Source organism: Capsicum annuum, chromosome 2 (assembly GCF_002878395.1).
Source record: "Capsicum annuum cultivar UCD-10X-F1 chromosome 2, UCD10Xv1.1, whole genome shotgun sequence".
Lineage (NCBI taxonomy): Eukaryota > Viridiplantae > Streptophyta > Magnoliopsida > Solanales > Solanaceae > Capsicum > Capsicum annuum.
Window position 1 is genome coordinate 146,033,084 of NC_061112.1, and position 72,089 is coordinate 146,105,172.

At 32.5% G+C, this 72,089-nt stretch overlaps 5 protein-coding genes and 1 non-coding gene across 8 annotated transcripts; 4 read left to right on the forward strand and 2 right to left on the reverse strand.

Annotated features, from left to right (window-relative positions):
• Nucleotides 1-3,166: 3,166 nt before the first annotated feature.
• On the forward strand, nucleotides 3,167-6,382 carry LOC107861396 (triacylglycerol lipase OBL1). The gene is made up of 5 exons (XM_016706732.2): nucleotides 3,167-3,578; nucleotides 3,672-3,871; nucleotides 4,219-4,252; nucleotides 4,535-5,151; nucleotides 5,842-6,382. Exons 1-5 carry the CDS (start codon nucleotides 3,257-3,259, stop codon nucleotides 6,142-6,144), a joined length of 1,476 nt encoding a protein of 491 aa, XP_016562218.1. The 5' UTR covers nucleotides 3,167-3,256; the 3' UTR covers nucleotides 6,145-6,382.
• Nucleotides 6,383-13,329: 6,947 nt separating this feature from the next.
• LOC107860293 (triacylglycerol lipase OBL1) lies at nucleotides 13,330-15,906 on the forward strand. Its single transcript, XM_016705599.2, has 5 exons — nucleotides 13,330-13,987; nucleotides 14,104-14,297; nucleotides 14,452-14,485; nucleotides 14,632-15,242; nucleotides 15,453-15,906. Exons 1-5 carry the CDS (start codon nucleotides 13,672-13,674, stop codon nucleotides 15,708-15,710), a joined length of 1,413 nt encoding a protein of 470 aa, XP_016561085.1. The 5' UTR covers nucleotides 13,330-13,671; the 3' UTR covers nucleotides 15,711-15,906.
• A 3,545-nt stretch (nucleotides 15,907-19,451) lies between these two features.
• Nucleotides 19,452-23,227, forward strand: LOC107860294 (triacylglycerol lipase OBL1). Its single transcript, XM_016705600.2, has 5 exons — nucleotides 19,452-19,909; nucleotides 20,005-20,213; nucleotides 20,668-20,701; nucleotides 21,461-22,077; nucleotides 22,779-23,227. Exons 1-5 carry the CDS (start codon nucleotides 19,579-19,581, stop codon nucleotides 23,070-23,072), a joined length of 1,485 nt encoding a protein of 494 aa, XP_016561086.1. The 5' UTR covers nucleotides 19,452-19,578; the 3' UTR covers nucleotides 23,073-23,227.
• A 7,555-nt stretch (nucleotides 23,228-30,782) lies between these two features.
• On the reverse strand, nucleotides 30,783-30,855 carry TRNAR-UCU. The gene has a single exon. It is a non-coding gene; the product is annotated as a tRNA-Arg (tRNA).
• Nucleotides 30,856-32,292: 1,437 nt separating this feature from the next.
• On the forward strand, nucleotides 32,293-39,786 carry LOC107860296 (RNA-binding protein Musashi homolog 2). 3 transcript variants are annotated; one of them, XM_016705603.2, is made up of 14 exons: nucleotides 32,293-32,453; nucleotides 32,602-32,732; nucleotides 32,822-32,911; nucleotides 34,286-34,351; nucleotides 34,500-34,565; nucleotides 34,804-34,889; nucleotides 34,985-35,030; nucleotides 35,138-35,192; nucleotides 36,256-36,332; nucleotides 36,443-36,587; nucleotides 36,708-36,850; nucleotides 36,952-37,056; nucleotides 37,617-37,772; nucleotides 39,346-39,639. In XM_016705603.2, exons 2-14 carry the CDS (start codon nucleotides 32,712-32,714, stop codon nucleotides 39,406-39,408), a joined length of 1,119 nt encoding a protein of 372 aa, XP_016561089.1. In that variant the 5' UTR covers nucleotides 32,293-32,453; nucleotides 32,602-32,711; the 3' UTR covers nucleotides 39,409-39,639. The 3 variants fall into 3 exon arrangements, with proteins under 3 accessions (XP_016561089.1, XP_016561091.1, XP_016561090.1); XM_016705604.2 differs by having other exon boundaries at nucleotides 32,311-32,453; nucleotides 32,579-32,732; XM_016705605.2 differs by lacking the exon at nucleotides 32,602-32,732 and having other exon boundaries at nucleotides 32,309-32,453; nucleotides 39,346-39,786.
• Nucleotides 39,787-40,397: 611 nt separating this feature from the next.
• Nucleotides 40,398-43,727, reverse strand: LOC107860295. The gene is made up of 5 exons (XM_016705601.2): nucleotides 43,379-43,727; nucleotides 42,234-42,837; nucleotides 41,213-41,522; nucleotides 40,844-40,925; nucleotides 40,398-40,751 (listed from the first exon to the last, which is right to left on the reverse strand). The coding sequence occupies exons 2-5, from the start codon at nucleotides 42,787-42,789 to the stop codon at nucleotides 40,545-40,547; spliced, it is 1,155 nt and encodes a 384-aa protein (XP_016561087.1). The 5' UTR covers nucleotides 42,790-42,837; nucleotides 43,379-43,727; the 3' UTR covers nucleotides 40,398-40,544.
• Between the last annotated feature and the right edge of the window lie 28,362 nt (nucleotides 43,728-72,089).

Here is a 72,089-nt window from a genome sequence, read left to right on the forward strand (position 1 = left end):
ACCCCCCCTCCCATCCCCATCCAAAAGAGCTGAAGCTTACCACTTGCATCCTAACACCACAAATTAGCTAACCATAAAGCCCTCCCCCTACCCCACCCCCACCTAAAAGGCCAAATGAGTTGAAGCTTGTCACTTGCATCCAACACCAGAAATTAGCTAAACATACCCCCCACCGCCCAAAAGAAAAAATATTTGAAGCAATAAAAATAAAAAGGATACAATTTTCTTTCAAGTTGAACAGGGGTTTCAAGATTATTGAAAAAAAAGATCCAATTTTTATCAAGAATTAAACTTACCCATATCACCAAATTAACAGACAAACTAAAAAAGAAATAACATATCTCATACACAAAACAAACCTTAAGCAAAGAACATGGGTGACGTGATGCAATCATCATAGAGAAAAGCTAACTTTCAGACACAGTATATTCTAATTTAGTAAGCCTTTTTCTCTTTATTGGCCACTAGCAGTGAAGAAGTTTTTTCTAAGTACAGCCCTTTTTGGAATAGTAGACATGAACATAATCTTCAAAATAGTAGACATACCAAAAATGAGATTCCATGTAAAGCACCTAAAAAAAAATTCACAGATTTAGCCAACACCAACACAGATTTACAGATTTTTATACTTCATAAACTCTTGTTGAAAATGGAACAAATTTTTACCGTGAAGATAGGAATTTCTTGATTGACCTTCAATACCGTCGCTTCACCACCGTCGTTATCACTCCACCGTCGTTAATTTTTGAGAGAGAACAATCAACGTCGTCAAGTTTAAGAACCCTAGCTTATAGAGAGACGAAGTAGAGAGAGAGAGACGAAGTATAGAGTGAGAGAGACGAAGTAGAGAGTGAGAGAGAGACAAAGTTGTAGAGAGTGTTCGTAGAGAGTGATAGAGAGCCCAAGTAGAGAGTGAGAGAGAGCACGAAGAGAGTGAGAGAGAGATGAAGTAGAGAGTGAGAGAGAGCTGCGGCGTGTTTATCTTATGTTCTTATATAAATGTATATATTTCCAACTACATCCGTCGGAAACTGATCTAATATATTTAATTATTTAAGATTTTCGACTACAATAGTCGGAAATATATATTTAATAGTTTATTTAAATAATTAATTAATTTTTGTATAGTAGTCTGATTATACATTTAATAATATATTTATTTAATTATTTAGCTTTCCAACTACAGTAGTCGGAAATACATGGTTAATAATTTATTTGAATAATTATTTAATTTTTGTATAAAGGTCTGATTATATATTTAGTAATATATTTAATTAATAATTTATATTTTCAACTACAGTAGTCAAAAATTTATATTTAATAATTTATTTAAAAAATTATTAAATTTTTATATGATGGTCTGATTTTATATTTCATAATATATTTATTTAATTATTTATACTTCCGACTACAGTAGTCGGAAATATATATTTAATAATTTATTTAAATTATTATATAATTTTTGTATAAAGGTCTGATTATATACTTAATAATATATTTAATTAATAATTTATATTTCCGACTACAGTAGTTGGAAATATATATTTAATAATTTATTTGAATAATTATTTAATTTTTATATAATGGTCTGATTTTATATTTAATAATATATTTACTTAATTATTTATACTTCCGACTACAGTAGTTAAAAATATATATTTAATAATTTATTTAAATAATTATTTAATTTTATATAAGGTTCTAATTATATATAAAATAATATATTTATTTAATTATTTATATTTCCGACTACAGTAGTCGGAATATATATTTCACGCTATTTCCCGCCAAAGATTTTGACTGTTGAAATCACAAATAGTATCCGAATAATATTTTGTAAAAAAAAATTAAAAAATAAAATTTCCGACCGAAGTAGTCGGAAAATTTCGACTACTTTTTTTCAGTCGAAAATTACCGAATTTTTGGTTGTGCATGTATGCGTGTGTGAAATATTCCCCTGTTGAAGAACCCATGGATAGTGAGTTTGATCTTCAAGTAAGTCAAAATTCTTCGAATTTGAATATTGATTCTACAAGAATGACAATGGAACAATAATTTAATGATTGGTTTGAAACAGATTATCAAACTCATCCGAACTTGTGAATAATTTCGATATGAAAATTCGGAGTGTAGAGGACAGGTTGTTTTACACATGCATAACCAAATATATCTTTATTGTGCAAATAATAAATTCAAAAAAAAAAAATTAGATAGACAATAATGACTTAACCTAAGTTTAGACTTAACAATTTGGTATAATAACAACAATGTTTGGCAAATTAGTAAGCTAAAAAAATGATTAATAATATTAATACTACGTACTTGTTTGTTAGGTATTGAAATAATTATATAAAGAGGTGATTAAATATACCTTAAAGTGTAAAATTTTTTATGAAATAGACTTTGAACAAGAACAAGTACTAACACCCAAGTAATGTGTATGAAGAGAGTGAAACGGGTAGATAAATAAATAATATAAATAAGTAATGAATGAAATGAGTGGTTTATAAAAGAAAATTAATAAGATAAGGGATAAATTTTACATTGTAAGATAAAACACTCTTCCTACCTTGCAGTACAATTGAAATAAATTCTGCACTAAATATACCTCCGTTCATAAATATTTATTCACTTTTGACTGGACATATTCCTTAAGAAACAATAAATAGATGGGTGATTTACCAGATCACCCTTTGAATATAACAAATTTTTTGTTTTGAAAAATGCAATGTGTGATGTATTGTATTTATTACCAAGGATCAAATAGGTAAACATGAATTAGTTAATCATTGATTTCATAAATTGAACAAGTATTATTGAACATTCAAAATAAAAAAGTGAATAAAATAACTAAATAAGATGGACGGAGGGAGTACATCGATGTCATTAAAATTCCTAAACCTCACTAACTTTTTCAATCAAAGAATAAGGTAAGTGACTTCATTTACCTTATAAAGGTAAAATCACAATTTTACAAATCGTTTTGATATTATGCCCATTTAAAAATTTTAATAAAAAAACTTACCTCCTATGCTCCGTACTCAGCTACATGGCTCTCTACTCTCTCAAATAAACGTAATTAGGAAAGTTATAATGAAAAGTCTGAAAATCTGAATTCTGATAATACTCCTCTAACTAGTATAGTATAAATAGATCCATATATTTCTAAATGGAGTGCACGTCTCTTTAATTTTCTTTCCTTGCCCCAACTCCAATAAAATAAATAAGTAATATATTTAATACATCTGCATGAATTATGGAAAGCAATAGTTGCAACAAGTCATTCTGCAGCAACTACATGCTGCTAAAGCCAGAAGAATGTAGTGCATTAGATTTGGCAAGAATACTGTTTTCCAGTAAAAATATGGGACAAAATAAATTCCTAGACTGCCCTCATGGACAAATGACTAAGGTGTTCTTTCCACATAGATGGATTATTTTCATTTCCATTCTAGTCCAGAAGATTTTCCTTGCAGTTGCTAAACCTTTGGCAAAGTTGGGCAATGCGATTGAGTACTGGCTTAACCTTCTAAACGTTAACGGTGGATTACTCCGTCTTATTTTCAACTTCTTACGAGGTACGTATACTATATCCTTTTGTTCTAATTTTCGTGACATTTTTTGTTTTTAGGCGTGCAGTCTATTTTTTAAATTGGTGTGATGATTTGTAGGTAAAGTTGTTGTAGTACCGGATAAGAAATCAGCGGTCTTTTTGTCATTTGTTGGTAATTTGGATAAAAGAGTTGAGCTGGATATTAAGAGTGTTGAAGCTGGAAGTAGAAGATACGATGAGGCAATAACCATGATGGCTGCTAAAGCAGCTTATGAGAACAAAGCATTTATTCAAACTACTGTCAAGGATCACTGGAAGGTAAACTACCTAGCATATTAGGTGTCTGGTATGAATGAAAAATACTTTCTTGGAAAATAAGTGAAGTTTTTACTTCGTTTTGTGTGTTAGTATAAAAGGAAAAATTGATATGTATATAATGTGCTAAAAAATTATGAGAGGTGGGAATTGGACCTTTGAGGATGGGAGGAGAGAACTAATATGGAAAGACCCTACTTCTAGTAGGAAAGTACTTTTCTCAATTTCAAGTAAATTGTTTACGAATCAAACATGAAAAATTACGAAAGGTTTCAAACATATACCCATTTTCTAATTCTTATAAAGAATAGAATGTGCTCACATCTGGTCGTTTAATTTTATGCATGCAGATGGATCTCGTGGACTCCTATGATTTCTGGAATGGTAAGATATCTATACACTTTTACAAACGTTGCGATTATATATTTGGGCTAATGGCCTGTATGGTTATGGCCATTCAATTTATAAGGGATCAAATTATGGCGATTTGCCAGCCACATTTGTAATCATATGAATGAACAAAAATAAGATATTTACCAGAAAAATAACTCAGTTTACTATCATATTTTTTTTCATAACATATAAGCTTTAGATCTCTCGAAACTTAATTGGAGCGGGTATTACCTTTTCTTTTTTAATTTTTTTTTTCTTTCTGGCTTTTAATAGATTATCAACAAAAAGCTACAACACAAGCATTCGTTCTTAAAGATAAAAATGTGGACCCCGAGCTGATTATTGTAGCATTTAGAGGGACAGAATCCTTCAGTTCTGACGATTGGATATCGGATTTTGATGTCTCTTGGTACGAGATTACTGGCATGGGCAAAGTCCATGCTGGATTTATGAAAGCTCTGGGGTTACAAAAGAGCCGCGGATGGCCTAAAGATATTGAACGAACTGATTATAATCAGCCATCTCCAGCCTACTATTTCCTAAGAAAATTACTCAAACAACTTTTGGAGAAAAATGAAAAGGCAAGGTTTGTGGTTACTGGTCACAGCTTAGGTGGAGCACTTGCAATTTTATTTCCAGCAATATTGGCATTCCATGAGGAATCTTGGTTGCTGAAAAGACTAGAGGGCGTTTATACATTTGGTCAACCAAGAGTTGGAGATGAATTTTTCGTTGAATATATGAAGGGAAAATTAGCAAAACATGAGGTTCCATACTATAGGGTTGTCTACTGCAATGACATGGTACCAAGATTGCCATATGATAATTCTACTTTCATGTTCAAGCACTTCGGAACTTGCATCTATTACAATAGCCTTTACAAAGAAAAAGTAGGTACTCTTTCAATTTCTTTTCACGATATAGGTGTGTCTTCTAATTTAATCCATGAAAATTCAACTTGGCGAACTCTAGATTTGGATAGATTGAGTGAGTATTTATGTTCATTGGGTTGTTCCAAGGATAACCCAAATTTGTCAATCTAAAAGATTAAGTCATTTAGGAGGTATATGTAGACAAATTAACCCACAAGAAGAAACTTACTAGCAAAAAATAAAAACAAGTTTTTCAGGTCTAGCTAGTTTTTAATTAATCTAGTTGTGATATAAAATTTATTAGTTTGGTTTGGTAAATTATAAATTAGGAAAAGAACAAATTGACTCGTCCTTCGTGACCCAAGCAAACATATGGTTATAGGCTTATAGCCCAGTGCAATTATTAACTCAACTTATTTTAACTCATTTAAATATGACTCAATCGTAACTTGCCCATTTGACATCCTTATTATTTAAAAAGGCGAAACATTGGTTGAGTTGCTTTCAGGTCGACATCCATGTTTACTTATGCACAGCAAAAAATATTCAAAATATATACATACAATATAATATCACACTCGTTAATCTATACCCATTAACTGTAAATGTTGGATCTTCCGGTAGTTGCATATAGAAAAAATTGGTTCTCCTTTTCTTAATATATTTATCTAGCGATGTGACGATGATATATATGTTGTTTGAATGTAGATTTTAGATGAAGAACCAAACAAGAATGGCTGGTCTCTGTTATTATTTATACCAAAGATGTTAAATGCTGCTTGGGAGCTCATCAGAAGCTTTATTCTACCTCTTCCATGTTTTGGAGGAAGAAAGTATAAGGAAGGTGGGCTTCTTTTTATTGTGAGAGTGATAGGCCTGCTACTTCCAGGTGCACCTGCTCATTGTCCTCAGGATTATGTCAATGCTACCAGGCTTGGATCATCTGATCATTCTTATGCCAGTACTCAAAATGTCACAAAGTATCAAAAGATTGGCATAACCCCAGCATAATTATGAATTTATTAGTGTGTACGTGCCTTTTAGATTTATAACAACAGTCAGGGCCGGATCTACAGTGTCGGAACCCCATCCTTTACCCAAGTTCCCATAAATATATTAAAAATTAGAAAAAGTCAATAAAATTCTTTTGTTGACAGTGTTTACACTAACTGAAGGTTGGCTTGATGACATAGAAGAGACTCTTGAATTGTTGTTTCTGTTTTCTTGTGAACATGGAATCAATTCCTAACGAAGGTTGTCTTTTTTATTATTATTATATAAACTATTTTATCGGGAACCAACAAGTTCAAAATCCTACTCAAGAGACTTGAATTGTAAACTTGGTACTTTCATTTAATTTGTTAGGGAGAAAGAAATTAAGGATCATGTTCATGACTGTACGACTAATAATCATGTTACTCATAATTAGAGGTGGCAATTTCAGTCTATATTTGTGAAAAAAGTCCATTCAACTCATTTGTTGAATTGGATCACTCATATTTCAAATGGGTAAATATGAACTTCAACACATTTTAAAAGTTCATACAAATATGAACAAAATGGGTAAAATATGAGTACTCATTTAAATACAGAGATCACCCACCTATGCTTTAAATTTCATTTTTTTTCTTCTTTTCTTGTTTCTTTTTGTTGTTTTGTTTTTTTCTTTCTTTTTTCCTTTAATTTACTTTTTTTATTTTGTATTTTTTTTTCATTTTTTACTCGTTTCTTATAATTTCTTTTTTTCTTTCTCATCTTTCCATCTATTTTTTTTATTTTTCATTTTTATTTTTATTTCTTTTTTTTTGTATTTTTTTTTTCATTTTCTCCTTTCTCATTCGTATTCGCTTGAGACATACATGTTAATAAATATAAGCTTCTAATTATCTCATTTAGCCTATACAATTCATAGCATCTCTTATCAATTAAATATAATCTATATATAGTCTCCCCTTTATTATTATTTTTTTCTATCTTTGATTTCTTCTTTTTTTCCTTTTTTCCTTTAATTTACTATTTTTTCTTTCTTTTTTCCTTTAATTTACTTTTTTTTCCTATTCATTTTTTTTTATTTTTTTCACTTATTTTTTACTCGTTTCTTACACTTTTTTTCTTTCTTAGTTTTCATCAATTTTTTTTCTTTTTCTGTTTTATTTATTTTTTCTTCACATTCTTTTTTTTTTGTATTTTCATTTCCACCTTTTTCATTCTTGGTTCGTCATTTTTTTTCATTTTTCTTCTTTTTTTATATTCTTTTCCTCATTTTTCTTTTGTCATTGCATTTTATATTTTATATTTTTTTTACTTTAAATTTATTTGTATCATACTATATATTTCAAATGAATTTATTATTTGTATTTGAATAGTTTAGTTGTCAATATGTACAATTTATCATTTGTGTTTATATACAAATAAGTATATGAATTAATTATATTTTCTTGAGATTGAAATATATAAATATACAATGTATCATTCAATGCAAATATGTCATTAGTATTTGTATATCAAATTTATCATTTATATTTGTATATAAACAAGTATCATTAGTATGTGTATGGTTCAAGTTGTATAAACATGTATCATTTGATACAAATGTAACATTTGTATTTGTATAATTTAACAATTGTATTTGCATAATTTTATTATTTTTATTTGTATTGTTCAATTTATATCAATAAAATATAATTTGTATCAATATATATAAAATATAAGTGTGAATTATATAAAATATATATAACGGTACAAACTATAAAATACAAATTTGAGCTTGAAGTTTAAAAAACAAATATAAATATAAAATTGTATTAAGTAAGCTCGGTCCATCTTTATTCCATTTCATAGATGGCTGAGGATCCACATAACCTTCGATTTATGGGAAAGTTCAGCTTCAAATCCGATTTCTAACTCCCTCATCTTAGAGTTCTCATTAGAGCAGAAGTAAGGCACGAAGCGAGGAGCTCAAGGTCAGGCAAGGCAGGAAGTACGTAGAAACCTTGATTTGTGTACTTCTTGGGACTACTAAAGATATTTGGTTTGATGAATATAATTCTAAGATCTTTCTGGATACTATCTCTGTATCTTTTCATTAGGTGGAGTCCACTTGAGTGTACTTACAAAAATTATAAATGTTGGGCGAATATAAATCAATATGCGCTTATGGTATTTTTGTTATCATAAAAAAAGAAGAAAATCAAAAATCAAAAAAAAATAATAAAGAAAAAAAAAAGAAAGATAGGTAGAAGTCAGAGATAGAAGAGAGAGAAAAATCGTAAAGAAAAAGTTGAAGAAATAGATACAAAAAAAATCAAAAAGAAAAAAATAATGAAAAAGGAGAAAAGGAAAAAAAAATGATGATAATACAAATATTCTGAATGGTTATGATATCTCAGTCATCATTCATAATTTGTACTCGATTTAATCATGTTCTTCGAAAATAAAAAATATATAAATTATAAAATAAAACAAAAAAAGAAAAAAAAAAGTAAAAATTACAAAAAAAAAAAAAATAAAACTAGAAAAAAAGAAACTAAAAAGAAAAAGAAAAAGAAAAGGAAAAAGAAAGAGAAGCAAAGGGTAGAAATAGGAGAGAGAGAAAACAAAAGAAATAAAAAAAAAAGAAAAAAAAACTAGAGGCTATATATCGAAGAGAAAAAAAAAAAGAAACGGGAAAAAAGTCAAATTGATATAATATAGAAGTTTTAAGTTTTTTATTTTAGGAGATAAAGTGGGTCGGAACCATTTTTATCCAATCCATATTTAACCAAATCCATATTTAGCGATATTTATATGGTCGGATTGTAATCCAAATCATTTTTGCTCGATCCATATTTAACTCATCCAAATCCAATCCGTCCATTTACCACCCTTACTCATAATTTAGTCAGATTTCCTAATGTGCAAGTTATTTGGATAATCTGGCAACTGTTGAGATTAACAACATACATATCCTTTTGATCTGAAAAAGATATTTTAGATAGTGTGTACAAGTGGATTTCCACGGTATCACTTTTGGAATTCTTAATGATTCACTGCACCGGTCGGTGAAACTGACCTAAAGTTTGGTGCTAAGAACAATATAAGACGCTTTAGCTGCCGCTAAGCAAATTGATGGCCTAAGGCCCCAAAGAAAAGAAAAAAAAAAAGGTCTACTACTCTAAATGCAGAGTTATTAATAAGTTTTTTAACCGATTTTTTCTAATAATTTATTTTCAATTTAATAATACGTCCAATTTATTTACATTTTTCTTGAGACAAACATAATACTCCAGACATACTCAAAAAATACTACTATAATTTATTGTTGAGGTCCTTCAAAAAATACTCAAAACTTTTGTTGCTCATAAGCATAAGTTGTAGATATAAAATAGTTTTGCCTATAAGATGGAAGTTCATCGTATTTTAAGATAGTAAGTTTGCTCAATCATTCACAAATTTTATTTTATAAGTAAAAGTTAGAATTTATGCTTGATGTGTCACAAAAACAAAGCTTGTAAAAAAAAATACAAAAATTTATATTTAAAAGAAAGAAAGAAGAATATTTTTTTTTACTTGAATTAATTTAGAATTTTGAATAAACAATTCAAATATCCATATAATAAATAAAGTTTTTAAAATAACAACTATTGCAAATTGATGGCTAGCTAAAGTCTTACTAACTACAATCAATCCTTACTTTTATAAATAAAAATATTATTATGTGATATTAAACGTTTTATGTCCTCAATAAAATACAGCGAGGAAAAATTTACTAACAGATTTTTTTTATGTCAATGAGGAAAAAAATTATAATTTAGCTAAGATACAAATAAACACAAGATAAGTTGATAGGTATCTTCATAAAATTTTTGTCAAAATTTTATGAAGCAATCAGCTTATTCTTGATATGAGGTATGGGAGGAGGAGACAGATAATGATGTTCACAGTGTTTGATGATCCTTTGACTAATATCAATCCAAATGGTAATTAGAGTAAATATTAAGTGAATATTAAATCTTACATGTAGTGTTTGTTATTCCACTTCTAAATTAAGTCATCGTTCATTCTTTGCACAATTTGTGAACTAATAATAAGGTTGGAAATGCTAGTTACATTTATGCAAGAGTAGAATGTATCTACTCATTTATTTTGAAATGAATTTATTGCAATTATAATTACTAAATTCATGTAATCTCCAAATATAAACTCATGTGGTACTAATTATTGCTCTCATTATACACTTTGTAGTATTTGACCGAATTCACCATTCATGTAGCTAAGTTTTGATGCATAATAATCAGAAACTTAATGCATAGTCCAATGTGACCTCTTAAAACATTTAACACATACAATGACATAAAGAAAAAATCAAATTTAAATTGTATTAGTACTCTTGATATTTTAATTATTAACTTTTATATCATATTTGAAGTATATTTTTAATATTTGTAAAGCTTTTAACATATTTATTTGGATTTTTATTTGATTGCTTATAATAAATTTTTAAAAAAAATAAATTAAATACGGGTAGCAGCTTGGTGTTAACCTTATGAGTAGATTTGTTCTTATATTAGGTAATTCATCCATTGTATATTAATATTTTTTTTGCTTTTAAAATAATTGTCATATTTCGCTTCTCAAAACTCAATCTACATTTATTTGACTAAGAGGTTGTTTGGAAATGATTAAAAAATAGTTTTTTTAGCTTAAGTGGTTAAAATCTTAAAATAAGTGTTTCTAAATTAAGTAGATAAGTATTTGTATAGAATTGCTGAAACTCGAAAAAAAATTATTGATGTGTGGTAAACAAGTGATGTTAAGCACTTTTTTTTTTGGTCAAAATGACTTAAATGTCTTTAAAGTTGTCAACACCATAAATAAGGTGAATTATTCATATGTTTTAATTCTAATAATTCAAAAATAATTTCTATTTACACTTTCCGCGTAAAGTAATTATGTGAGGTCAATTTATAAATATAAGTTACTTTTTTATTTTTAAATGTTAAAAAATAAAAATCTTAGGATATTTTATATATATAATAAGTATTATATTGTAATATTGGAAGCTTGTAATAATTTAGTTATCTTAAAAAATATGTAACCTCCGATGTGAAAACAATGGAGAAAGATGAATTCGGGTGTGTTTGGTATGATGGAAAATATTTTCCTATTTTCCCCTGTTTGGTTGTAGTAAAATATTGGGAAAACATTTTCCAAGATAACTCATTTTCTTCTATTTGAGGGAAAATGACTTCCCTCATGGACCAAGGGAAGTCATTTTCCGAAAAATGACAAATGTGACTTATGCCCCCACCCCACCCCTCTTCCTCACCCCAACATCACTCATATTCACATGACTCAAAAACTTCACATTTCTAAAAAATTTACATTACTTGAAAATATTTTTAACTGTGCTTTGCTTCAATTTTTCACTGCCTGAATAAAAAATAGTGATGCCCGAATTTTTTCCATTTCAAAAGTTCGTTGAATTAATGTGTTGTTATTTTCATATGCATAGAGGAAGACTTGCCTATGTTACTTTTGCTAATTGCATATTTCATTTTGTTATCGATGTAACTTGTTTTACGAGGTTGAATAAGCTTGTCGTTCTGTTATATATCTTGAGATTATCCTGACAAAATATTGAAAAGTGTCTCCTATATTTGTTAATTAATAGCTGCTTAAATTTAATTAGTGATTGTAATATTTTAGTATTCGATATTGGTATTATTTGTTACGCTTAAATTAGTACTTACAAATTGTTGAGTTGTTAGAGACACTGATATACTAATTAACAGTTAGTAGTATTTTCTAAAAAATATTTTTTCACTCACCAATCAAACACTAGAAAATATTTTTCTAAAAAATATTTTCTAATCACTAACCAAACACCAAAAAATATTTTTCGAAAAATACTTTTCACTCACCAACCAAACATGAGAAAATAAGTAGAAAACCAACTTATTTTTCAGGAAAACATTTTCCATGAAAAATACTTTCCATCATACCAAACACACCCGAAGTGGAAATGAAGGGAAGCGACGAAGAAGAGCAAAAAAGAGAAAAAGAAAGAAAAATTATATATTTATGGGTTACAAGTTCAGGATATTATTGGAATTAAAGAAAAATATAAAGGATAAAAAAGTAAATATTTTAGCCAAACCTTAAAAAAAATTAATCTAAAAAGTAAAAAGTTGGGAGTACCCAGATTCTCACTTTTTGTTTTTCTTTAATCAGTTTTTAGCTTTTTTAAAACACGTTTTAATTTACCAAACACCTAAAAAAATTAAAAAGGAGATTAAAAGTTGATTTGGTCAGATTCTAATCCCATTCAAACGGGCTCTAATACTTTAAACTATAGTTTTTCATCAGATTCACTATGAGAAAAATTTCGACATATTTACTTTTTGTATAAATTTCTAATATTTTAATTTGAATAAAAAACTATTGAATGTATTTAATCCAATTATTTTGCCTTGCAATTGACTCTTTAAAAGTTTATTGAAGTTTCCATGTTCTCTGTTTGCTCTTGAATTAAGTGTTTGTTACATATTCTTAGCTTACTAAATCACTTAATTATTAGTAAATCTACACAATTAGTATAAACATCGTGTCCGAGTAAATATTTAATTTTTATAAACTTATAAACATTACTTGTAATATAGATTATAGTGATCCGAACTGTCCCTTTAGATCATGAAACAAAAAAAATACTTATTTAATTAGTGGAATGTGGGAACGATGGAGCACTTAGGTTCTAAAGATTATCGAACCTTATCGAGCCTTTAAACCGATTATTAAATTGATTAATAAAGATTACCAGTTCCGACCTAATATTATCCAATTAGTTGCTTGTGTAAGAAGAGGATTCTTGAAAATCACCAACATACTTTTGATTGGAAAAAATCCAGATAGAGTGGACAAGTGAATTTCCACTGTATCACTGTTGGAATCATTTCATGTTCCCTGTAGATTTAAAATTGACCAAAATGATTCGTATGATTGGAGTTTCGGGATTTAAAGTTCTATAATTTGACCGTGTATGTCAAAATAAAATTTATAAATTTGAATACTACGTAAAAAATATAATAAATCACAATAAGTAGCAATTTGTTCTGACTATGCCGCATAAATTAGAATGCTGGGAGTACATGAACGTAACTTATATACATGTCATGACAAACTTTTTTAAATAGGATTGTGAGTGGATTTTTCGCTGTTACAAAAAGCTAAGTAAGAATTCAGTTGTAATAGAGGTTTAGGTGATTTAATAATGTAAAAAAAGATGGTGGAACACTGGCATATCGTTAAACAGCTGTTTGTACGTCTCAAAGTCCTTTGGTATTATTTATTTGCCAGGCATGTCTGAAAGATGCTAAAGTGTCACTTGAACGCAACTTCCATAGATATGAAAAAGCATAATGGACAGGATAGTGTTTCTTCGTCGGGAAGCTAAATTGAAAACACATCCATGGAAATGAACATGACTTATAAATATAACTTTGACATATTGTCTAGCTTGTTGATCTCCATAGAAACATTATATTACCAGCGCCATCGATCATGGATGGTTATAGCAAGGTGGAAAGGGTGAGTAGTGACAAGTACCTTCAACTAAAACCAGATGAAGCAAGTCTTTTTGATCTCATACGTATTTTGTTCTCCGGCAACCTTGAGAGTAAACAGTTCATAGAATCATTGAGAGTGAAAGAGATAGCCTTTGAGCGTCGAGGATACATTTTTCTCTCTGTGTCCGTGCAGAAAGCTCTCCATTTCATCTCAAAGCCTTTGTCTTTTTTAGGTTCAATTTCAGAATTCTGCTTAAATCTTCTTGCTAGTAACCAAAGCCTTCCTACGTTGTTGTTGAGAATCTTACAAGGTTAGATGACATTTCTTAAATTTGACATTATTTCCATCTGTTTCGACTTTGGTATAGTTTTATGACTTAAACGTTATAGTGGGTAAAGTGAAATTAATCCCGATTACTCTTGGTAGGGAAGGTAGAGATGCCAGACAAAGAGTCAGCCAGCTATCTCTCAGCTATCGGATTTATAGATACAAGAGTGAATTGTCATAAGAAGTTCAAACCAGGGGGTAAAACATATATTGTTGCGCTTTCTGCAATTGCATCAAAAGTAGCCTACGAGAATAAAGCCTTCATCCGAACAACTGTTGAGGATCAATGGAAGGTCACCTAATTAAATTTACATTTCAGTTTGTTTGATTGGCAAACTAGCTTAGATCAATAATTTCAAATGACTTGCTTGTCAATCACTATTTGGTTTGATCAAAAGCTAGCTAGACTAAATCTGCTAATCTGTAAAGGTTTTGATTCTTATGCAGATGGAATTACTGGGTACGCATGATTTTTGGAATGGTAAGATTTTCAGTAAAGATGCCATTGTCTTATTTTTGCAACACATTTCTTACTAATTGAAGTGTTATCAAATTGGAATTGAGGTAGAACAATCTTCACGAGATGTGTAGGAGTGGTGTTTCTCTAAGACAATTTTTGTTTGGCAGAGTATCACCAAACCAAATCGACTCAAGGCTTCATATTTCATGATAATACAACCAATCCAGACAGAATTATTGTGTCATTTAGAGGTACTGAACCCTTCAATTCAGATGATTGGAGTACAGATTTCGACATATCTTGGTACGAATTCCAGGGCATGGGCAAAGTCCACAGCGGTTTCATGAAAGCTCTAGGCTTACAGAAGGATGAAAGTTGGCCTCTCAATATTATACAAGACGACCAACGCCCAATAGCATACTACACAATCAGGGAAAAACTAAGAGACTTCTTTCAGAAAAATAACCACACCAAGTTTGTTCTAACAGGGCACAGCTTAGGCGGTGCGCTTGCAGTTCTTTTTGCAGCAGTTCTTGCATTGCACAATGAATCTTTTTTACTGGAAAGATTGGAAGCAATTTACACATTTGGGCAGCCAAGGGTGGGTGATGCCGAGTTTGGCGATTTCATGAAGGAAAATTTCAGGAATTATGGCATTGGATATCATAGATTTGTTTACAGTCATGATATTGTAACCAGATTGCCTTATGATAACTCTACCTTGCTTTTTAAACACTTCGGAACATGCCTTTACTATAGCAGCACATATGAAGGAAAGGTAAGTAAACAAAGAATGCCTTAAGATCTGCGAGTTGATTTCTCAGGTGGTCACTCAACCAAGAGGAAAGCTGACTTTTTAAGATAAAAACTCTTAGCTGAGTGATCATACGAGAAATAAACCCTAAGAGATACAAGAATCTTGTTTGTTATTTTAACCTTTTTTCATTTTATAAGTTTACTAATCGAACTTTTGCATTATGTGTAATAGATTGTTTCGGAAGAACCACACAGAAATTACTTTTCTCTGAGATCACTAATATCAAAAAGGATGGATGCATTGTGGGAGTTGGTGAGAAGCTTTCTTCTTCCATATCTGTATGGAACAGAATACAGAGAAAACCTTCTTCTACTAGCACTTAGATTGTATGGACTTCTATTTCCCGGCATGCCGGCTCATGGTCCTCAAGACTATATTAACGCAATTTGTTTGGGAGATGCTACTTTGTTCACCAGTACTCATAGATGATCTAGACGATCCTCGTCTACTTTGATGTCTTATTGGAAGAAAAATGAATATTGTTCCTCCATTGATTAAAAATTTACATATCTTTATATCAGGCTTATTGTGAGAATTTACATATCGATGGTTCATTTAGATTTGAGGCTTGTAATAATGTTTTTATCACGCATTGATCTATAAACGACCAAAAGCAATTTTCTTTCTTTTTCCTTTCTTAATCGATGACCAAAGGTGAAGTTCGAATGATTTATTGCTCTTTGTATTCTTTGAGATTATACTTTTTACTAAAGGTAGAATACGCTATTAAAATTACGATTTTACTTATAAAAGACTAATGATAATTTAAAGGTGGGTGAAGAACTATGGAATGGTTTAATTAAGATGGACTCTATCAGAGGCAAACCTAATTGAGGAGTAGGGGGGAGTCATCGGCACCCCCGAATCTCGAAAAAAAATCATGTATATATTGGTTGAGTGCGATGCTTGAGCACTCTGTATATATACTGTATATTTTCTCCAGTCACCCTATTGCAGCACTACTTCGTGGCTCATTGTTAGCTTCATATTCGTTATGTTCTTTCATTAATATTCCTCAGTCGAGAAAATGGTTAAAATTTTAATTATTAGATTTTGAGCTTTAAATCCTGAAATCGAACACAGGAAAGAAATTAAATCAACAGAAGTGAAGTATATAATTGGAGGCTGGGGCCTTGGAAGAGGCCATAGAAAGCGAAAGGGAAAGAAGACCTGATGAATATGGCATACCGTAGTACAATCACTTTTTTTTTTTAAATTTCCCAAGGTATTCTCACAGCCAGTAGCCGTGAGACTAATTCTCCGTTCCTCAGTCAGCGCATTTTGCGGTAGGGAGCTGACCACAGAGTTTGCTCCATTCACCAGAGACGGGAATCAAACCCCCGACCTTTTGCTTAAGGTACATAGCACTGAACCACTATGACAACTCTGGTGGTTGTAGTACAATCACTTTCAATATGGCCTAGGAACATTTGGATGGAGTTATAGCTTATGGCTTCATATGTTAACTTAAAAGCATCTAAAATAAAACAATTCAAATAGACTCTGAAAATGCAATGAAGTGTTTCAAAACCGACTCAAATTATTTTTTTTCTTTTATTGGATTGATCCTACCAGAACAAAATTCACTTGATTGATACATGTACACGCCTAATAATTCAACATAAAATTTAAGATATTTCATCAAATCATGAAATGACGAGATTCTATTTGTCTCTTGAAATAAATTCTCGGAGAAAAAACAATTTTGTTAGATCATGTTTAAACCATGAATCATATACTGCCAAAAAGACATCACTGTCAACAATGCATCAGACGTGCATTATTCTTTTTGAGTGGCCCTATTGTGGAAATGATCAATGAAGCTTTTCACAATTGGACCAGAAGGTAATAATTGTGCCAAAGAATTCTTTATTTTTTGGTTAAGTAGATACTTAGTATGAATAAAAATGAAGTGAAATTACATCCTTGAGCATTCAACCCGGTTCAACAAAAAAGGAGTCCGGGTATTGCACATTTAGCCCATCATTACATAATTTAACTCCCTAACATAACTAGTTCCAAGGACGTCTGCTCAAACAGCCTCAACAACATATATCAATGGAACTACAAAAATACAAGTCTTATCAAAAACATTTATTGCAACGCCTTCTTTAACTAATGCATCTTCAAGATAACTTTGTTGGACTGATGCCTTCCTAGTCTTCTTAACATCAACATGCAATCATCAATAATTACAGTGTAAATTTCCTTATTTAAGCATAGTATAACCTCTTTGGAGCCCATGTTGATTACATTAGGGGAGAAATTATCCTCAGTCAATTCCAATCCCTCCCTAAGAGCAAAGAGTTCCATCTGATTATTGGTGTCATTGAGGTAACTTTTAATAGTGCAAAAATTTCAATTGTACTTAATCAATTTTTAGGTTTTAGTTTACAGTGAACTTATGTTTGCCTGTTTTTTTTTTTTAACTATAAACTAGATAATTTTATTTAGTAAACAATTATTCTTTTTCTTTGGAGGGCATGCCTTGTGCAATATCGCACGGGCTATTTTGCCGTAACTTCTTTTCAATTTCTTTATAAAACCTTAAATAATAATCAAATGCAATAATATTAATGGTTATCACCAGATGAGTGAGTTAGCTGGAACTTTAAATTCAGAATAATATATTTCATGGTAGTGAAAAAATTATTGCATTAAATACATATAATATGACCTCATATTTAAACGTTCCAGTGGGGATTTGAATATCCAGAACACCGAAGACTTTGTACTGCAATTAAATACCAAACACACTATACAGAACTTCATATCTTAGGATATTTTATTCCTTCGTTTAATATCAAAGATAATCCAAATAAATCAGGAGCAGATAAGGAGGACATCACTCTTTTTATTTTTCTAATGAACATAAAAAAACCATCCCACATGTATACACGTTGACAGATGATGATTATTGGCTTTTAGAGTTGAACGGATAAAGATATACTATCTAAAGCAACTTGGTGTAATTAACTTTGATTCTTAAATATTACTCGAATTTGAAATGTAATCAACTAATGAAGCCAAAAGGTTAACAGGTTAGTGGAACAGTGATATGTTTCAAGATTCTAATCCGCGTGCATTAACCCATTCAAAAGTTTTTAGTTTAATCGAATTACATTACTTACACAAAATTGGACAAGTTCTATAAAACAATATTAATATATTATAGAGGAAATAGGAGAAAGACGTGAATTTCATTGAGTTAATAATTTCAATTGTTATAGAAATGTATGGTTTCTAATTTAGGAGAAAAAAGAATATAAAAATTGCTTTTTCATTGACTAATTTTAGTACAGTAATCATTATTTCAAGTATAATAGGCCAAATTATTAATTCAAATCAAATACGTCCATTAATTTGCTCAATAATTGTCCAACTAAGCTTGACAGTACTTTTTCCATACCTAGCGTTTCTTTTTTCTACTACTGCTAATTAAGTCAGTACCTAATAATTGTGTCCGGTAGCTACAGTTTTCTGTCTTGTCTAAAACGTGATTCACAATGTCCGACCAATATAGCACCTTCTCTGGCTTCCACGATTTATGTTCACGTGTTTGATTAGACATTAAATGAGATTTATTTATTTATGAATCATTTTATTAAGAATTAAATAAAATCATCCAAATTAAAAAAGAAATAGTTGAAAGTTTAACAATATTACAGAAGACTAAGAAAGTTTGTAGTTGTAGTTACTTGATACATAAACTTTATCTTTAGATATGTTCTTTATTTGTTTGACTTGCTGAGACTATAAGAGAGAAACTAACCTTCTCAGAAGGTCTTGTAGTGCTCTATACTTGTAAATACTTGGTCTTGTCGGTTGTTAATCATAATTTTCACAATTTATAAGAAAAAAAGATTTAAAATTAAGTTGTTATTATTAAACATAAAAAGTATTTATTCTTTTTGAGATTAATTTTAAAAAAAATCATATAATTAAACTAAGACGAGAGAAGTAGCTAGACAGTAATGGCTAATAGACAAGGCATGGAGACATAAGGGATTGGTTAATTAGTAAAAAAATTATGGACAGCACATGTAAATAATTTCTGTACCAACCAGTACCCCATATGTCTCCGCATTTTCACATAAACAAAATAGGGAAAGTTAAAATGAGCAGGAAATATCTGAATCCCAATATATTATACTCCTCTAACTTCTATAGTATAAATACACCCATATATTTCAAACTGGACTGCACAACGTCCCTCTCTTAAGTCTAATCCTTCTTCAATATTCTTTTCTTGCCCCAACCAAGTACTCCAACAGTAAAATAAATATATACATACAGTATGGCAAGCAGTAGTGCTTGTAACAAGTCATTTTGCGACAACTACATGTTGCTAAAGCCAGAAGAATGCAGTGTATTAGATTTGGCAAGGATACTGTTTTCCGGTAAAAATATTGGACAAAAAGATTTTGTAGATTGCCCTAATGATGAAATGACGACGACTAAGGAGCATTTGTCCCGTAGATGGGTTATTTTCATTTCCCTTCTAGTCCAGAAGGTTTTAATAGCAACTGCTAAACCTTTAGCAGGGTTTGGCAATGCAATTGAGTACTGGCTTAACCTTCTAAACGTCAATGGTGGATTCTTCCGTCTTATTTTCAACTCCGTAAGAGGTACATACTACATCATTATCATCGTTGATCTGTCTCAATTTATGTGACACATTTCGTACCTAAGTGCGCGATTTGTATTTATGATCGATTTGTAGGTAAAACTGTAATACCGGATAAGGAATCAGCAAATTTCTTGTCATTTATTGGAAATTTGGATAAAAGAGTTGAGCTAGTAGATAATAGTAGGTGTGTTGAAGAACTTGGAGGACGTAGAGGATACGATGAGGCAATCAGTATCATGGCTGCAAAAGCAGCTTATGAGAACAAAGCATGTATTGAAACTACTGTTAAGGATAATTGGAAGGTAAACTACCTAGCTATCATATTTATTGAACGCATTTGGTATGAAATGAACGAAAATGTTTACTTGGAACTAAATGTATTTTTTACGGTATCGTTCGCTTCCAACCTCGAGAAAGAAAATGGTAGGAGCTCATGGAAAGGAGTAATAAAAAAATGGATCTTTTACTTTCTTTTTTTTTTTTCTTTTACCCAAATTAAAGAACATTTGTATATCATTTAGGATAAAATTCTAAGAAGTTGAGTGGTGCTGGGGGACGTCAGCTACGAGGGTGGGAAGAGATAACCAATGTAGAATGACACTTTTAAGCTTAATTATTTTTCTGCTTCTACTTCTATTGGGAAAATTATTTTCTTCGTCTTAAGGAAATATATTGTCTTAGGAAAAATATTTTAAATTTTTTTATCAACTAGATTGAGAAATTGAAAAACATTTTAATTTTTGCAATATCATGCAGATGGATCTCATTGGGTGCTTTGACTTCTGGAATGGTAAGATATATATGTATAAACTTTTTACAAACATTTTGATTATATCGTGCTCAATTATTGAAATAATAAAAATAAAGTTACGTTTTCTTTATTTTGTATTAACATAAAACTCATTCACAATAATTGCAAATGCTGTAATAAGGTCCAAGTTTTATTTAATTATTCTGCAATACAAAAATCAGTTTACTATTGCTATATCACACCAGTATATTCTAAGTTAAAAGTATTTTCAATAACAATTAATGACATGACACATAATGTTTGAAGTAAGAAATATACAAAATATTTAATCCAATATTATAAGAAATACAAAATCTTTAATCCAATATTATCCCATCCATGATCCCAATCTTGCATCATGGTAAGAAAATAAATTTGAGTAGAATTAATAACTCATATATATTGAGTGGAGATTGCAATGGTTGTAGGACCCTGCCACCTAATTAAAGCATCAATCGCGTGCAATATTTCATCATTAACAATATACTAATAGAGCTATTGTCGTTAGTCTACCTAATGATAATCTCTTTATGATTTGTTTCGATTTGTATACGGATCAAATATCTGTCATGGCCATATTTTAAAGCTGAAAGTTCTGCCCAATCATTTCAAATTGTATGAATAAAAAGATAAAGATGATTGCAAGAGAAATGACTTAAGGTGAAGTTATTTTTACAACATCTAAAAATACACTTAGATCTATAAAATTAACGGTTCGGATTTTACCTTTTTTAAAAATCTTTTTCTGAACTTTAACAGATGATCAACAAAAAGCTACAACACAAGCATTCGTGCTTCAAGATAAAAACGTGGATCCCGAGTTAATTGTTGTGGCATTTAGAGGAACCGAATTCTTCAATTCTGATGATTGGATCTCAGACTTTAATCTCTCTTGGTACGAGATTTCCGGCATGGGCAAAGTCCATGCCGGATTTATGAAAGCTCTGGGGTTACAAAAGAGCAACGGATGGCCCAAAGATATTGAACAAACTGATAATAATCAGCTATCTCCAGCCTACTATTTCCTAAGAAAATTACTCAAACAACTTCTGGAGAAAAATGAGAAGGCAAGATTTCTGGTTACTGGTCATAGCTTAGGTGGAGCACTAGCAATATTATTTCCAGCAATATTGGCATACCATGAGGAATCTTGGCTGTTGAAAAGATTAGAGGGCGTTTATACATTTGGTCAACCAAGAGTTGGAGATGAAACTTTCGTTGAGTATATGAAAGGGCAATTATCAAAACATGAGGTTCCATACTATAGAGTTGTATACAGCAATGACATGGTACCAAGATTGCCATATGATAATGCTACCTTCGGGTTCAAGCACTTTGGAACTTGCATCTACTACAATAGCCTCTACAAAGAAAAAGTAAGTTATTCTTTGAATTTTTGTATATGTGGTAGGGACGTATTACATTTAATTATACGGATATAACTCGTTTAACGTCAAATATGGGTGTAAAATAATCATTGACAGGTCATTTTTTGGCACTGTCCATATCAAAGGATTGGGTCAATTAATTTGGGACAACATTGACCCATTCGAATAAAATTATTGAAACATTAAAGTCATTTTTCTTGTCTATTTTTTTTTTTTTTTAAATATAGTCACGATATGAAAGTTTTTATTTTATTTTATTTGATAATACTAGTTAAAAGTCATAAAAAAGAACAAACAAATAACTAGCGGAAATAATTTTGAGTTAGGTCTGTTGGGGGAAACTCACTGTTTAGTGGCCCAAATTGACCCGACTATCTTGACCCAAACACATATTGGGTTATAGCCCGATCCAAGTATTATTCTCAACATATCCAAAAATTCGCCCAAATGTGACTCAAATCTGTCTTATTTAACATCTTATCATGTAACGTGGTACATAAAAAAACTAAACATCAAGCAAGTCGCTTTCCGGTCGGCTTATCTACATATGTGAAAAAATATTTAACATATATACACACAATAAGATCTTCATTCTAAATTTTGAATTCTCCTCTCATAGGAAAAACAATTGTTCTTCTTTCTTATCTTTATCTGTGTGACTATTATATACCGTTGTTTGAAAAATGCAGATTTTAGGTGAAGAACCAGACAAGAATGGCTTGGCTTTATTACTGTTTCTACCAAAGATGTTAAATGCGGCTTGGGAGCTCATCAGAAGCTTTATTCTACCATGTGTTAATGGACGAAAGTATACAGAAGGCGGGCTGCTTCTTTTCATGAGAGTGGTAGGCTTGATACTTCCAGGCATACCTGCTCATTGTCCCCAGGATTATGTTAATGCTACAAGGCTTGGATCATCTGATCAATCTTATGCCATTGAAAATGCTGCAAAGTATCAAAAGATTGGCTTAGTTCCAGCATAATTGTGAATTACTTAGCGATTGTTTGTGCGTTTTATTTTTTTATTAATTTGTTTTTCCCTACATCAATATTGTGAGTAGTGTTTAGTAATGGAATGTTTATATATTCATTGATTTGAACCGTGCCCTTGGAGAATAAAGCATGAAATTTCACTTTATCTAATGAAATATATGGCTCAGGAGGGTTGGGTTGTAAACTGTGACACATTTGTTTGTGATATTCTTAGGGAGGAAGAAAGGATCTTCATCTCCAATGTATGACTAATTATTCAATTACTATCATGTTACTCGTAATTTAATTGGATTTCCTCAAGCACAAGCTATTTAGCTAATTCGATAGGTTTCGAAGATAAAAAATATATTTTTTATTGGAAAAAAATGGTCTAAATAGCGCGTACAAGTGAATTTCCACAGTGTCACTTGTGGAATCGTTTTCACTATACTTCACAGCTTCAATATTGTATGAAAGATTTAAACAAAAGATCATCGACTAGCACTATTTCTCGATAATATAATGTATTGTTTGAACTTCTCAAAGAATATTACTATTATAATATTGGCCAGACATGTCCACAGTGAAAGATACTAAAGTATCAAATGAATGCAATTTCGTAGATTTCTAAAAGCATAAGAGACAGCATCATATTGTTGTTACAAGATTATATCCACAATGCTAAATACGGTTTTAACATAATAGAGATAAATGTGGTTTTTTAAGAGCATGAGAGCAAGTGTAACTTTGAAGTTGGATGAAAGTAACAAATATTTCGACAATAACAAAAAAGTGGGATCTGGAGAGGGTAAAAATGTACGAGGTCTTTCAGATAGATCCCGGCTCAAGACAAAGAACAATAAACAAAGTCAAAAAAATGTCTCACGCCCAGTGGAATATACTAAAGTGTCATATGAATGCAATTTCGTAGATTTCTAAAAGCATAAGAGACAGCATCATAGTGTTGTTACAAGATTATATCCACAATACTAAATACGGTTGTAACATAATAGGTATAAATGTGGTTTTTCAAGAGCATGAGAGCAAATGTAACTGTGAAGTTGGATGAAAGTAACAAATATTCGACAACAACAAAAAAAATGGGATCTAGAAAGGGTAAAATGTACTAGGTCTTTCAGATAGATCCCGACTAAGGGTGTCAAGTGGGCCGGGCCGGGCTGGGCTAGGCCGGATCCGTAACTAACCCGGCCCGGTAAGCCCTAGGGCTTAGGGTTCTGGGTCCCAGGCCCGTCTAACCCGGCCCAAACCAAGCCCAGTTTAGGCCTGTCGGTTAATCGGGCCGGGCCGGCCCAGCCCAGATACCTTTTAAAAAAAATGGGATTTTAGGTCAAACTAGTCGTTGGCCCAACGGCTATATATCCGCTTTTTGATCCAAACGGCTAGTGGCCCATTTATTAGAAAAAAAAAATAACTTTAAAAAATATTTTTTAATCCCAAAAAAAATTCTATAAATACCCTACAACTTCAAATCATTTTCACACAATTTTTCACTCTCTCAAATCTTATTCTCTCTCAAATCTCAATTCTCAATTCTCAAATATTCAATATATTTAATTTCTTAAAGTGTTCGCTTTAATTTTTTAATTTTTCGTTTACAAAGTACGAACGAAAGTTTCTAAAGTCGCAACCTTCAGATACTTCCAAAATTTGGTATTATCGTTTCATCTCTTACGTTTAATTTTTATTTATTGTATTAATTGTTTAATATTTAATTTTATTATATTTGTGTATTTTGAATATTTTTAGTTTAATTTAATTTATATTATGGATAAATTAAGAAACCTCGCTACTAAAGGTGTTAAAAAATTTTGTCCCGGAAGCGGTAGTGGTAGTAAAAAGCGAATTACTAGCGGTAGAGGTAGTTAAAGTAGTAGATATACCCGTGTGTCTTCGCCTCCGGTACCCTTGGTACACCTTTTGAGGAAGAAAGAAGTGTAGGTGCTCACGATATGGATTATGTAGAAGCTCAGGAAAATTACGGTATAGAAGAAGAAAATGAAGTAGATGCGGGTAATTTAGACGAAGATAATGAAAATATTGCTGAGACACCCGCAGTAGGAGATGCTAACGTTAGATTTGAATCGGTTAATCTCCCTCCCCGTCCTCCCAGTACCCCAAGACCTCGTAAAAGAACTAGTGTTGCTTGACAATTTTTTGAACGTATATCAGATATTGAGGTGCAATGCAATATTTGTCAACAAATATATAAGCATAGAAGTGGAGGCAAGCAAGGGGGTACGGGTACGTCAATGAGACATATAACTGAAGATCACAAAAGAGAGTTAAATATTAAACAAGGTGGTGGGGAAGTTGGTGGACCAACGCAAACTAGAATGGACCCAACAATCGGTCACGTAGCGAAGAAGTATAATAAATTGAGGGACAGGAAAGAAATAGCTAAAATGGTAGCTGTGGGTTGTTTGCCTTTTAGTTTTCCTTCTTCTGATGTCTTTATTCTTTATATACAAGCAATTTATAATCCTATGTTTAACGGTATTCCTAGAACTACTTGTCGGACTGATATTTTTAGACTTTATTCACAATATTATTTTTATTTATCAACATTGTTAAAAAATACTCAATGTAGATTGTCCCTAACTTCTGATCTTGGTCGTGCTGTAAATAAAAATGATTATTTAACTGTTACTTGTCATTGGATGGATAGTAATTTCGTGATGCAAAAACGTATTTTTATTTTTTTATATGATGAAAATCGTAAACATACTGGACAATTTATTGCTGATTGTATTGTTAAAATTTCCAGATATTATGATATCGAAAATAAAATTTTATGTAATGCTTTTGATAATGCTTCTAACAACAAGATTGTTATAAAACAATTAAAATCTACGCTATCTCCGTCCTTGCCTAAAATTTTTCATATTAAGTGTGCATGTCATATATATAATTTAATTGTAAAAGATGCTCTTGAGGTTTTTGAGCTTTATATTGAAAAAATTCGTCTTGCCATTGGTTTTATTCAAGGAAATAATCGTAGATCGAGAATTTAAAGTTAATGTCAAGAAAATTGACGTACACCGATTTTGATGCCTGAGGAAATTGATACTAGATGGAATTCTACGTATGAATTTTTAAAAACTGGTTATTAAATATAGAATTTCTATTACACTAGCTTTTAACCAACATTGCGGTTCATTTACTGATTTTGCCGATTGCATGCTACATAATTCTGATTAGGTTGTAATTAATGATCTTGTTAAGTTTATAGAAAAATTTTATGTAGCTACGGTTGAATTTTTCGGTGCTTATTATCCAACTGTTTGTAATATTTTGGCATATATAGCCGATATTTCTGGCTTGCTCAAAGAATATAAAAATAAAGAAGGTTATAAAGAAGTTGTTGACGCCATGTTTACGAAATTTAAAAAATATTTTTTTCCGACTCCCCCTATTTACTTGGTTGGTGCTATGCTAAACCCGTGCATGAAATATAATAATATGTGCCACTTTAGTACTCTTATTTATACCAACTCAGAAATAAATACTAATCATGATTCTGAACAAGTACAAACTGATTTGTGGATGGCTACGGTTGATGCAAAGGATTACATAGAAAAATTATATAATCACTATGCTGATTTATTTGATTTGACTGTACCTACAAATATCACTCAACTGTCGCTCCTCATCCTCCCAATGAGTCATCATCTTCTAAAGGGCCGGCACATAGTGGTTTTCCTGATTCGTTTTATGATTTAAATTGTTGGAACAACGTTAATGAGAGAACTTACACATCAACTTATCGGGAAGAGCTGAAATATTATCTTCGGACGACACCAGAGGATCGCAGACGACGGATCAACATATTGGATTGGTGGATGTAACACCCCGTACTTAATTACGTGCATTAGCCATTGTTATATGTGTTGGAGTATATGTATTGATCCTAAGTTAGGTATATATGAGTTTAAGTATGAGTATTGATTATTTTGAGATGGTTTCAAGTGTATAGTTTGATTATATGTGTATAGGAATCGACCTTATTTATGCCGGAATTTTCCCGTCGATGGTTCCATACGAAGGTTATTGAATAAGCTTTCCAACGATATAAAAATTTCCAAAAACGGATAAGTTTCGGATATAATCGAGCACGTTCGAAACTATAAAACGGTGGCCGGGATGTTGTGAACTGTAAATGTGCAGGAAAATTTCCTGCACACAAACTACTGAGGCCTGCCAGTTTTTTGGGTCAACTTTGAACGATCATAACTCCCTCAATATAATGAACTAGGAGAGCTACCACATATCAGAAGAAAGATCTTTGAGTCTTCTTTCCAATGCAATTGGTTTCATCCAAATCCAACATCTGAGTAAAGAGTTATACTCATTTTACTTCAGCCTCTCAAAATAGATTTTTAGGGTCAACTTCAAACGATCATAACTCCTTGTACAGGACGAACTGGGTGACCTACTTTATATGAAATGAAAGTCCTTTGAATTATCTTTCCAACGATACCAATTTAGCCCAAATCCGATATCGGAGCAAAGAGTTATGGACAATTTACTTTAGCCTATCAAAACAGTCCACCATGGACAGATTCGGATTTACTTGAATTTTTAAGGGCAATATGGTCATTTTCCATCACCTCATGGACGAAAATTGGTCATTATATACATATAATTCGTCTCATATCCATCAATTATCATCAAATTATTGAAAATAAGAAACCCTAGCCTAATTTCAACTCCAAATATCTTGTGATTCAACCGTAGAAAATCTAAATTGATTCCGTAGTTGTGTTCACCATCTCAAGGGCTTCGAGAAGCACCCCTTATTTGTGCCAACAGGACTTCGAAATCAAAAGGGCCATTTTATGGTAAGGATGTAAATTATGTTGGTGTTATTTATATGGATATATATATATATATATATATGCATGTGAGCATAAGAAGTATGTTATTTGATTGTTGTTGAAAGATGATTGGGAAATGATGTTGGATTATGTTGAATAGTGAAGGAATTTGGTGTGATGATGTGGTATTGATGATGTGGTATTGAAATGATGATTATATATATATATACACATAAACCTATTGTTCAAGTTGATTTTTGGAATGTTTTGCAAATATTGGTAGTATGGAATTATGGAAGAGAATTGTGGTGTTGGGTTGCTAATACTAGATGCCAAACATTTCATTGTAGATAAGTGATTTGTAAAGGCGGGAAGTTGTGTTGAATTGGTATCTGAATCTACAACGAGGTATGTAAAGCATACTCTAACAATGTTCTTTGGCATGAAAACACCAATGTTCCATCAAGTAAGATTCCGAGGTTGTCCAAAAACATATATTGTTCTACGTTACCAACGAAGTTGTTTCCATTCTATAAAGTGTCAAAATGTTTCATTGATATACCAAAAGGCTCCTATTTCATTGTTGTGATATTGATGATTCTGAAACACATTGTTGATGTACCAATGAGTCTTTATTACATCGTTATTGTATAGAAGGTCTATTACTTGGTTCCTATTGATGTATCATTGTTTCAAAGTATCAAAAATATGGTGGCGACCGAAATAACAATCTCAAAGATTAATTGAACTAAGTGATGGAAGTTCTCTCTTATCGGGTGGTATCCCAGGGGCATAAGCCTAGCATGGGTCGATCCCAGTTGATATGTACTGGAGGCAGCCTAATGATCACAGTACATTACAGTAATGATTACAAAGACGATAAGAACGAAGGTAAAGTGATTGAATAAATACAATGTACAGGTTGTCACAAGTTCTAGTAAGTGTGGTCCACTCCTATTACGACTTATTCACTTGTTTCTGATTTCTATTGAGCTCCTATATCATATGTGATTATTTACAGCTTTACATACTCAGTACATATTTCGTACTGACGTCCCTCACGGGGGACCTGCATTTCATGCTGCAGGCAGAGGTACCTCAGCTCATACACCGCACAAGTAGGAGCCAGGTCATACAGCTATTGTTGGTGAGCTCCAGTTTGTTTCGGAGCTTTCCGAGTCGGTTCCTTATGTTTTGTTATTGTACATGAGTCATGTGTGGGCGGGGGTTTGTCCCGACCCTAGTTATGTCATGTATATCCTAGAGGCTTTGTAGACATAAGGAAGGGTAAAGTTATGGAAGTTTATATAGTGATGTTATATCTGTATATGTGGTGGCCCCGACGGCCAAGTATTATATATATATATATATATATATATATATATATATATATATATATATATTTGCGCGTGTTGTGCTGATACAGGTAATTAGATCCTTCTATATGCAACGAAGTGCTGTCCAATTTTTGGTGACATGTAAGTGAAAGTACAGGTATTTGAACGGGTTCTCCCAGGCCTTCTCGGCTTCGGGTGCCAGTCCGGCCCGATGGGATTTTGGGGCGTGACAGTGGAGGAGTAATGAAACACAATATCCTATGCTTTCAAGATTAGCTAGAGATATCTTGAATGTTCCAATATCAACCGTTGCATCAGAGAGCGCCTTTAGTCAGGGACAACAACAGCTTAGAGACAACCGACACTGATTGAGAAGCAATGCAATGAATGTTCTAGTTTGCCTCAGAGGTTGGATTAGAGCGGAAAGAAGAAACCAAGGAATGGAACCGGAGCCGAGCGACGAGCTGAAACTTGAAGAAATTATGACTTCACGGGAGAACTCAGCAGAATCAAGTTCAATGCATGATTTTGCCCCCGTTGACTTCGACTATCCTATGCAAGTTCCCGTTAATATTAACACGAACGAGTTGGAAAAAATGATGCATAATTTGTAGATTTTTCATTCATGTAAATTATAAATTTTGGATCATTTTGCAATCAATAAAATTCTCCAAATTCATTCACTCCTTAGTCCTTGCTTTTTATATTTTTCATTTAACGATTTAAAATTTTAAATTGAATTTCTAGTTTTCTACTTTAAATTTAAAACTTTCTTCTAATATATTATTAATTTACTACCAAATATTATTAATTTATTATATTAAGCGGCATATGTTTTGTATATTTATGTATATATCTTTTATAGAAGTGTATATTTAATGTATACATGTGTATATATTTTATAAATTAGTATATAAGTATATCTCTATATATTGTAATGTATATATATTGTACTATATTTTATAAGTAGTGGTATATATACATTGAATGGTGCATATACACGCGTATATATCTTCTAAAAGTGTATATTTAACGTATACTTGTGTATATGTTTTATAAATTAGTATATAAGTATATATATATATATATTGTAATGTATATATATTGTAGTATATTTTATAAGTAGTAGTATGTATACATTGTATGGTGCATGTACACGTGTATATATCTTGTATATTTAACGTATATATGTGTATATGTTTTATGAATTAGTATATAAGTATATCTATATATATTGTAGTATTTTATAAGTAGTAGTATATATATATTGAACGTATATATGTGTATATGTTTTATGAATTAGTATATAAGTATATCTATATATATTGTAATGAGTAGTTGACTAATTGTGTATATGTGTATATATTTTTTAAATTCTAATGTAGTATATACTATATAATGTATATTGAAAGATTTTTTTTTTTAATATTTTTGACCGGATTGGGGTGGGTTTTAATTTTTTTTTACTGTTTGACCCAGTCCGGCCCGTCTAGCGTCAAAACCGGCCCTTAACTGACAAAGAATAATAAACAAAGTCAAAAAAGTGTCTCACGCCCAGTGGGACTCGAACCCACAATCGCTTGATTAGAAGTCAAGCGCCTTATCCATTAGGCCATGGGCGCTGTTTATAGCATATGTTTCAAAACAAATATAAATTTGACTAGTACAATACATGACAAATATAATTTATTTGGGATGATAAAACGCAAATGTAAGCCATTTTTCAGTTTAACTATTAATGAAAGTACGATGCATGCTTTCACATATTAGAGAAATGATCTTAATACTTATTATAAATTACAAAAGAGTTTATTATTACGAATGGAACTTAAAAGATGATATACTTTTTGAAAAATTGGTTAAATATTGACTAAATATATTTTTCATCATATTTTGGATCAAATTTACCTCTTTACTTTTAAAATTGGCTAAATATATCCTTCGGCATATTTTTTGATCAAATTTATCTTCGATTTCATACTTTGGGGTCATATTTATCCTCGTTGTTAAGAAACTTTTCACTTGTACCCTTTCTTTAACAGAAAAGTTCAAATCAATAGTAAATTACTCAATTTTTTAAATAAATCACACCCTAATCTAATTCGCTCCATCCAATCCACAAAAAATACACAAACAAATATACTCATCTCTTAGTTCTGTTGGTCGAATTTTTCCAACGAACAAAAAAAAATCTCTTTCAACATGCAACGATGTAGTTTATTTAGAAATGAAGAAAACAAAAAACGGAACGAGATTACGTAGAAGCATGAAATTAGAGAAAATGCCTATTACAAACTCTGTTCTTGTTTGATTATGATCAAATTTCAAAAGATGGTATGCAATTCTATGTGCATCTAGATTCTAGAACTAGTGAATAAATTTTATGAGCAAATGACTCGATGAAAAATTTGTATAAATCTAAATTGCATATAAAATATATTTGCATGAAGAAATGTCACGATTGACATATAGGGATGGGGAAACCTCTTAACTCAATCATATAGATAAATATGATATTTCAAATATCTAATAAGCCTAATCTATTGCATTTGACCGTAAAGTGTCATTTTTCATGAGCAGCTCTGCACTGATGCAGATTCATGAACTGAGAGAGGAATATATTTCTTTGTGTTTGCACTAATGCAGATCAATTTTTCACGAGTTATGCGCTGATAAATATCGAATGACTTACTCTCGTTGAAAAATTTGATCAATAGAACTGAAAGGGTAATATTTATTTATATTTTTTTGTGGCTCGGGTCGAATCAAACAGATTGAATTTAAGTGTATTTTATTTTTAAAAAATGAGACATTAACATTGATTTGAGCTTTTCTATTAAGAAATGGTAGAATTTTTTTTAACATCAAGGATAAATTTAATCTCAAAGTATAAAAATAAGGATAAATTTGACCTAACGTATGATGAATGATATATTTAGCTAATTTTTAAATTGAAAGATAAATTTGATTTCAAAATATAATGAGAGATATATTTAATCAATTTTTTAAATTCGATTGTTTTCCATTGAGGGGTATATAGGAATTTGAGAGGGGGCTATAATTGTAATTTTAAACGTACGCATATGGTGGATATACATTTTGGGTTGCGTGAAGGGATTGGAAAGGAGGACGGGACAGATAGGAGAGCTGAGCGGCGCGAGCGAGGGGGCTAGCAGAGCGAGAGAGCGAGTTAGGGTTTTGGTAAATCGGAACCACGAAGGTCAGTTGAGTGCGTTAATCTAATTTGTGACTTTTAATTTCTTCGGTATCTTAAGATAAATCGGTGAGTTTGTTTATCAAATATGATGATGATGATGATGATAATGATGTTTTTGTGTGAGAAAGAGGTGTGTGTCTGTTACGTGCAGGATAAATCGTCGTGTGTGAGCGATTTGTGTTTTAGAGAGAGGTGTGGTGAGATCGCGAGAGAGCGATTTGAGTGTTTGTCCAACGATTAATCAGACAAGTCTTTGTTAGCATGTCGGAGAGGAAACTCGTGGTAAGGTTTTACTTACTTCGTTGATTTTGAATGCCTCTTTGCATTTGATTATTACTACATTTTATTCTGATATATTGGTTTGATTTTAGGTTTTAGGCATTCCATGGGACGTGGATACAGAAGGTCTAAGGGAGTATATGATCAAATTCGGGGACTTAGAGGACTGTATTGTCATGAAGGTTAGTCTGTGTAGCTACTTTTGACCTTTATGATATGTATTGTTTCAGATGTACAGCAGTTCCAAGACTTTATTTTTGGTGTTGAAAATGTTTTTTTTTTTTTTTGTGAATTTGTGGTTATTCATAAACTGAGATATCAAATCTGTGCTACGGAAGGCTATATATTTATTGTCGGGTGGAAAGGTTAGAACTTTTATTGCATATAGCTCTCTTGTGGAGAAATTAGGGCTGTTGTATGGTGAAACAAAAACATAAGGACTTCCATTACCTCAAAATTTGTTCTCCTAATTGTTGTTAGGAGGAGGTTGTTGTTTCCACTACTTGGAAGATCTAGCAGCACTATCTGCTTAAGTGATTTCACTTTTTGGAACTCGCCCAAGAACGTGTTCCAAGCTGGCTTATTACTTGTAAACTACGCCGGTGGGCCCGTAAAAACTGGGTCTCAGAAGAAAATATTGTCTAGAAGATTGCATTGGGTTTCTTTATTGATAAAGTTAAGCATATGTATTCATCAGCCTCATGGAGGTGCTTGTATCAATATCTACATTTGCAGAAGACCTTTTCGATTTCCAAGGAATACAATGCTCCAAGGACCAATTAACAATAATGTCATATAAGACTAGTAGCTTCCATTTGGGTGCTCCTACTTTATGATTGTGTTATTCTCCGATGTAATCTTTATTGTCCACATTTCTTTCTCTGTGATAGTAGGTTAACTACCTTAGCTTATATTCCCTCTATCCCGATTTATGTGACACTCTTTCCTCTTTGGTTGGTCTTAAAAATGACATCTTTCTATATTATTAATAACAATTTAACTTTAAACTCTCCATTTTACCCTTAATGAGATGATATATAGCCACACAAAAATCTCTAGTTTATTTCATAGCACAAGTTTCAAAAATCTTCCTTTATTTCTTAAATTCAGCCAAACACCTTCAGATAAATTGGGCTGGAGGTAGTACCAAACATGGTTATGTTTGTGTACTTTGATTCTGGTGTGTTTTCTCTATCACTTTGTTGATTGCTTTCCAGACAAGTATTAGCTTAAAATCAACAGCAGTATATCCAGACTGTGTACCTTAAATCCCAACACTTGGCTATGTGTGTGTGGGACGAGGCTGGGGTTAGAAACAAGAATAAATTGCCTTCCTAAAATGTGTGTAAACTTTAGTGATGGGAGGTCCTCTACAATTGCGGTGGACTTGTCTCCGGAGATTGGGCGCTTTTACTAATTTCCTAGAAGTGTGCTGTCTAGTTTATGTAGTTATAATATATTTGCTTTTCAGTGCTTCTGAAAATTAATGTTCTTTCTGGAGCAAAGTTTCTTAGCATCTTACTGAAGAAGACTAACGAGTATTGATCTCCATCTAGGAGCGTGCTACTGGTCGTTCTCGTGGATTCGGCTATGTCACATTTGCTACACTTGAGGATGCTAAGGTGATTTTGGTTTTAATTTGGTTTTCATGTCACCGGCGCAATTATGTTTGTTTACTGCTCTCAAGTAAAAGCTTCTTACATGTACTTGCCTTGTTCCATGTGGTTTTGATGCGAACTTGACTCACTATTCTTGTGTTGTATGATGCAGAATGCATTGTCTAAGGAGCACTTTCTTGGAAGCAGAATGCTAGAAGTGAAAGTGGCGACACCAAAGGTGCATGCTCTTACACTTTCATGACAAAACTTTCTTTGTTACTTTAGTATTCCATCCAATGCTGTGCCATTACTATAGTTGATTAAAATGGAACGGTTGACATGTTTTATTATTGATCTCTTTATTTGGTTGGACATGAAAATTGCATTTGATCAAGTAAAAGCGTATTTGTATAGTCATTGTGCCTCTAAAGGTCTTAGTTAAGGTCTAATACAGATGCTACTTATTCTTTTTTCAGGAGGAGATGAGGGCTCCTGCAAAGAAAGTGACCAGGATTTTTGTTGCTAGGATTCCTCCGTCTGTATCTGAAGCTACTTTCAGAAGGTATTTGTGAAGGATTGCTAAGTTAAGATTATTGTTAGCTGGTTGGTTGTTTCATTATTAGAATTTGATATCCTTACTTTTTTTTTTGTTTTCAGTTATTTTGAGAAGTACGGTGAAATAACAGATCTATATATGCCAAAGGTTCACCTGTCTCTTCGTGACCTCATTATTTCATATTTGCGCTTTCTTGTTCTGGCACTAAATTATAAGATTCATGAAAGTAGTAACTAATCTTACCCAATATGCAGGATCCATCTACCAAGGGACATCGTGGAATTGGGTTTATAACTTTTGACCGTGCTGGTATGTCTCCCGCCTTTTTTTTCCTCTATTTTCCAGATATTTTTTCTGGCCATCTTCTGTTATTCCTCTGCACAATATCCAGCTACTAGGAACAGTTCCCTTAATTAAAATAGGTACTTAATTTTTTGGCAGAATTATATCTGTTAGGAACTGTGTCTATGAAAATTCCATGTGTCCATCTTTTGATGGTTTTATGTAGACTTGCTTAGACACACTTCGTATATTTTAGGGAGGGAAAACATGGAGTGTTGTAGTTGCAGATATAGTTTTCCTTCTTTAAGCTGGGACATGCAATAAGTTTCTCTGAACCTGTCTGCAGCGCTCTGTCAAACACTCAATCAGTGCAGTTTATTCTTAAAATATGGATCAATCAGTTTACCTTTATTTGTTGTAAATTCTTTTACTTGTTTTAGATATGAGATCTTCAATCCTTGTGCATATCTATTACCCCTAATTATTCACTTTCTTGATGATAGAAAATTGGTTGAAATGTTTGTCATTTTTGGAGTAAACAGCTCACTAGTCAAATATTTATACCGTCACCCAACAATGGGGAAAAAGAAACCAATCTGGGGATCAAGTAGTTTTCGTTAATTCTAGACATGGTATTTTACCTTTTGGAGTGCTTACTTTGAACCTTATCATGGGATGATGAGAAGGATTTGACATTTGAAGAATTTTTACTGTAGATTAGCAAAATTTCTGATTTGATCTCAGCGTTGATTCGTTCTCTAGTTTTTTTTTTGTTGATTTGTGTAGCCCCACTCGTAATTTTTCCGCTTGCAGTCTAGCTATAGATTCTAGGTATTTTGAGTTACATATGCATCTTATCACCTTTTAATGGTCCTGTAATTGTGCTTCATCTCAGATGAATTTTTCCTAAAGAATCAGTTTCTGTTAATTTCTGTAGGATGTGGTGGCCACCACCTTGTTTTTATTTTTTTTCATCCAGTTAGGCAGGGCAGCCTCCTAAGCATGCACACGTCTTCTGCAGACTGCATTTTCTATTCAGTTTTGTAATGGTTTTCCTTTGAATTGAGTCACATTTGGTTTCTTTTCCCAGAATCAGTTGATGATCTGATGAGTGACACCCATGAACTGGGAGGTTCCACAATTGTTGTCGACCGAGCAACACCCAAGGCAAGTTATGCGTGGCCGAACTTTGATGCATAACTGTTACAATTCCGGATGTTATTCCACTTCAATTTTCTGTAATTATTCATAAAATTTACTTCTGATGATGATTTTAGGAAGAAGAATTCAGACCTGTTAGTCGGATGTCGCAGGGTGGTGGAGGAGGATATGGTGCATATAATGCATATATTAATGCAACAACTAGATATGCTGCGCTTGGTACTCCCACCTTATATGACCATCCTAGTTCTATGTATGGAAGTAAGTAAACAATAATGAACAGTAAGAAATGACAAATATATCTTTAGCATGACACAACATCAATCATGCCTCTTATTTAACCTAATTTTTGTACTAAGAGAACTTAATTAAATAAAACAGGAGGCGGTGGAGGAGGATTTCCATCTCGTGGTGGCATGGGCCAGAAGATCTTTGTTGGCCGGCTACCTCAAGAGGCAACAACTGAAGATCTTCGCCAGTATTTTGGTAGATTTGGCCGTGTTTTAGATGTTTACGTTCCAAAGGTAAAATATTTATTTTATTGCATTTTGGTAGCAGATCTCGTCTTCAAGTAATTTAGTAAATTGTATTATTCTGTTAAGATGGTAATGCCTTTCTGGTGTAGGATCCCAGAAGACCAGGGCACAGAGGGTTTGGTTTTGTCACCTTTGCTGACGATGGTGTTGCGGATCGTGTTTCTCGAAGACCTCATGAAATATGTGGACATCAGGTATTTGTTGGGATTCCGAAAGCTCTTCGTTATATATTGCGTCCCCCCAAAAGAACACCATATCAGTTGATCAGATTTTGAAATGAGATCATGGATGAGGAGATCCCCCCTCCCCCTCAAAAAAATATAATAGAAAGCATAAAATAAACTCTAGAGCCACTTGGTGGGTGATATGTTAAAACTCCCTGGCCGTTGCGTAGGATGTTCTGCGACAAAGTAGGGTACTATAAGATTTTGTTCGAAAGGTTAACTGTTTTTTGCAAAACATAAAACTTGAATTGATTGAAAACTGACCTGGCCATTTACCTGGGATGTACTGCAACGAGGCCACTGTAACATTGTTCTGGAGATGATAAAGTAATTATTATTTTTCCCTTTTGCCAACCAAAGTATATACATGGATGCGATGTTGGTCTTTTGGGAGTTTGAACTTTTACCTGTTGAATTTTTACCCTCCTAAAGGTAGAGCTACTTGAGGTATCCCTTTTGGCTCACTAATATCAGTGACCTTTATGTTATGCTACGAGGAGTCTTATTCCTAGTTCTACCGTGCTTTTTAGGTTGCAATTGATTCTGCCACTCCCCTTGATGATGCTGGTCCAAGTAGTAATTACATGATGGATCCTCCTCCCCCTCCTCCTCCTGAACCTTATGGGGGATATGGTGGTCCTATGCGTTCCTATGGCAGGATGTATGGGGGCCTAGATTATGATGATGTAAGTATTTGAACCTTACTTGCCCATTGGATAAACTTGTGTCTTATCTTTAATTTTTGACCTCCATGATAGGTGGTGTCTTTGGTATGAAGGAAAATGTTTTCCTAGAAAATGTTTTCATGGAAAACAAGTTGATTTCTTACTTATTTTCCTATGTTTGGTTGGTAGATAAAAAATATTTTTCAGAAAATATTTAATAGTGTTTGGTTAGTGAATGAAAAAATATTTTTCAAAAAATACATTCTAGTGTTTAGCTAAAGCATAAAAATACATTTTAGAAAAGTAATTTTTGATCTCAAAAATACTTTTTTTAGAATGCGTTCGATACGAAGGGGGAAAAATATTTTTTAGAAAAATAAGTTATTATATTCGTGTGATCGTTATGCAAATTGGATAAGTATATGTTTTCTAAAAGTACTTGTATATATTTAACAAAAACAATGAGAACATATGGGATAAAAAGGGTGGGATAAGAAAAAAATTGTGAATTTAAAAAAAAATAAAATTAAAAATATTAATTTTTTTTGGATAGGGGGTTGGTAGGTGGGGGTTGGGATTGTCAAAATAGGTAATAAGGGTGGGATAAGAAAATAATTTTGATTTTTTTAAAAATAAATTAATATTTTGGGGGCTACTGGGGGGGTGGGGGTTAGTGGGGGGGGGGGGGGGGGTAAGAAAAAAAGTTTGAATTTTTTTTAAAAAATTAATTTTTTTTTCGAAGTGAGTAGGGGTTTGAGTTTTTGGGTAGGGAGATGAGATAAGAAAAAAAATTTAAAATATTTTTTTAATATTGGTGGTAGGGGGCGGGGTGGGGGATTGAGGGGCGGAGTAGGGATGAATGATTTTGAGAGTTGTATGAATATTTCAAGTTAAGAGTGAGGTTGAAAGAGTTTTGGAAAATGTTTTTCTTACTTTTAAAGGGAAGTCATTTTCCTTGGAATTGAGGAAAATGAGTTGATTTGGATAACATTTTCCAAAATCTTTAAGCCAACCAAACATGAGAAAATTGAAAAATGTTTTCCTTCATACAAAACACACCGTTAATTGTTAACATTATTGCCATGGAAAGGCATTTCTTTTTTCCACCTTGGCTTTTTATCTGGGTTTGAACTTTCAATCCTCCCCTCCCCTGCTAGAAAAATATTCAACAACTGAAACAACTTTATGATTCTTTCAGCTGTGTTCTGCCTGGACAATAATTTTGTTGGATTTGTTCTCCTTATCTGACTTACCTGAGCATGACAATGCAACACTGATTCTCTACTTGTTAATGAAGGAACTCTCATGTTTACGACATCTTCCTATCGTTTCTGTGCAATGATTTAGACTAAAGGAGAACCTTTTTTTTCATCCTTTTCATATCTACCTTTCTTTAAAAAATAAAAATAAAAATGAAAAATCCTGTTCATACCTCTTCCCTTTTTGTTTTTTCCAAGTTCATCTCACACCTATATTCTAACCTTAAGCTTATGACCCGACTGTTTTTGTTAGTCCTTAATTGGATATATAAGAATTCTGGATTTCTGGTGATAACCTTTAAATGTGTGATTTTTTCTTTTTCTGGTTCTGACAGTGGGGTTACGGCTTGGGTGGAGGGAGACCTTCAAGATCAGATATGAGATACAGGCCCTACTAGCTGGCCTGGGTGAAGTGAAACCTTCTAGAGCAGATATGAGATACCTGCCCTACTAGCTTGTGTGCTACTAGTAGCTTTGTTTTGCAGGTAGTCAGAAGCTGTCTGAATTTCTAATGGGTGGCGACATAGATATGTCATAGTTCACTCAGCTTATTTGGTGGACATCATAAAACATGTACTACTTGATATTTCCTTAATTTAATTGAAGGAGCAGTGCTGATGGATTGTGCATTTCACCTCTTCGTGATCTTTTGTACTCTCTCCATTCCAAAATAATTGGATTGTTGGGGTATGACGTACCCCTTAGGAAAGATCTTTTAAGACAAATTGTACGTTATTTTTCACTATTATCCTTTTAATTGAAAGAAATTTTCAACATGTCATGAATAATTCATTTATTTTAAACATTGAAAAATAGCTCAACAATTCATTTATTTTGGAATGAAGGGAGTATTAGGTATTAAAGAAACAATCAACAAGTGTTGAATATCCATATCCAGAAGTATAAAGAAGTAATAAAGCAATACGGGTAATGCTTTAAACTTTTAAGGGTTGTGGAAATCGGAAAATTTTGAAAGCTTCTGCTTTCCCTCAATCTCTTGCCTAATTAACGAGCTGTTGATTGCGAAGAATTTAATTGCCCGTTCTTAAATACAGCTGATTACTATATAAAATCTGCATCATTCGAGAGTGGACTCCTGAGTTCTGTCAAAAATGATTTGAAACGAACTAGGACTCGGAAGTACTTGACACATGCATTTTGCAACAAAAAATTTCCAGCTTTTCCTGATTACATGTAGTTTGGACAAGTGAGGTATACACTATGTTGGTTTTCTAAGAAGGGTGGACGCACATCACTATGACATGCTGCAATTTTTAAGAGCTGTGTACCATAATCAGTCTTGGCGTAAGTGTTCTTGCGGTGTGTTCCATGGTCGTAGAGATATCAGCTGTACAGAATTCTGCCAGACACGGTGACAAGGCCTGAATACATAGCCAACAAGTAGGTTGAATACTGAATAAAGCATTCAGCTGTGAGTTATCTGTTCCTTGGATCCCCAATAACAACTGAAGCTCTACATTTCACAAGAACCTATAAACGACTTGAATTTTACTTGAGAACACCTGTACACAAATTAAGGGATACGGCAAACAAAGCAACTCCTAAATGAGGCAATCTTGAAATACTGCCGAAATGGTATGATTCTGTGGGAATCCCTTCGAGACTGACGGGGCTGACTTTCCGAAGTTGCACGTCTCATATCTTGAGCCTTCAACTGAGCATGTCTAAGCTTGTTCACAATCTTATCCATCGATGCTGACCTCTTCTTTTCTAGTTTCATCTGAAAATGCAAACAATGATGCTTGTCCTAGTTTTTAAACAAGTTTTTAAGTGTATGGATATAATGTATATGCATATTTATGTCCAACGGACCTCAAGCTTTTGGATTTCTGCTTCAGCTTTGGCTTTCTGCAAGTTCTCCCAAGCTGTGATCCTGGCTTCCTCTCTTTGTGACCTTCACAAAAACGATCAAAGATGGGACTGTTATTCATATGTAGTATTTTTGCTTGTTGATAAATCCACCTATGTATTTATTGTATAGGAACATACATATTGTCGAAAGAAATGTATGAGGTGAAGGCTTGGTATTTCGCTACCATGTCTAAATAGTTTCTACAAATTTGTGGAGTACACATAAGGGGGTACCAGTTCCCTTGAAAAGAAGGATAATTTGTACTGAAGGACAGTATAGCTGTCCTAGCAAACATAAGAAGCGAAATCAAGCTTGAAATGAATGCTTACTTTGACACGTTCTTTGCTCTATCTGCAACATCCCATGGTGAAATTGACTCACTCACATCTGGTAATTCTTTCTTGGGTTTCCTCACCCGGCTTCTCCGAGATAGCCCTGAAATGGGGGCTCCTTTGTCAACCCGCACATCCCTAATCTCGACTTTAGCAGAATGCTGCTTGTTCTGCTCCACTCCAGAAGGGATTGAAGATGACCTTTCTTGGGGAGAGGCATGTGTACTGTCACCAGGGCTCATCTGTGTTGCCATGTCTCTCCTCGAAGCTGCAAAGGAAACCGAATCTGGCTCCTTGGTGTCATCATCTGGCCATTGGATTCATCAGCAACATAATATCATTGAATTATAGTGGTGCACTTTTGCAAAGACAAATCTTTCTCCCAACACCTCGCGTGTTGGTGATTTCACAATAACGTTTTATAACTAAACAATGGCATTCGCTTGTAAGCTTAATAATGCTTAACAAACGTCAACCAAATGGTGGAAACAAGGAAGGGACTGAGTGTAGTTAAGAAGCACGAGTAATGTCAAAACGTCATATTTAAGATAAACATTACTTGCAATCCTAGTTAAGAAGCATGAGTTACACAATTGCATACTGCTTCTGCATCCGTCATAGCACATAATTGTATATTCATATGATAGAAAGTCACGCTTAGACATTGCGTTACATGAGATATTTTCATCATCTCTTGCTAGAACCTATGAGGATGATTGCTCAACTTCGGTTAACCTTCTGTTTTATCTATCAACTTTTTGATCTTTATGTGTTTAGTTATTCCCAATCCCAATTCTTTAATCTGCAGGCTGCAACTTTCACTTCAACTTATTTAAGGTGATTTATATGCATTTGAGACCTGATATAGAGACGGGACCTTTTGCAATTGAACTAAAAATGCTACTACCAATGCTGTCTGATAGCAAATTAAGATTCCATATGGCTAATGCAGAGGACTTGTGCTAGATTGCCAGTATACAGAAGGCAAATTATCCGCAAAATAGGAAGAAATGCATACCTTGGGAGCTTGCGACCGAGGATTCACTGAACAAATCCGATAGACCAGGAGCACTAGTTGCTCGAGCCATACTATTCTCAGCATATAGACCACCCGAGTTTCCGCCAGCACCATAATGAATGGATACACCATCAGGCACCAGTACACCTGTTGTAAATGGTGAGTTTGCAATGAAGTTACTTACGCTTCCACCTTCTAGAATTGGCGCGGAGGGTGAGTAGTTCGGTAAGTACATAATGCCAGGCGCCCCAAGCGGCCCACTTTTTGACTTGGGGCGCCTATAGGGTTGCACGTTTGGAGTCTTCCAAACGCCATAACTCGACACTGGGCTAGTAATCCACCTGTCAGCATCATCCCATTTTGAGGGCACTGTCCTTCCACTATTGAAAGGCAACAATGCAGTGGCACTAATATGCCTCCTGCTGCTGTTTCCCAACGGGACTCGTTCGGAACTCCATCCCTTCTGAAATCCTCTCACATTATCATCTCCATATTCTGGTGTTGCTGGACTTGTATATAAACCTGAATTCCTCAAGGAACTAGTGTTCTGCTTCATGACTCTCAATAATGGCAAAATGCAAGCCACATTCTTTGAACGGTGACCCTATCCAATTGGTTAGCAAATTAGAGACCATAAATACCACCACTATATATCCAAAATCAAGAATGGTTACCCAGGGATGGCCTCATTTTGTCTTAAACAACATAGATAAGCTAATTTTTTTTACAAGAAAAATATAAAGATAATCTTGAAATTATGGTCAATGTTGGGAATTAACTTAGAGGTCTCAGTCTTCATAAGTGAGGACCACTGGAAGAGTTGTAACTTGTACTGACCAAATGACACTATTGGAACAAATTTATTACTAGTAGATTCAAGAGAAAATAAACAAAAACCTTATTTCCAGTCCCCTATATTTTATTAAAAGTATCTTCTCCAGAAGCTCAGAACAAGAGGTACAACTAACCAATCAGCAAGAAAGTTGGTTATTCCAATTGCCACTTATATACTTCTATATACACAAAGGTCAAAAAGGAAAAAGTGCATCTTGCAGGACCACAGAAGGGGATGAGAAAAAGGAGAGAGCAACAAAGGCATAAAAAGTTTCAATATTTAGAGCAAATGTTGATTAAGTGAAGCTTACCCTTTAATTAATGCAGATAGTTTAGCTTTTACTACCAACATGTGTTGTGGTGCTCACAGCTGAGTATTTGATTAATGTGAATCTTTGGTTCAGGAAAAGGTATTGGTAGTTACATCTGAAATAATTGTTTAATAGCCAGAGAGAGATGGGAGAAGGGTCACCCAGTGTGAAAAAAAATCAAGAATTTAATAATGTACATTATAGGAATTAATTCGCTTTTTAAATTATTATTTTTATTTACAGGGGGTTCAATGATTATGGGATGTTTGATGTTCGACCCAGCTAGTGTTGGAATCAGGTAGAGTTAAGGAATTCATTCAAATCTTTTTTGATCAATTAATATGCAACATACATGATTATGATTTTTTTTTTATATATATATATATGATAAATATTGAACATTTTTTAACTTTATATATTTACTTTTTTATTTTCCAACCCTCCAGGTGAAAATTTGAAGAGCAATACTTGTAGTGTAAAGCAACATTAATTAAATAGGGAACAGAGGAGGAGTTTTGGACGTATCGAAAAGGAGAAGAGAACCGACAGAATGGAAAAAGAGCCAAGAAATGGGTGAGAGAGAGTTGGGCACCAACAAGTTTGTCCAAAATAAATGGGCATTCCCATGTGAGTAACCTAACTTAATTTAAAAAAAAAAATAGTATATCTGATCAGTTATTTCATCACTGGGTGTTTTTACTTCTCATGTGTCAAATAACTTATAGAGATTTGGATTGATCTTCAAAAGTTTGTAGTATTGACTTTATTAATCGTTAAGTCGCATCCTAATATATTTCCTTGTTTAAGTCTAATCTCATGTTTTTCTTTTATCCTAAACAGTTTTGAGGTGGGGGCCTGAAAATGGGAAGGAGAAATGGATGATATTCGATGACATTTAAACCTTGCATTGAATAATTCTAGGGTCTTAGCATACATTGCTAAAATAGCTTATAAATATCTGATCATTGCAAAATAATGGTACTTTCTTCTAAAGAATTCCCATTTTATGAGACTCGTAATTAAGAGAGAACACTACCTTCTGTTAGAAATTTTTAACTTGGTACGAATAATGAGTTTTCTTTTGAAAAAATAAAATAAAATTATGGATGTTGAGTTGGAAGAGTTACTTATAATTTTGTTAATTAGTAAATGATATTCTATTTGAAGTTCTTATAAGTTATAGAACCCTAAGAAGGTGTTTGAACTTTGCCACTAAGTTGAACCATTTAGTGTTTGCGGATGACTTGATGTTGTTTTGTAAAGGGGACATTAAATCAATTAGTAGAATGACGGAGGCTCTACACCATTTCAGTAGAGTTACTGACTTGAAGCTAACTTGGACAAGTCTAACATCTTCATGGCAGGAGTAGAGGATGACATCATGGACGAGATACCGCAACTCACAGGTTTTTCACTTGGTACTCTGCCAATCAGATATTTAGGTCTACCATTATCGTCCAAGAAATGGTCCAAAGTTGATTGCTAAGATAACTACAAGAATCACAAGTGCATACTCAACATTTCTATCATATGCAGACAAACTTCAGATCATTAATGCAGTTTTATTCTCTATTTACAACTTTTGGGGGGCTGTGTTTATTCTGCCTCAAGGTGTGTTGAAAGAGGTTGACAAAATATGCAGGAACTATTTGTGAGGAAGCAAGGATGACATGAGGAAGACTCCACTAGTCTTTTGGGATACCACCTGCAAGCCTAAGAAATATGGAGAATTAAATATTAAAAGCTGCAAATTATGGAACATAACATCAATAGGCAAACTGATCTGGCAATTGGCATGTAAAATTGATTCCTTATGGATAAGATGGGTGCATGGGCTATATATGAAGGGAGGAACTGATTTTTAGAATCACATTCCACCAAGGGATTGTAGTTGGTATTGGAGGAAGCTTGATTTCATCAAATTAGAAATGAGGAATTGGTATAATAATGATGTTTATTGCTGGACTGCTAATGGTACTTATAGTGTGAGTTGCAGCTACAACTAATTATTAGGAAGTCAAAGGAGATCATCTGTGGCAGACTTGATATGGAATGCAATCATGGTACCTAGGCATAGATTCATAGTATAGATAGCTAATCAGGAGAGACTACTTACAAAAGAAAGAATGCAGAGATTAAATATTTCAGTTGACGATGTTAAATGTTGTTTACGTAAGGCAGATTAAATAGAAAACCAGTTGCACTTAGTTGCTGAATGCAGATGGACAAACCAGATAAAGACAGAGTTGGAGTCAAGGTCAGGTATCAACACATAGAGGAAGAGAGTATCATAGAGCCTCGCCTGGATAAAGGAAAACATTGGAAACAATTCAAAAAAGAGCTTGCAACTGCAATCTGTGGAGCTAGAATCTACCATACATGGATAGCAAGGAATTGAAAGTTAATTAGGGGAATAACAATTACAGCGAAGGCTGCAATCATCCAAATCAAGAAAGAAATAGTTGAAAGGTTAACAATATTACAGAAGACTAGGAAAGCTAGTAGTTGTAGTTACTTGATACAAAAACTTTGTATTTAGATAGGTTCTTTATTTGTTTTGACTTACTGAGACTATAAAGAGAGAAACTTTCTTAGAAGGTAGGTTATCTACTTGTAGTGCTCCATGATGAACTCAACTTACAGGTATCTTAGTAATGGAGCAGAACAATTAACAGGGAAGAAAACAGAGAATAGAAAAACTTGAAAGCATTTGCAGAGAATGTAGCTGAATGCATTTATTCAATACGCTTAATGGCCTTATATAGGTTTACATATTTTGAAGAGTCATTAACCCACTAAAGCACTACTGTAATTCTACTAAACAAGTTCTCCTAGACATAAGGAACACCTCTCTGCAGTACTACAAAACAGGAAAAAATATCAAAAGCTAAAACTAATTAAATACTAACTGAATGCTAAAATATAGCTACTACAGACTTAGTCAAACAAGAAGTAGCAGTTGATGTTGTACGACTTTAGCACTCCCTCTCGACATCAGCTCCTGTCTTAACTATGCCCAGCTGTTGACATAAACTTTCAAACTTATTGACACTCAAGCCTTTTGTGAATACATCTGTAATTTGTTGCTCCATTTTAATATGCTCCAAGTCAATCTCTCCTTGCAACACTTTTTCTCTGATGAAGTGGTAATATATTTCCACATGCTTAGTCCTTGCATGTAAAATAGGATTTTCAGCTAAGAAAATTGCTGACTGATTGTCACAGTACAAGAGAACAACGTATCCAACTGGTTATTGCAAGTCCTTCATCAACTGCATAAGCCATGTACTTTCTTGAGCTGCCACTGCTGTTGCCCAATACTCTGCTTCAGTTGTTGACAACGATACTGTTGGTTGCCTTTTGCTGCACCAAGAAATTGCTCTAGCTCCAAGCTTAAACATAAAACCAGTAGTTGAACGACGAGTACCATAGTCCCCTCCATAGTCAGAGTCACAGTATCCGACCAACTCGCATTCTTCACCTTTCTTGTATAAAAGACCATAATCAATCGTACTTTTTACATATCTTAGTATTCATCGAACAACCTCTATGTGGTGCTTCTTTGGATTATGCATGTAACGACTCATCTCACCAACTATAAAAGAAATATCAGGTTGAGTCTGAGTTAAATAAATCAAACTACCTACCAATTGTCGATACATCGTCATATCTTCTAAATCTTTTCCTTCATGTGCACACATCTTAGCATTTGGCTCCAATGGTGTTGAGATTGGTTTGCAATTAAAAATCCCAAACTTCTTCAACAAATCGCTGAAATATTTTTTCTGATGCAAACAAATTCCTTCCTCATTACGATCAACCTCCAAGCTAAGAAAATGGTTGAGTTGTTCGAGTTCCTTCATCTGGAAACGAATTGACAAATTCTTCTTGGTTTGGAGAATTTCTTCTTCACAATTTCCTGTTAGGATTAGATCATCCACATATACTAGCACAATAGCTAGTTTTCTTCTAATATTTTTCATAAATAAGCTGGAATCTGTCAGTGCTACGGAATAACCACTATGAGTAAAAAATTCTGAAATCTTACCATACCATGCCCTTGGCGCTTGCTTTAATCCATATAGCGCCTTTCGAAGCTTACACATATACTCAGGATGATCTTGACTCTGAAAACCCATTGGTTGACAAATGTAGATCTCCTGATCTAATTCTCTATGTAGAAATGCATTCTTTACGTCCATCTGCTAAAGGTTCCATTCTTTACTAGCTACAAGTGCAAGCAAAATTCGGACAGTAGTAAACTTTTCCACTGGACTAAATGTTTCATCATAATCTAGTCCATATTGCTGAGAAAAACCCCGAGCTACAAGACGAGCTTTAAGCCTTTCAATTGATCCATTTGTGTGATTCTTTATCTTGTAAATCCATTTACAAGAAATAGGTTTGACATCCTTCGGATTTGCCACAAACTCCCAAGTTTGATTCAATTCTAGCGTGGTAATTTCCTCCTCCATAGCTTTAATTCATTTCGGATTCTGGAATGCTTCCTCAAAAGTCTCTGGTTTTTTTTTATCTTCTTCTTCTACTATGGCAATATTCGCATACTTAGGATTTTGCTTTCTGATCCTTGTTGACCTTCTAAGTGTAGGTGGTGTGTTTGCTTCATTTAGCTCACCTTCTTCACCCGGTTATTGGTACAAACCAGTTTTCCAAGGATTTTGAGTCACATCTTCTTCGATATTATCGTCATTAGCTTCAGCTTCAGCTTCGTCTAGACCCAACTGGATATGAGACGAGTCCAATACATCTTTGAGAGTATCTGAATTTGGTAGCAGCTCCTTATTTGAAGACCACCATAAAGAGGCTTCATCAAATATCACATTCCGAGAAGTGAAACACTTCCCCATTATGGGATCACAAGATCGCCATCCTTTTCGTTGACTATCATACCCTACAAAAATACACCTAACAACCTTTTCGTCCATCTTGCTACGCAAGCGATGAAGTTGACAATTCCAATGAAGTTCCTCTTTGGTTGTAATTTATGGAAGTAAATTTTAAAAAGTAAAATTGAAAATACTTGCGGAAGACATCAAAATTTTGTGAAACTCTATAAGATAAACTCAATTCTGTTAGGGTGCTATTTTTATCTTGAAACTCTAGCTTGAGATTACTTTTGTTGGAGAATAAAGAAAAGTAATATTACTATACAACAGTGAACAAAATATTATTTTGATAATATTAACAGTATAATATAGCAGTGTATATATATTTATTATACCTGAGTCGTGCTGGGCACTGTCCTAAGAAACTATTTCAGCAGTATGAAATGTTTCCCCAGGATTAAACAAATATTTCTCTAAATATTTAGAGGATACAGGAATCAACAAAACTATTAATACAAATACCAATAAGTTAATTTGAAAAATGATATAACTAATAATAAGGATTGTATAATAGTAATGGAGAAGTAAATGAAATGGAAAAGAAGAATGATTTAAACAAAGTGTGTGTTATTGTTTTTTCTCTCTACTTCATAACATACAAAGAAGCATACATATGTATAGGCAAAATAATGAATATTCTTCCTACTAGATTATAACAAGTGTCAGTACACTTGTTTTTTGATCAAAGAAAAATTGCTTCTTTTGCTATTATTGATACACATATTATACTAAATGTCATGAAAGAATCATACCCCTTTCAAGATTATACAAGTGCCATATCATATATTTTGATTCAATGGAGTAATACAACTTTGGCTCTTTTCCGTACACCTACATAGCCAAATGGCAAATTTAAAAACATTATGTAACACCTCTTATTTTCCATGACAATGATTTTATTTTTTCAAATAATAATTATTTTGAAATAAACTATAATTTTTCCTACAATCCCCACATTATTTCAAAATAATTTATAGAAAAAGACATATTAACTTGTTGGATTTGCATGGACAAAATGCAGTAGGTTTGGTGTCTTCTGGACTATGAACCAAACTTAGACCAATAAAATTTAACTTACAGAATTACCGGTGAAATATAATATTTCTATGAACCGAATAATTCTTGTTGTAAGCCAGAGATTTTATCAATCACATTTCGACCGTAATTTTGTTGTTCAACGCAGTTTTGCGCCAATAGGCCATGCGCGTGCCTGGTATTCATGAGAGCTCTAGAGACTAAGACCAAAAGTCTCATAGGAACGGCCTCATTCCACTTCTCATATAGGTGAATTCATCAAGTGTACACTGCCTTAAATACACCACCCGTAAGGATTATGAATTTATTAAGAGTTAATTACTCATCCCTCCATTTTAAGCACTCTCAATAAGTGCGCAGAGTCAATATCGACTTGTTATTACCCATATGAACCTACTTCATGGGATCTCCAATCACATAGGTTGGGTTACCATCTCTATTGACAATCATATTGGCCTTAACCCCATCTCTTTTGAGGTTTGAAGAATAAATTTTCTTTCCATAGGTTTAGTCAATGAATCGGCCGAATTCAATTCCGACTTTACAAAATTAATGAAAATTATTCTATCTCTCAGTAGCTGCTTAATAACATCATGCCTCAATTTCATATGTCTACTCTTACAACTATAAGATTTATTCTTCGCAATAGCAATTGCGGCTTGAAAATCACAATGTATATACATAGGAGGCATCAAATCATCCCTTTTTAGAGGGATATTAGACAACAGACCATCCTTTTTCAAAGGGATATTAGAAAATAGATCATCCTTTTTCAAAGGACTATGAGGCAACAGATCATCCTTATTTAAAGGGCTATGAGGCAACAGATCATTTTTTTTAAAAGGAATATTCGCTAAGAAATTTCTTAGTCATTCAGCCTCAGTACCAGCTAACTCCAGAGCCACAAACTCTGACTCCATAGTTGATCTAGCAATGATCATCTGCTTAGCTGATTTTCATGATACTGCACTGCCACCAAGCGTGAATACATAACCGGTAGTGGATTTTGTCTCGTTTGAATCAGAGATCCAATTTACATCACAATACCCTTCTAAAGTAGAAGGAAATCCACTATACAAGATACCATAATTCACAGCTCCTTTCAAATATTTCATCAATTGCATTAATGCACACTAATGTTCATTATTGGGATTATGAGTATATCTACTCAATCTACACACAGCATAGGCTATATCAGGTCTAGTAAAATTCATTTAAATGCATTAGACTCCCAATGATCTGTGCATAATTAGATTGAGCAACTGGGTTTCCATATTCCTTTTTAATTTAGAATTAACATCATAAGGAGTGGCTACGGGAGTTACCTCCCAATATTCAAACTTCTTTAGTAGTCTTTCCACATAATGTTGTTGTGACAACATTATACCATCTTCACTCTTTATAACTTTAATTTCCAATATTATATTCACTTCACCCATATCTTTCATATCAAAGTTAGTAGACAAAAATAATTTGGTACGTTCCACAATATTTATACATGTACCAAATATAAGCATGTCATCAACATATAAATAAATTATCACAACATCACTGTCTACTACTTTTCTATAAACACACTTATCTACCTCAATAGAAGAAAAATCATCTTTTATCAAGACTTGATCAAATTTCTCATGCCACTGTTTAGGAGCTTGTTTAAGGCCATAAAGAGACTTAGTTAATTTACAAACTTTGTTTTCTTGTCTAGAAATCACACATCCTTCAGGTTGAACCATATAAATTTCTTCTTCTAAATCACCATTTAAGAAAGCTGTTTTTACATAATGGATAAACAATTTATTAATTGATGCTAAAGCAATTAATATTCGAATAGAAGCAGTTTTTGTTACCGGTGCAAATGTATCAAAATAATCAGTATTTTGCTTTTGAGAATATCCTTTAGCTACTAACCGAGCTTTATATTTATCTAACCAATCGGTTTTGCCCCAGGAGGTAAATCAGTTAAAACTCAAGTATTATTTTTCACAATTGAATCAAGTTCAATTTTTATTGCTTCTTTTTAAAATTTAGCATTAGAAGAAGATACAGCTTCAAAATAATTTAATGGTTCATTATCAACAAGAAAAGTCTGAAAATCATTTCCATAAGAAAAATACTCTTTTCTAGGCCTTTTACTCCTCCGCAGTTCCTCAATATTAGAGGTGGATTCATTTTCTCTTTCAACAGGTGCATGAGAGATTTTATCACACAGTGAAAAAATACGTTCAAAGAATTTAGCATTTTTTATCTCAATTATAGTATTTACATCAAGTACATCACTTTTCAAGACAAGAAATTTGTATGCAACACTATGTTCAGCATATCCAATAAGCATGCAATCCACAGTTTTTGAACCTATTTTCCTCTTCTTAGGTTCAGAAAGAAGAACTTTAGCAAGACAACCCCACACTTTTAAATATTTCAAATTAGGCTTATAACCTTTCCACAACTCATAAGGGGTTTTGCCAGTTCTTTTATGAGAAATTCTATTCTGTAAATGACATGCAGACACAATATCTTCACTCCACAAATTATCAGGTGCACAAAAGCTAATTAGCATAGAATTCATCATTTCTTTCAATATCCTATTCTTCCTCTCAGCTACATCATTTGACTCAGGAGAATAAGGCGGAGTAACTTCATGAATAATACCTTCTTTTTCACAAAAATCATTCAAAGATACATATACTTCACCTCTATCAAATCTAATTCTCTTGATTTTTCTAATAAACTGATTTTCAACTTCAGATTTATAAGACACAAAAGCATTAAATGCATCATCCTTATTTCTAAGCAGATACAACTTAGTAAATCTAGAGAAATCATCAATAAAAGTCACATAATATCTTTTACCACCTCTAGTCATAGTTTGTTTTAAATCACCCAAATCAGTGTGGATCAAAGATAACAATTCAGATTCTCTATTAACAGAAAAACATGACTTTTTAGTAATTTTAGATTCAGCACATATTTCACATTTATCAAACTTACTCAAATCCAAACCAGAAATTAAACCAAGAGATTGCATATTCTTTACATATTTAATATTAACATGTCCTAATCTAGCATGCCATAAAGAAATGGACTCAACCATATAAGTAGAAGCTGATGCATTATCATTTACAGTATTAAGTACATAAAGTCCATGGTTACAATAGACTTTGCCCACCAATACATTATTTTTTGTCAAAATAACCTTATTAGATTCTAGACACACTTTTATTTCAGCTTTATCCAGCAAGGCCACATAAATCAAATTTGCTCGCATTGTAGGAACATGCAGCACATTCATAAGGGATAAAATTTTTTCCAAAGTGAGTTTTAGGAGAACTTTACCCTTACCCAGAACTTTTGCAGTTGTTGAGTCACCAAGGTAGACCTTTTCACTATCATCTCCTATTGATGTATAGGAGGCAAATACTTCTCGATTTGCACAATATGTCGAGTAACCCCAGAGTCTACCGTCCATTCTTTTTCATGTTCCACCATATTTACTTGAGAAATAACAACTTCAATTATTTCATCTCCTTCAGCTAAATTAGCTTTGGAATAATTTCTCATTTCTTTGTTATTTCTTACTCTGTGCCTACACTGAGCTGCATAATGATCTGGTTTTTCACATATAAAACAAGAGTCTTTTCTTTTCTTAAAATTGGGATTAAAACGCTTGTAACCTTGAGACTTATTATCATACCTTCTGTTATTGTTGTGTTGACCTTGTACCAAATTTACTTTAAGTGCAACCTGCTTAGCTTTGAATGACTCCTTCCTGTTGGTATCTTTAATTAAAATATGAGTTATTATTTCCTCAATCGTAAAATTTTCTGCCAAAGTTTTTAAAATTGTTGTGGAATAAAGAAAAATAATACTACTATACAACTGTGAACAAAATATTATTTTGATAATATTAACAGTACAATATAGCAGTGTATATATATTTATTATACTTGAGTCGTGCCGGGCACTGTCCTAAGAAACTATTTCAGCAGTGTGAAATGTTTCCCCAGGATTAAACAAGCACTTCTCTAAATATTTAGAGGATACAAGAATCAACAAAACTATTAATACAAATATCAACAAGTTAATTTGAAAAATGATATAACTAATAATAAGGATTGTATAATAGTAATGGAGAAGTAAATGAAAAGGAAAAGAAGAATAATTTAAACAAAGTGTGTGTTATTGTTTTTTCTCTCTACTTCATAACATACAAAGAAGCATACATATATATAGGCAAAATAATGAATATTCTTCCTACTAGATTATAACAAGTGTTAGTACACTTGTTTTTCGATCAAAGGAAAGTTGCTTCTTTTGCTATTATTGATACACATATTATACTAAATGTCAAGAAAGAGCCATACTCCTTTCAAGATTATACAAGTGTCATACCATGTGTTTTGATTCAATGGAGTAATACAACTTTGGCTCTTTTGCATACACCTACATAGCCAAATGGCAAATTTAAAAACATTATGTAACACCTCTTATTTTCCATGACAATGATTTTTTTTTTTCCAAATAAATGATTTTTTTTTCCAAATAATAATTATTTTGAAATAAATTATAATTTTTCGTACAACTTTATCCTAAACTTTAAATTGCGTCAATTTAAATGATAATATATTTTTTAAAAAGATATCTCGAATACCTCAAAAACTCTTAGGATATTCACAAAGAGATCAATATATAGCATCTCAAAATGTCATAAATTCATGACATATTCATAACGAGATCATCACACATTTGAAAAATACGCTTTTAGTGGCCTTTAAATCATGAAAAAAGAAATTCAGAAAGAAGAATCAAGGAACAAATATAATTATACGCATATCATTTATCATTAAAATTATGTTTCTTCATATTTTATTTGTTTGTGATTGCATTTCATGAAATTTAGTCAATTTTTGAAAGTCCTAGCTTCTTTAAAAGAATTTGCAAGTTTTTTACATTTTTGAATTTCATACCAAGTTAAATCAAACAAAGAGATTAAAACAGTGGAGTAATTTGTCACTATCCCTTGTCTTTCTTTGGCTTGTCACGCCTCGTGACTCTTGTATCTGATTTTAATTTGTTTCTGTTTAAATAAAATTAGCATTCGTCTCCGCGCGATGCACGAAAATTATTCAAGAGAAAAAAATATAAATATTACTATCTTATTAGTTTGATCATATTATTGAATTTTTTATTATTTATCAATTGTTCTAGAGAAAAAAATTATAAGTATTATTATCTTATTAATTTAGCAATATTATTGAATTTTTTAAATTATTTTAACAATTGTAAAATTTAAATTATATGATTCACGATCATTTATTAGTTGTTTATAAAAAAGTACAAAAATTTTAGACTTTACATTATTAAATAAGCAAATTCTTGCTAAGTAATAATTTTGATTATCTATATATGAACTCAACAAAAGGTGAAGTCATGATGTGAATTTCAAGTCACACTTTCTCAACATTTCAAACACCCTTTTAATACAATGTATAATTAAATTTCAAATCATCTTATAAAATATCATGAAAATGAATTTTAAAAAATTCAAAATTCATCATGAAATATTTTTTTTTTTGTAAAAGAAAGAAAGGAGAGTAGAATGAAACTGTTGTCATTGTTTAGGAATATACTGAAACTCTTGCTTTATTTCTGTCTTCTGCCTTCTGCCTTTATTATTATAAGAATTAATAGTTGAAGCATGCATCAATTACATATTATCAAATGCTACACAAAATATCAATTGTCAACTTTTACATAAAATTAAAATTAATTGATTAGAAGATTAACAAAATAATATGCATATAATTTAAAATATTAACCAACATGTTAAGTTGATTAGAAGTAAATAACCTGATATTGAAAATCGTTATTTAAAGATAAAAACTATTATCCTTTAATTAAAAAACAAACAAAAAAAATTCATAAAAAATAAATTAAGTCAGAATATTCTTTCTTACAAATATGGTGTCCAAAATCACTTGTATAATTTCATGGGCACCTGCAAATTTCTATCAACAAAGTATGTGAAACTTTATCTATCAAGACTTGTATAAATAAGAAGAAATCAACTGATGTTTTCTCTCCACTAAACTTATAAACATATGATTCTTACTCTACATAAATTGTTTCATCAAAGACTTATAGTACATTATTCTAAAGGTTTAAATGAATTATCACGAAATACTATATTATTTTCTATATTCTCTACCTCGTAATATTATCATATGTTATATAACCATTCAAAATTGTTCGAGAAAATAAAAGAAAATAATGTATTGACTTTATGTTTGACTGTATTTTGGCACTCAATTTTTAAATTGAGTTCTTCATGGTAGTTTTCAAAAATTATTTTTTTTAAAATAAATTAAATTTAGTTTTTATTGGTTGTTTGTAAATCCCTTTTTCTTTATCCCATCAGAAATAAATTGGTCGCTCATATAGTTTTCAAACTTTTTGAAATTGAATTTAAATACTCGACTTTGATATATTTGTATATTTTATATTTTAAAATTTAATATTACAGTTTACAATATTAATTTGAATAAATTCAATTTTTAAAATAAAGTAAGAAAATAAAAATTATTGTTAGCTGCTACAAATAAGGAACAAAGTTGTTCAAAGGAAGATAAAAATTAAAAAATTGCAAAGAAAAAATAGGGTAGTGAACTTATTTTTCAACCAAAATTCAAATAATTGATTTTATAATCTAAATATTTTTTTTGGTGGATGTATCTAATTGTTTTACTAGTTAGGATGCATAAAAATCAAATACAACTATTTATTTTTAAATTCAAGTTTAAAAAGATTCTTTATCTTTTAATTTAAATTTAAATCACGTACTTGTAAATTTTATGAAACTAACTTTGTTTTTTGTTTGAGCATATTAATGATTTGATACATTATTTCTATCTTTATATATTATAACTTTTATTAGCATACTCTAAAAAACTCGCTCACTTTTATTGTGTCATATCTTTCAAATCTTTAAGATGTAATTATTTGGTTTTTTATTATATTATTTACAATAAAACTTTGTTGGAAGCGCTACCCTCCGAATGGGGTCCTACCCCGTGCAAATTCAGATTAATCGAACTCCAATGCGGGTACTGGACACTGGATGAAAAATAAAATAAAAAAATTTATTTGATTTTTTATTATATTATTTACAACATAATATCATTACTTTTTCACGTGTTTATTGCCTTATCATCTGACTTATTATCAAGATCTTGTATTTATTTCAATATAATATAGAAATACAAATTTAATGATTTTAAATTTACAAAACGACAATAAAGGTTCACTATTTCTTTTTTCTTGATACATAATTAATATAAGCATGTATGTTAGTAAGTTAAATGGCGTAATGGGGTTATGGGACGTGTAGGATGGTTTTATTAAGTTTATTTTTATAATTTTTTTTATTTTTTATTTGTTTCATTTTATTTTCAAATATTATTAAACAGAAAACGTGGGCAAATGGGTTAGAATGTTGTTGGTTTTCATAAAGCGTGAGTATTGGGGTTAGTTTAACTACTCACATGCTAGTGATAAATTTAGGATTTTGTCAGCAACATTTTTTGAATTTTAATAAAAATTTAAATTGATTAAATGAAATTAATCATATAAAATTGTGGCCTTGCCAAACTTGAACTATTTAATTGTATAGATAAACTCATTAATCTCATTTATTGTGTTTAATAAAAAGCATATAAAAATTATCCCGCTCAAAAATATCTAACCACCCAGAATAGAAACAACCTCCCTGCCCCTTGTATATTGCGAAGTTTTTTTCTGCCTATGTTTGTATATTATATTTTTGTAATTTTTTTTTCTTATTTGATCAAATTAAAAAGAAACTTTGAGATTGTTGAACACAATTTTAAAAAAAAAAACCATATAAAGCAAAGGAGTCATCATAGTGTTTCAAAATTCCTCTAAAAGGAAGAACGACAATTTGACGTATTTACCCATCAAAATCTGATAAATTCTAATACAGGTTTAAACGTGTTTAATAAGTTCATGAATTGAACTAATTACGTTGTACAAATAAATATGAATTTCAATTTTCTTTTGGAGGCTTATCAAAAATTAGTTCTAAGTCGATCTTGTTATAATAGAACCTCTTTTGCAGGCTTGAATTCCGACATCTACTTTATTCTTTACTACATTTATGTGAATCAAATTGAAATAATCCCTTATATTTATGTGAATCAGCTTGAAATTATCCACTATAATTCTATAGTTAATGCATTTTTTATTAATATTAATGACGAAAATTGTAATCAATTTAAAATTCGAAGTGTTTAACTGATTTGGATAAAGCCAGTTTTTCAAATAAAGTAAAATTAAGGAACAAAAAATATAGGAGAAATTATAATTAGGATATTAAGCAGAATTAATTCAAATTTAAATCAAAGTAAATTTTAGAATATAACTTCCACATTCTAAGACTACTTAGAATTTTCGTTTTTCACGGCCACATCATTAGCAACAATGATCATGTTAATTTTTTTCACTAACTAATTCTATTATATTATTTATTATTTATTATTTATCTTGTCTTAATTTAATTATTTTTAAAACATATTATTATTTCAACATGAAAAACCTCTCACATAACATTAAAAAAAAGTAGCTTGGTGCACTAAAGCTAGCGGTATGCGCGGTGTTCGAGGAAGGGCCCCATCACAAGGGTGTATCGTACGCAACCTTATCTTGCATTTCTGCCAGAAGCTGTTTCCAAGGCTTGAATCCGTGACCTCCTGGTCACATAACATTAACTTATATCAATGTAAAGTTACACAATTTATTACTTTGTTGATCATTAACATATTAAAAAAAATTATCATTTTCTTTACGATTCAAATTTAAATTAAAGAAATTGTTGATTGTCGATAGCTTCTATCCATCAAAAAAAAGGGTTATACTCTTTTCAAATTTGCATATGGTATGTAAATCCGTATCGAAATAGATCATATTCAAATATATATTTTTAAAATTTATCAAACTTATCTTATTATATTATATATTTATTTTATCTTAATTTAATTTAAGGAAAAAAATGCAAAATTGACATCAAGTTTATATTGAAAAAAATAGGTAAATTTGGCATCAAATCAAATTCATATTGAGAAATGAACCAATGAGTCAAAGAAAATGTTGAATGGTGCCTGCAATATGATGCCTCTGTTAGAATCTGCATGAGAATTATAAAAGTAAGAGTAAATACATAATTACACCACTGATTTTGTCCGAAATTTTTAAAAAGACACCTAAACTTTAACTTCGACCTATTACCCCATAAATCTTCTTTATTTCATCGCAAATACACTATTTTGACCCTCTACGTGTATACACGCGCCACAAGCGCGTGAAAAGGCAAAAAATTAACTTTTTTGACCAATTAGAAGATGCCACATGTAAATAATTTAATATATAATTTATATTCTTTTTTGAATTAATATTTATTTATTTTTTAAAAATTATTTCATAACCCCCCACCCATCCCACCCCTGCAACCTCACTCATCCACGATTGTCTTCTTCCCCAACTTTTTCTTCATCACCATAACTCAACAACAACAACAACAATTACAACAACAACATCAATTAACGCAACAACAACAACATCATCATCACCATAATTTCAAAAAGGAAATTTGATGTACAATCTCCATTTTAATGGAGCTTTAAGCTCCATTTTAATGGAGAGAACTGGACGGAAATGGGGGAGGGAGTGGGGAGGTGGGGTGGGGTCATAAATAAAAATGAAGCTTAAAGCTCCATTAAAATGGAGATTGTACAGGAGCTTTAAGCTCCATTTTAATTGAGGAAACTGAATGCGGGGGTGGGGGGTGGGGTGGGGGGAAAGGGAAGTTGTTGGACCTGGACGCGTGGGGGAAAGGAAGGAGCTGTTGGACGCGGGGTGGGGTGGGGTGAGGAAAGAGGGGGGTGATAAATTAAATAAAAAGGAAAAAATTTATTAAAAATAAATAAAATATGAAATTAAAAATATTTGACACGTGGCAGCACCTGATTGGTGCGTGCATTCATTCTCTCTATTGTGATTGAGATTCAGCGAAAAATGGTGTATTTGCAACGAAATAAAGAAGAATCGTGGGGTAATAGGTCGAAGTTAAATTTTAAATGTCTTTTTGCAAAACTCGGACAAGATCAGGGGGTAATTATGTATTTACTCTAAAGGTAAAAATCAAAAAATATACTTAGGCAGATGGAATACCATAAACTTCATCACCTTAAGAATTTAGTCATTTTTTTTTTTAAATCTTAAATGAATTTGTATTATCTTCTGCCTTCATTTCCTTTTATTTCTCATTCCAACACGTTGTAACACTTATGTTTAGCATGTTGATACTTTAGCAAATATCTTTGATATGTTTTTGTCTACAACATGCACGAATAATTTCTAAATTTTTGCAACGTGCATTATGAAAGAGAATTCAAGTATCTCCATTTTGTTTCAGAGGAATTGAAATCTTATTTGTTTTCTCATATTGAAATCTTACCATTGAAAGAGAAGATAAAGGAATCAACGGAATTTAGTAGCACCTCTTTATCATTGTCAAGGGACATTGAATGAGAAAGTGACTTTCATTCTTACCTTTTTGATGAATAAAAAATGTCAAAATTCAAGCTATCACTGTTGCAAAACTAATTAGTAATCACGAATAATTCAAATTATTAAAAAATACAAAATACAGAATAATTGAAATCAATGAATAGATAGTATTAAAGATATTATTGGCATAGAAACAACGTTGTGTTCGCGAATGAAATAGATCAGTAAGGAAAAAATGATCAATATGTTCTGCAACAAATTGTTTGGATGATATTTACATATAAATTCATAATCCATATATAGATAGAGAAATAGAGGGTGAAAACTGAAAAAAAAAAACTGTCCGCAAATAATTGAAAAAAAAGATCGTGAGGAAAAGAAATGGGGGAAGTGGGAGTAGTGGTAGTCTCTAATACTACTACTTCAATTCTAGTTTAATGCACATTCAAAATTCAAATAAAAATATCGTAAGAATCAATTAAAACTGCCCCATTTTTTAATCTCCAAATTTTCTATTAATGAAGTTAAAATCAAAGTTAAAATTCAAAAATTCATTTAAAAAAAATAAAATGGGGCAGTTGTACGTGATTATTTTTATTTATATATATATATATATATATATATATATATATATATTTAGTTGAATTGATGGATTTTTTTTGGTAGGAGTATATGTTTTTAAAGTTTACTAGTTTAGGTGTACGCGCCTTGCGCGTGTACCTCACTTTCAAACGTTAGCATATTTGTTTAAATAATAAAGATGAATACGATAATTAAATTCAACATCTTTTGGAGAATTTATTTAATAAAACCTAACCTTTACCCAAAAAAAATTCTCAAATCCAATCGACATTTATCTACCACATGTAAACTGTAACAAAACAATACGATGATAGAGACATCAAAACAATATAATTAAATCTAACCTTTACACAAAAATTTTCTTAAAGCCGTCCGACAGTCAACTACCACATGTAAACTATAACAAAATAATACGACAATAGAGATATCAAAATAATACAACTACACTTTACCTTTATACCAAAAAATTTTCAAAACAGAGATATAAAAATAATACAATTAAACCTAATTTTTACCTAAAAAAATTCCTCAAAGTCGACCGACATTCATCTACCACATGTAAATTCATCTACGACCTGTAAAATACAACAAAATAATACAACAAAGCTTTAGATTTGATGAAATAATTCTTGTTCGAGCGAAAATATTTTAGGAGTCCCATATATTTTAGGAGTCTAGTTAATATAATAAAAATAATTAAATAATAAATTAAAGAAAATAGTGAAAAGACAGTTTTGTTTAAAGGAGAGTCGTTTAATGAAGGACAAAAAGTTCAAATCACTTTTCTAAGGGCCTTCACACTTTTAATATATTATAGCTATAGATTATAGATTATAGATATAGATATAGATTATAGATATAGATATATTTGGGTCTTTAATTATTCTGTAGAATTTATATGATTTGGATTTACGTTTTTTTGGTTATGTATTAGAAGTTAATAAAGTTCCCATTTTTAGGGTATTTTTTATTATTCTGTAGAATATAAATATTAAAAACAGTTTTTAAAAATTTAAAGTAATTGTAATAAGTAAATTTTATAAAAAGCTGTAAAAGTTAAAAGCATGTAATAATTTATATATATTTATTTGAATTAAAGGACTTTTTTTGGTTATAGGAGAATGAGTTTGCAATAAAGTCCGTAGAATTTATATAATGAACTTTTTATTTTTTTACTTTGTGGGGTCTTTAATTATTATGTAGATATGAAATTCCTAATTGAAAGTTTATTCAAATTTTTAAATTTAAATTCTCCACATGGCATTATCCTATTTATTGAATATTTATAATTTTTGTATGAGAAAATATTTATTATTTAAAATTTACATTAAAATAATAATAACTAACTTTACCCAACCTAACTAATTTTTTCTAAAAAGTACCACATGTCATTATTCTATTCATCCACTTGGCAACTATCTATGCAAGACTTTCTTGCTATTTATAATAATATAAAATATAGATATAGATTTTTTGTATTAAAGATAAAAAATACAAATATTAACACATTACTTAATTATTTTACAATAATAAAAATATAAGAAAATTGAATTTTAAAAATTTAGAACTTTATTTATACAAATTTAAAAGTTAAATACGTAATAAATGTGCAATAAATGAATACAATTAACTTTAATAATATATAAATATAAATTTAATACATACATGTAAACATGCCCTTTTCTATTACAGAGGCTAATAAAATATAAAACAAAATTAATAGCTAGAATTTAATTAAATTAAATAGCTACAATTACAATAAGGTGAGATAAGTTTAAAAAGTTCTACTCATCTTAAAAATTTTTAGGCTAAACCTTTCGTTTAACTAAAGATTTAGTATATTATATATATATATATATATATACCTAAAAATAAATAATTCGAGACAAGAAAAATATATTGTAACAGTCGTTTTTATTGATTTCAATGAGTGAGTGTTACAACCTCTAAGAATCATCTGATTCGCCTTTTCGAATATAAATTCAAGGGCTTAAAGCTTAGTCTTGAACTTGAATTTGATTTGATGGACTTGAGGGACTTGATCTTGACTTGTGCTTGAATTCAAGAGCTTTTGAGCTTGTTCTTGAATATTGCGGTCTTCATCTTTAACTTTGATGAACTTGATTTGAATGTTTGAGCATTTTAGAGAAATTGTGGCGTTTGATCTACGAGCTTTCTCTTGCTACTTATTAGAGTTTTGGTTTTTTTTTTCCCGAATTATGAGACCCCTATTTATAGTTGTAGGAAAGGAAGAGTCATTATGAATATGGACTTCCTTTTACCAATCAGATTTAAGTGATGTGGTGCTTTTTATGAGCTTTTATTTCATGGGCTGCATCAGTTTGACATGTGGCACGGTCCTATTGGCTGCTTCACTTGACTTGGCATGCCACGTCATTTGACACGTGACGCTTATTTGGGCCTTTAGAATATAACAATATTCTTGGGCTTAGCAAAGTGGGCTCATTATTTATAGCCCAAATTAATGGGTTAGCCCAATAAAAATTGAACTTTAATTAAACCCATATGTGTTTGGACTTAAATAATTAATCTAATTATATTAATTCACAATATTTATTTAGGACTAATATATTTTGAATTTAATATAATCCGAATTTTGTACGGATTTAAATTTAATAAAATTGCATCACCCACAAATGCCCCCTACTTCAAGACTTGTCGAGACATTTAATATTTTGGAGACTAGCCTTGAAGTATGATTATTTAAGCATGTTTCCTTCGTGTTTCAATGATCCTCATACCTATGAATACCACATTCAAAAATTTAAAGCCGAACCATATTGATATTGCCTCTCAAAACTCTCTCATTTTTTTCATGAATCTCTACACTTAAGACCCATTGGTGAGGCATGATATTCAATTTCAAACAGATTTTGGAAGACTTTTTTATCGCCTTACTTAATCAGGAATAAAAATCTTCCGATTTGAACTTAGATTGGAGAAGGAAACAACCTCCAATTTGACTTTATATGGGAGAAGGAAACAACCTTCAATTTGACTTTGTATGGGAGAAGGAAACAACCTCCGATTTGAATTTGTATGGAAGAAGGAAATTAACCTCCAATTTGAATTTGTATGGGAGAAGGAAATAACCCCCAATTTGAATTGGTATGGGAAAAGAAAATAATCTCCAATTTGAATTTAGAGATGAAAATTATTTCAATATGAATTTATATTGGAGAAGGAAACAATCTCCAATTTGAATTTGGAGATGAAAATTATTCCAATCTGAATTTATATTGGAGAAGGAAACAATCTCTAATTTGAATTTGGAGATGGATATTATTCCAATCTGAATTTATATTGGAGAAGGAAACATCCATCCTGCAACTCTATAAAAGGAGGTAGTTTCTCCACTTTTTCAATATCAATTTTGGGGTTTTCAAGCCATCAACAATATTGAGGTAATTTCTTTTCCTCCTACTTTTCTCTTATTTTCGTTACTTTTTTTTTTCAGCACAACATGTTAGTGGTGTTGACACCTAATTTTTACCCTCCACAACTACGTTTAATCTCGGGTTTCTTCGATTTTCGAATAAAATCACAACAATTATTTTTTCAAATAAATGCATTTTAAAATAGGTATTTGGGCTAATTTTATCATTTAAGTGATAATTATATATTTTCGTATTTGCATATACGAGATCGTATAAATGACATCATTTAAATGAACATTTTCATCAAAATTGGAATTTAAATTAAGGATTATTTGGAAAATAAATTTTAAACAATTAAATCTTGATTTAAATGCAATTTATTCTTACAAATAATCTATTTGGAGAAATACTTGTTTGGTTTTATTAAATCAAGAAGCTCGGGATTGAACAAGGGATAAATTTGTACCAAATTTTGATTTGATTTAGTCAATTTATTGAGTTTGGCTCTGATTGAAATCAAATTGGCCTCAATTGAAATGCAATTGATCAATTGGTATTTAATTTGGCTATAATTTAAATTCAATTGCCTAAATTAAAATCCAAATATCCTAATTCTAGCCCAATCCTTAAAATTACCTCCTAATCTACCCAATTCCAGGCCCAATACTTAAATCCCAAACCAACCCATTTTAAACAAAATCAGCCCAGCCCAATAATTCTCTAAATGATAGCCCAACTCAATTAATAACCCCCAGCCCAAAACATTCTCCTGACCCGGGCCGAATTCATCTTCTCCAAATAACATCAGCATCAACAACATTCGAGAACAACAATGCCAAAACCACCTTCAACATTAACAACTTCCATTCATCGACAATACGCAAGACCCATAACTCGACCCGTAATCGATTTACCAGCAACATCGTCCATGGCAAATGCCAGACTCAAATCCAGCGTCGACCCAGCTCCGTTTGAGACGACCAGACCCCGACCCAGGTAGATTCGCAAAGAAATAGGTCGAATCTTCCAGAATATAGTGAGCTGGCTCATTTCAACGTCCATTTTCCGCAATCCTTGGGTCGGTCTACGAATTCGTACAAAGGTGTGTGAATTTCATTGGTTTTGGGGAGGGATTTCTACTTTTCCTTATCCTATTGGGTGAAACCAATTTGGATTTTCCCAAAGAAAACCAAAATTTGTACGAGTTTGGGCAACAAATTCGGGGTCCAGCCTTATCCTCAAGGGAGATTTTCAAAAAATTTGTCCTCATTGTGAAGCTCTAAGGTAAAAACCCTAATATTTTTTCTCTATAAAAGGAAGTTCTCGAGGCTCGTTTAGGGGATTTTTTTTCTTTTTCTTTCTTTTGGTGACTGTTCTTAGGATTTTAGGTCGAAAATTAGGGTCTGAAGTTGGTTTGAGATTTGGGTTTTATTTTTCTCCTCTGGGAAATTAGGGGTTTGGCAAAGAGAGAAAAGACTTTTTGCTTGAGTTAGAAAAGAGTTCGATTCTTGGAGTCTCAAAGGAAAAATTTTCTTGTTTCTACTGAGGTTAGAAAATTCTCAGGCTAAGAGACGAATTTTTCGAAAGGGGGAAGTTAGGGTTTCTTTTTGAGAAATTTTGAGGATTTTTTCTTTCTTTCTGAGGTCTTTTTGAGAGAAACGAACGAAGGAATTTTTTTAGGCTGGTTCAAATGGTTGGTTCGAATTCTGGGTCGGAAACTCTGAAAGCAAAGAGTTCATCGTGCTAAAATTTTCTCGTCCATTACTTCTGGTAAGCTAGTCGACCAATTGGGAGTGCCCAAGTTGAGAACATCAAGCTCCCAACGGTGACAGCCGTGCTGATAGCTCTTATGTCCTGTTTTGCTGCCCCGAAAGAGGTAAACCTACCCTCGTCCTTTTAACTTATTGTTTTCTGCTTCATTCCCTTTCTCTATAGAATTATTTATCTGTTTAGTAGTAATCATGAATGAGGCTGGGTTGTTTGCTGTAGAGGCCTTAAAGGCCATAGGTTTGTCTTTAGTAAAGAAGAACATTTAGTTGCGTTGTTAGTCAAGTTGTTTCCTTTTTGAATTTTATGATTGTGGTTTCTGTCATTCTTGTCTCGATTTTGTAGCTCGTCATGTAATCTTGACATTATCAAGTAATTTTTGATCTGGATGTTCATCTTATGTACTGTTTGTGCCTTGAATCTCTGGTCTTCAGGGTTAAAATTCATGTCTTGGTTATCGTTTAATATCTTAGCCTGACGTTTTGTCTTGTTTAAAGTGGATATATGCTATTTTCTTGTCTGTGGTTATTGTTGGGATGCTATCATAATCTGATAGCATCGTTGATAGGACTACCTCTTGAGGTCCTTTGGCTTCTCAAATGCCAAAAGGATGATGAGAAAACGTCCAACAGTAAAATTAGAAAATCCTATTATTTTCCGATGACTATGTGACAGTCAAAAACTCATTCTTGAGTTTATCGGGAAGGAGAGGAGGATAGAAATACTATGCCCCACCGCTTTGTTTTTAGCCTATAGATTGTACTCTTTCTATTGAAGCTTTTGGAGTTTAACTGTATGCTGAAAAATGCCAAATCTGGGAACAGATTTAGTCTCTTGTTATATGTTTGATGTCAAAAATTGATGAAGTTTATACCCCCTTTTTCTTTGATCATGATTCGTATCGCTTCCTACTTAGGTATTGATTTCGCGGTGTAAAACTTTCAAAGTTTTGCAAGACCATGTTTTATGGAATACTAGCGATTGCCTTCGTCTATAAGGACTATTATAGACCGAAAGACCAGACTTTCTGTGGCAGGGTGTTCACATTAGTCTTAGGCTTGTTGCTCCGATCCACAAAGAATTTCAAAAAAAAAAAAATTCCTGTTGTTTTGTCCTCATCACCGCCTTTAGCTAGTTTCGGATTTCTTTGGATTAACATTATTTTTTTAGGCTATGTTATGAAAGAATTAATGTCCAGATTCAAGGTTCTTTCACTAGTGTTATGAAAGAATTTTTTTCCAGATTTCTTTGGATTAAACTGCTTTAATTACATCAACTTATGTTTCTTTATGTTTGGGCAAATGCTATATGGGAGATCATGTTTTCTCCTTATTTTAGTCATCAAAGATGTCTTTATGTGTGTTAGTTTTATTTCTGAAATGTTGTCCTGGATGTGACAATGAATGCTAAATTTTTCTCATGTCTTTTGTCAACCTATAGGACCACCTTGAGCATGAATATAATTTGTTTGATTGACATTTGCTATTTATTATGATGTACGCTTAATTATACTAAGTTCAAATGGTCCAATGCAGAGTCTTAATCCTTTTCTTCTTTATTTTGGATGCATGTGAATGTGTTATGTATGAGTTCACTATGAAATCTTAATTGCATTTTTTCTCATCGAGTCAACCCCTAGAAGAAGTTCCAACATCGATCTTATGACATACCGAGAACAAGGAGTCGAAAGAGAAGAAAAATGGGGTGAAAGTCCCATCTTTGAAGCGGCGAAGGAAGCTTGAAAGTCTCACTGTTTTCGTTTATTTATCCATTGTTGTCATCATTTATTTATTTATATTTTATTTAGTTACTTATTTATTCATTTATTTGGGTCTCGAAGCCAAAGTTGTATTTAATATAGGTGAAGCGAGACTCGAGCTAAAGGTTCAGAAACTAGATTAGGACAGGTTATAGGTCGAAAGCCCAAGTAGATTAGGACAGGTCTTACCGATTTGGGCCTAATGGCCTAAATCCCTTACTTCCTCCCCTTTCCCTGTTCTTTATGTTTGTTTTCCTTATGTGCTTTGCGAACCTAGTCAAATTCTTAGTTAAGTCGCTAAAAAACTAGTTTTGCCTAAACATCAAAATATTTCTAAAATTGTCTTCTTTCCAAAAAAGCAAACACTTTTTAAAATTAATCTTTTCAAAGTTAATCAAAAGACGATTTCAAATAGTCCAGATAACCGCAAGTTAGCGGACGTTTTAGGTTCCTAACACCTTCCTAAAATGTTAATAGGAACCGCTTATCTAGAATCTCTAACTTGAAACGATTTTCCTATTTTGAATCGTTTGAAGTAACTTTTATAAAGGTTTCTTAATTCCTTTTCAAAATTAAGTGGTGGCTCTCTTTCAAAAGTCAAAATTTCTTCGTAAAACAGAAATGGCAACTCTGCTGGGGATCTAACTAGGTTCTAACCAAATGTTTTATTTCGTCTTTGATTAACTGTTTATGTGTTTATGTGTTTATGTGTTTTGATCATGTAAAGTTTAATTATCGCATCTCATGGTATTTCCTGCATCTTATAAACTGTTTTGGGGTTTCGTGGATGTCTCGACCCTTGTTGTTCAATTCCAAAATATGTTGAAAATACGAACAACTTATCAACACGTGAGTCGTCTGACGCTATTCGTATTTTCAAACTCAAGTTGTCCGCTTGAGAACCAGTGTCCAAGCCTACTCTAGACACCGAGGATAGAACGAAACCAAAACCCTATTTTAGGCATGTGCCTAGGACGACCCAATATCCGAGCGGGGTATAGGGCCCATTAGAAAACCTGCCTATGTCTATTTGACTCCGAGTCAATCACAGATGAACCATGCTTATGTGTTGAAGAAATATATGCTTGTCTAAATTCAATACATTATGCTTTGAGGTCGGGGAAAGGCTTATTTTGTCTTCTTTTATGTAGATATGGCTCAATTGCTTTCTCGTGAAAAGTTCAAGATGGTCACTAAACCCGACGATTACCTGAAACTGTGGTGGGATTACGTGGGTACAGAAGAGAGAAAGATTGTTAGAAAACACATTGGGCATCTTCCTTCTTTGATCGAGATGGACGCTTGGCCCAAAATAATCCATGTGCTAACAACTTTTTGGGATGATCAAAACATGGTATTTTGCTTCAGGGATGTTGTATTGACCCCCACCATTGAAGAGGTATTGATTTGCTACGAGAGTACGGAAATGTGTTTTAAGAGAAAGGAGACACCGGATAAGAATATTTTAGTCCCGAATGTGTGGGATCATCGAAAGATCAAAGAAGCATTTTTAACTGATGACGACACCTGGCTAGGAGAACGGGATGGAGAAAATATCACTTTTCATGAGTTGTACCATCGGTTCGAAAGATTCAACTATTTTCCCAAATTTGGGCATAAATTGGAGTCAGAAGAAAAATGGAAGGAAACCAGAGCTTTTGCATTCGCGGTAGGCCTACTTGGAACCATGGTGTTCCCGCAGGGGGAAAATGGCAGAATTCATCCGAGGGTTGTCATAGCGACCCATGCACTCTTCTTTGGAATGGAATACAATTCTAAAAAAGTATTCCACAACTTATCCCCCATGATTGTCGCCGACATATATCGCACTTTGGGAAGATGTCAAGTCGAGAATTATTTCTTTCAAGGCTGCAACCTTATATTACAATGGTGGATAATGATGTATTTGGTGAAAAATCCTAGAACGGCATAACCTGATCATAAAACAAGGAAAAATCTGCTAGAATCGCATGACATGTGGTTATTTTTACACAAGTTCAAAAGGGAAGCATCCCACGAATTTTGGTTTAAGACTCTTGGAGAATTAAGAGATGGCGATGTCCAATGGTCCCTTAACTATCTTCGTTCAGGGAAATACATCATTCGAGGGGGGGGATGGCGTTTTTTAGTGCTCCCGGGTCTCAGGGGAGCCCGCCCCTACAATCCTGACAGAGTTCTTAGGCAATTCGAGATCAAGCAGAAGACGCCTCAAATCAATTCTATGCTCAGATTCCTCACCGAATATGATGAAAGTAAGCCATCGCTCAAGATTACATGATAAATGGATGAAGAATGAACCTGAAGTCAGCGACACTTACTAGGAGTGGTTGAAAAAGAGCCTCGCCGGAGCATTGAATCCGGGACCAAATGTGCCTACTCGGGTTGTGGATGTAGAATCGAGCATCAAATTCGGCTTCACAGGCTACAAGATGAGTTCCAAAAAAGTGAAATTATGCACCGGTAGATGCACATGGAAGACGCTTTGACCATACATACATTGAGGGAAGAGTTGAAAAGAGTTAGGCAAGACGCTGATGATGCCAGACAATGCCTAATCGATTTGGATGATAGCATGGCCTCCCAACTCGACAGCATAGGAGAAATGACTTACGACTGCAAGGCACAAATATGCGGGAGTAACCTTATCATCAATAGGTATCAAATAGCACATGAGGTAAACAAGGCAAAGAAGGCGAAAACAGAAGAAGAAGCCTCCAGTAGCTAGCTTTTCTATTCTCCCCTGCGCGGGAACTTATCTTCTTTCATGTTATTTCCCTTTTCCCCTAAAAATTGTATCCCTGTTTCGTTATCTTTTGTAGGCATTTATGCCTTTTTTGTGTCTATATGAGTTGGGGGTTAATAGATTGACTTTGATGAAGCATATATTTTCTTCAAAAATCGTTAGGCTTGAACCCTTGGCTCAAAAAGGGTCACCCCAATTAGGATACGCGTTATTTTAATGTCTTGTGTGATATAACTGTTTTATGTGCTTATATGAGTTGGTTGAGATCAAAGGCAAGTTTATCCACTATGACCTATGGATGAATTTGGCTATGACTCGAACAACTCTGTGTGATTATTTCCTGTCAAATATTTTGCATTACTTATCACATACGGAAACTAACATATTTGCCTTTGAGTTGTTTTACTTTGCAGATAACAAAAATTACTTCGTGTTGATAAACTGGCAGAACATCCCTACTTCACCCAATCGAAAGCACAGAAAATTCCATCATCGGACCATCATTCAAAAATGACAGGAAATGATGAAGAAAGCGCACTGGCTATCCGGGATAATGTGATAGTGGAACAAAATGAGATGATTATGGAACTTGAAAGAAAGTTAGAATTGCTTCAGGAGGAAATAAATTGCACTTGAGAATTGGCTAACTTGGCCATCACCGTCAATGCCCCTGCTCCGGGGAGACACGGAACTCCACTCCAAATCCCTCCCCTCAGTACCCCTATTCTCGGGGACCAACCAACTAACGTATCATCCGACTCTGCTCCTCCATTTGTCCAAAACACTAATCGTGAAAATAATTCAGACGCCTACCATCCACAAAATCCATTCGCAACCCCACAGAACCCGTCTTCGAATCTATTCCCAAATTCTCAAAACACATTCTCAAATCAACAAAACGCGTTCCCAAATTCACAAGATTTACTCTCAAATCCACAAAATACGGCAAACCTACCTTCGAATCCACCAAATTCATTTCCAAATTCGTAAAATCCCTCTCATATTCCGCCAAACTACTTACAAGGCTCACATAACCTTCCGAATTTCCAAAATGTTCTCCCTACTTACCAACCAAATTCCCTCCATCTGCAAAATCAAGCCTTCCTTCCAAATCCCCCTCAAGCCATCATATCCTCTGATATTTATGAACCCCTTTCTAACCCCAAGATGGACCATTACGAGGAGAAAGATAAGGAATAATGGGCCCAGCATGAAAGGAATTTACTAGACATGCAAGAAGAGATCATGAGGATCAAAGAGTCTCACGGGGCCAAGGACCAAGACGGTTTAGGGTATGATGATTTGTGTGTTCACCCAGGAGTAGATCTACCAGAAGGATACAAGGTCCTTAAGTTTGAGATGTTTGACGGTACCGAAAATCCAATGGCCCATCTAAGAAAGTACTGCGAGCAACTAGTAGGGATAGGGAAAAATGAGGCGTTATTAATGCGCCTATTCAGTCAAAATTTGAATGGTAAAGCCTTGGAGTGGTTCATGTCTCAAGAGCCAAAAAGGTGGACTGGTTGGAAGACATTGGCCAAGAGTTTCCTTGATCCGTTCACATTCAACATTGAAATAGTCCCTGATCGGTATTCACTAGATTGGATTAAACAAAAGAGCATTGAGATTTTTCAAGATTATGCTTTTCGTTGGAGGAAAGAAGCTGCCAAAGTACAGTCCCCTATGTCCGAGGAGGAAATGACATCCGTGTTCTCTCGCACTCAAGAAGAAGAATATTATATCAGGATGGTGTCCGCTGTCAGACCAACCCTTGAAGATTTGGTAAAAATAGGAGAATCATTAGAGGAAGGTATTCGGACAGGAAAAATTGCCAAAACCCCGACATCATCTGGAACTGCCATGTTTTCTAAGAAGAAGAAGGAAGAGGTAGGTGGGGTTTCTGCCAATTCTGTTACAAAATTAAAACAACGGTTCAACT

Bases quoted from the DNA above. Each gene is read 5' to 3' on its own strand.
- LOC107861396 (XM_016706732.2), top strand. From the start codon at position 3,257: ATGGAAAGCAATAGTTGCAACAAGTCATTCTGCAGCAACTACATGCTG. The intron at 3,579-3,671 runs GTACGTATACTA...GATGATTTGTAG, and splicing joins TATTTTCAACTTCTTACGAG to GTAAAGTTGTTGTAGTACCG. The intron at 3,872-4,218 runs GTAAACTACCTA...TTATGCATGCAG, and splicing joins CTGTCAAGGATCACTGGAAG to ATGGATCTCGTGGACTCCTA.
- LOC107860293 (XM_016705599.2), top strand. From the start codon at position 13,672: ATGGATGGTTATAGCAAGGTGGAAAGGGTGAGTAGTGACAAGTACCTT. The intron at 13,988-14,103 runs GTTAGATGACAT...TACTCTTGGTAG, and splicing joins GTTGTTGAGAATCTTACAAG to GGAAGGTAGAGATGCCAGAC. The intron at 15,243-15,452 runs GTAAGTAAACAA...TATGTGTAATAG, and splicing joins GCAGCACATATGAAGGAAAG to ATTGTTTCGGAAGAACCACA.
- LOC107860294 (XM_016705600.2), top strand. From the start codon at position 19,579: ATGGCAAGCAGTAGTGCTTGTAACAAGTCATTTTGCGACAACTACATG. The intron at 19,910-20,004 runs GTACATACTACA...ATCGATTTGTAG, and splicing joins TATTTTCAACTCCGTAAGAG to GTAAAACTGTAATACCGGAT. The intron at 20,214-20,667 runs GTAAACTACCTA...AATATCATGCAG, and splicing joins CTGTTAAGGATAATTGGAAG to ATGGATCTCATTGGGTGCTT.
- LOC107860296 (XM_016705603.2), top strand. From the start codon at position 32,712: ATGTCGGAGAGGAAACTCGTG. The intron at 34,352-34,499 runs GTGATTTTGGTT...TGTATGATGCAG, and splicing joins CTACACTTGAGGATGCTAAG to AATGCATTGTCTAAGGAGCA. The intron at 34,890-34,984 runs GTATTTGTGAAG...TTTTGTTTTCAG, and splicing joins TCTGAAGCTACTTTCAGAAG to TTATTTTGAGAAGTACGGTG.
- LOC107860295 (XM_016705601.2), bottom strand. From the start codon at position 42,789: ATGAAGCAGAACACTAGTTCCTTGAGGAATTCAGGTTTATATACAAGT. The intron at 41,523-42,233 runs GTATGCATTTCT...TCCAATGGCCAG, and splicing joins CTCGGTCGCAAGCTCCCAAG to ATGATGACACCAAGGAGCCA. The intron at 40,926-41,212 runs GTAAGCATTCAT...GTTTTTGTGAAG, and splicing joins AGAGCAAAGAACGTGTCAAA to GTCACAAAGAGAGGAAGCCA.